This window comes from Blennius ocellaris (genome assembly GCF_963422515.1).
Source record: "Blennius ocellaris genome assembly, chromosome: 18".
NCBI classification, from domain to species: Eukaryota; Metazoa; Chordata; class Actinopteri; order Blenniiformes; family Blenniidae; genus Blennius; species Blennius ocellaris.
Window position 1 is genome coordinate 21,792,455 of NC_137667.1, and position 72,089 is coordinate 21,864,543.

The 72,089-nt window shown below is 44.1% G+C and overlaps 2 protein-coding genes and 1 long non-coding RNA gene across 3 annotated transcripts; 1 reads left to right on the top strand and 2 right to left on the bottom strand.

Moving 5' to 3' along the window:
• Window positions 1-3,594: 3,594 nt before the first annotated feature.
• stxbp6l (syntaxin binding protein 6 (amisyn), like) lies at window positions 3,595-16,123 on the top strand (the record flags this gene model as incomplete). Its single annotated transcript, XM_080514447.1, has 6 exons — window positions 3,595-3,745; window positions 5,518-5,648; window positions 5,820-6,123; window positions 6,203-6,301; window positions 12,087-12,244; window positions 15,989-16,123. The coding sequence occupies 6 exons, from the start codon at window positions 3,595-3,597 to the stop codon at window positions 16,121-16,123; spliced, it is 978 nt and encodes a 325-aa protein (XP_080370573.1).
• A 3,391-nt stretch (window positions 16,124-19,514) lies between these two features.
• Window positions 19,515-38,001, bottom strand: cfap206 (cilia and flagella associated protein 206; the record flags this gene model as incomplete). The annotated part of the gene is made up of 12 exons (XM_080514448.1): window positions 19,515-19,751; window positions 22,962-23,099; window positions 23,927-24,120; window positions 25,580-25,717; window positions 26,091-26,289; window positions 28,558-28,638; window positions 29,317-29,660; window positions 31,608-31,775; window positions 33,673-33,861; window positions 34,950-35,040; window positions 37,726-37,809; window positions 37,894-38,001. The coding sequence occupies 12 exons, from the start codon at window positions 37,999-38,001 to the stop codon at window positions 19,515-19,517; spliced, it is 1,971 nt and encodes a 656-aa protein (XP_080370574.1).
• A 13,250-nt stretch (window positions 38,002-51,251) lies between these two features.
• LOC308143027 lies at window positions 51,252-52,546 on the bottom strand. The gene is made up of 3 exons (XR_013937013.1): window positions 52,422-52,546; window positions 51,808-51,916; window positions 51,252-51,388 (listed from the first exon to the last, which is right to left on the bottom strand). It is a non-coding gene; the product is annotated as an uncharacterized lncRNA (long non-coding RNA).
• Window positions 52,547-72,089: the final 19,543 nt, after the last annotated feature.

A 72,089-nucleotide genomic window follows, 5' to 3' on the forward strand; every position in this document is an offset into this window, starting at 1 on the left:
CGCGGGAAAACCGCTCTCGTTCATTGTTCAAGAAAGCAGACTGTTCCCTGTATCCCCGCTCACACACACACACACACACACACACACACACACACACACACACACACACACACACACACACACACACACACACACACACACACACACACACACACACACACACACACACACACACACACACACACACAGACACACACACACAGACACACACACACACACACACACATTCAGGCTCGCTACAAAGCTCGATAAAGACGATGGCCAAGTGCAGCTGAGCGGCCTTATTTACACTATGGTAATGGAGACAGAAAACATCTACAAATCATTCACGTTTGCTCGGAATGAGGACCGCAACAAGTTTGTCATCGTGGTGGTGAAGGCTGATGGGTATTGTTTGCCACGGAGGAATATTGTGGCCAGGGGAAGGAACGCAGTGTTTCATCTGAGTCCTGTGCGACCGGTCAGAGCATTGGGAGTTCAGTGCTTCAACAGAGGAGAATATCCACAACTGCATCGTAGTCGGGATCCTGGACAAAGAGCTCTGCTAAAGAGGCTGCAGCTCATGGCGGACTTGACATTAGCACAGACGATACAGACTGCCCGGCAGTTGGAGGAGATTGCTGCGCAGGTAAGCCTGCAGGGAAACATGTGGGGATCGATGCAGCAGGTGCATTCGTGGAAAACAAACGCACAATGGAGGCCACGACATCGACAACAAGGCAAGTCAAGAGACAAACAAATGGGAAGGAAATGAAAAGAAATGCGGCAGAATGCTAGAAAACGGGACATTGATCCAGAGTATGCCGCAGAGCAGCCGGTCTGTGAATGAGGTCACTGAAGCAGAGAAGACTGAGCTGACTTCATATTTCTTAGGCTCAGTGTGTAACTCCAATGCACAAAGTGAACAGTGGACTGTACAGCTTCAAGTGGAGTCCACTTCCGTGAACTTTGAAACTGATACAGGAGCTGATGTCACAGTCATGAGTGAAGACACATTTTAAACACTCACTCCAGCTAAAACACTGAAACCAGCAGGCATTCCACTGGACAGCCCAGGAGGAGATCTACACCGTGTGGGTAGATTTGATGCAAACATCAGATACAATTAGAAAGAAGACCCAGTCACAGCCTATGTGGTTCGTGGACAAAAAGTCAACAACCTTCTGAGCCGGTTCTTTTCAGTGCAAATGAACCTCGTGAGACGAGTGGACAAAGTCAGACCCAAAACAAGTCACTTGACAGCATACGGTGAGCATGGCTATCTAACAACAGATCCAGTTAAAATAGAACTAAAAGATGATGCTACGCCATGTACCTTTCCCCATAGTTCAGACAGTAAAAGAAGAAATTGAAAGGATGGAAGGCAATGGTGTCATTAAGCAAGTAACACAGCCTATGGAATGGTGCGTGCCCATAGTCCTCGTTCTGAAGAACACAGGTCAGAGGTCAGTCCAAAGAGAACAATACAGTCGTCTTACCCCGGACGAGATCATGGCCAAATTAAGCGGCGCAACAGTGTTTTCCTCTTTATACTGCAAGTGGATTCTGGCAGATCTCATTGCATCCAGACAGCTGCAAGATGACAACATTCATCACAACAAACAACAACAATCTGCTCGAAACTGAAATTGTAAAAGTTGCTCTTGGAAAACATTAAGGTTGAGCACCATGTGAACAAACCAACCAGGGTTTGTCATTTTGATTAATTTTAAGTTGATTTGCATTTTATGACAATATTTCATTGTTGTTTTTTTAAATCTTTTTTAAATTTTTAAAAACATTTCCCTTTGTCATCAACTGACTTGAGAATTCATATTTTTCATCATCAGATCATGAGTCTACCACCGGACACAAGGACTCTGTTGGTCTGATCACTATTTGTAAATAGGATTGCATTGCTGCAGGGCTTCCATTGAAGAAATGCCCGACCTTGTGTTGAAGGAGTTACTCGGAGTTCTCAAGGTCAGCAGTCTTTAGTGCTGAGAATCAGTGACAGTGAGCCGAGTGTCACCCAGCAGCAAACAACCACGTGGCCATTGCTCTAAAAAGGATGCGGGAGGGTTCAACAGCAAGGCATTGTGTTTTGTGGTGTCCAGCTATAAATTCATGATGACTATCACATAACTTTGGAATGATCTCAGACAACAAAAGGAATTACAACTAATTCCGGCTGAAAAGGACAGGTAGGTTTATAACATCTATAATCATGTTCCACTATTCTGAGTCAATTTATTACCCGGTACCTTTTACTTGATCTTCATTTGCAATTAAATGTTGTGTTGTAATTCACATTATTTAAACTAAGCTGTGGTGTGACTGAGACTTGGTCTGACATACATTTAAAATACATATTGATGATTTTGTTCTATTAAAATTGGAATCAGCTGAAAACAAACTGTATTCTCTGCCAAATCCTCAAACATTTGAAATGTGATTTTTTTTGGGGGGGTTTTTTTATGTTTGAAAGAAAATGTGAAACACAAAGGATCCTGTTCATGGTCCACATCGACCTCAACAACATCACAAGTCTGCAGCCTTTACAAACAAAAGAGTCATTTTCAGGATTTTCTTTGAAATAAGATTTGTCTTATTTCAAAGCATGTACATTATGTGAAATGAAGAAAACTTTTGTTGACATTTTATATTGAATTAATTTGAAGGGATCTTTATTTTGAACATACAAACCGAAAAAAAGAAACGTATAGATAAACTAAACAAACATTTGATATGCAAACAAAAGTTTTGGTTGCATTCACAGTGTCATAGATATAATTTAGATGTATTTTTTTCATGGATTTTTATATATATTTAACTATTTATAGCTGCATGCATTTTCGATTGGTTATGGGAGATTTAGCTATACAACCAATACATTTTTTCTATTTTTCAAATTTTCTCTTATTCTCCCTTTTTGTCTTCTTTTTTCCTTTTCTTCTTTTTAAATTTGCCTATTTTCTTTCATTCTTTTTTCCTTTTTTGTGTTTTTTTCCTGTTCTTTTCTCTCTTTCTGTTTTCCCTTTTCCTGTACCAATTTCCTTTTTTTAGTTGCTGGAAGAAAAAGAAGAGAAAATTCTTGCTGTTTTTCTTTATTCAGCTGTTTTTAGCCTCGATTAGATGATTCCAGAAAATCCGTAGGCTATGGTTATTAAAAAGATAAGCAAAATGTTTATTACCTCCGCCAATTTTGGTGGTGACCCAGATCAAAAATAACAATAGAAAATGTTCAAACTATTGTCTTATCCTCTTGTGTTCTTTTAAGTTAGGCAATAAATCCACGTGCTCAGTGAACTAAATAAATGGATAAAGTCAGTTGATCTGGATGTAGAATATGTGTCATTTCTCTGTGTTCTCTTGGCGGAGCTCAGAAATCTCTGATTGCTCTTGTTTACGTGTCGTGGCATGTCGTATATTCCCTGGAATTCCTATTGTCTAGGCTTGTTTATTCTTTATCAAGTCCCTCTGTGTACCTGTTGCTGAGAAGCTTTCTCACCTGTCAGAGTCTCATATGAGAAAACTTTCTCTGCGTTTGGGTTGAGTCGGATGAACAAGAGAAATAAAAGCAGTGTAACTCGTCACCTGTCCAGGTCCTGTCCGATGAACATTCAGTCTGCCATCAACAAAGAGGTTTTCATCCCTCGGGGTGAGCGGCTGCTGGTGGCGGTGGAGGTATGGAGGAGGAAGAGGAAGAGGATGTCCTTCCTGCCTGTTGGAGCCAAAGACTACTCCACATTCATCTGTGTCTCAGGTCCAAGTCTGTCTGGGTCATGGTTTCCTCATCGCTTGCAAATCATGTGTCATTATGAGCAAACAAGAGAAAGTGATGAAACGTATTTATTGAGACGCAAATTGCTGACTTTTATTGATTGTATTGGAAATTGCTGAATCCGTGCTGATTTGATAAATGAATAACTGACTATAGGATAACAAAGTTTGACTAACATTAAAAACGGCATCAAATCTGACTCTTCAACAAAGGAAAACCCAAGAAACAAAAAGATCCTGTTTAATTGTGATATTTAGTTTCTCTTTAGCACTTCAGTTCTGTGCCAAACGGACATTGAACCAACTGACCACACGCTGTTTGTGTATTGAACTTCAGAACACACAACGCTTCAACGCTTTCACATGGTTCTTATTTTTCCCCAAAACATTGAATTCAAAGTTTTTTGCCCCAAATCCAGTTTGTCCTTGATTTTCAGCCAGTTAAATATTTGATCAATGAGCCTCATTCAGAACCTGTTGGGTTTCAGGGAGCTGGACTGGCTCCGCCCACATGTCCATCTTGGGAAGAGGAGGAAGTACTTGCTCTCCTTATGCCATGTGCTATTGTTTACGTTCTATCTATTGCTAAGTTTTGAAGAAACACAGTTCAACCAAACCAATAAGAACCACAATGTGACCCAGAAGGAGAAACCTCCTAACCCCACTGTCCTGAGCCACCATTTAATCTTAGAAATTAAAAGATCAGCTCACAATCATCAAGCCCAGACACACACCTCAGACTCTGCAAAGCCTACATTTGATCTACATTTGATCTACATTTGATCTACAGTCTCTACCAGCACAACTTTGCAGACATGAACAATACCTCACAATAAACAAACAAATAAAAACATGGGATCAGCTGTTGTAAACTAACCAGCCTGGTGCTTCGAAAAGTAATATAAATGCATATAAATCTGAATATTTTACTTACAGTAAAATGTACTTAATAATTTGCTTTATTAGAAGTTTAGCAGTGAATCCAGCATCGTTCTGGCCGGAGTTCTGAAAACACTCCTCCTGAAGTGCTGGGGGCGACATATAGCACCTTGGGAAGTCTTGTTGGAGATTCCCATTAAAAAATAAAATTAATCCACTGGGTCCTCACAGGCTCAGACCAAGGCAGTAAAAAGAGACTCCTCTGCTCCTTGATACAATGAATAACTGCATCTGGACTGTGTAGCTCATATCTTTGCTGGTATCTTTCTACGCTGAAGGTAAACACCTGGAGAAAAAAACAGCGCGGAGCTTGCTGCTTGTTGGCGGCTCAAAGGGAGGGTCTATCTGGGTTGGGGTTGGCTAAAACCTTTTGTGACGATACCAATGGTTTGCTTTCCGATTTGCTTGTTGGAGCACACGCTTTAGAAACAATTTAACAAGCCAGACAACAAGATGACAAACTTTCTTCACTTCTGGAGTGACATTCCAGGTATGGGAATGATTTAAACTGTAGGAAAACCATTAGAAAGTGAATTTTGCATGATATGGCCCCTTTATAGGGAACTTAAGAGCAGTCATTAATAAGTACAATATACTGTATATTATGTCAGGAAGCGCTTTCAAAGAATATAAAATAAGTTAAAAGATATTAGCCAATAAACAATCGAGCTCCTGCATTAAGCACATTCTGAATGAAAACACTCTTTAATTCAACTTATTGGGGGTGTATATTTCCAGCTGGTCCATTTGTTGAGGCTTTGTCATGTTTTTTAATAAACAAAGGAGTGATCAGATATCATCTGGATCTGTCCCTAGTGACCAACACAAAGCCCCATCAGCTCCTGATCACCAAGGTGAAGCAGTTTGGTGGCTCGCCGTCCTTCGTCAGGAGGTCGCAGTGGACAGTGGAGCAGCTCAGACAGGTCAATGGCATCAACCCCAAAAAGGTGATCAGCTTTCAGACACAGCTCACAGTAATCCTTTTCTTTCAAGTTTGCTCTTTCTAGATCATTTTGCAGTTTACTATCGAATAACCCTGGCTCATCTTGGATTGTTGATGTTCTTTTTCCATGTATTTTCAAAGTGTGGTTGCTTGTTCCTGGACTGTCCTCTTGCAGGACACCCCAGAGTTTGATCTGGTGTTTGACAACACGGTGGACAAGTGGGTCACCAGCTCGGCAGCGGAAAAGTGCATGTTTGTCCAAATCCTGTACAATGCCTGCGAAAACTTTTGGATGGGGAAAACGAACAGTCGCGGAAACCCTGGTAAGGTCAGCAAGGCAGGTCAGCTGAGGAGAGCGAGTCAACACGCTGCTCCAGACCTCTCAGCAGGTCCCAGCAAAGCTGCACCGAAAAACCCCAAGAGCCACGATCTTCCCAAGAAGACCGAGTTCACCAATTGCCATTCCAAACTGACAGCAGGTAGCATCACCAGGCCAAGGCCCCTGAGTCTGGAACACACTTCCAACATGTTTGTGACGTGCCTTACTTGTCTTGTCAGATGCCTGTACCATGAATCTGGTCATCTACCGCTGCAAAGCTTTCTTGAATCGCATGAAGAACGTGATGGCCACAAAACAAAGTCATTCACCAAGACGAGGTAAGACTTTCAAGTTTTCCACACACACATTTAGGGATTTTCCACTCGTACCTGTTTGGTATCTCGGTTTTTGGACGTTTCCATCGCGTGTTAGTACCTGATAGCAGGTACTTTTCTTACTTTTCTTACTTTTCTGGCTAACAAAAGAGCTGAGTCGAGAAGATGTGATGTCAGCAGACAGCAGCTGCCGATTGGCCGCAGCATGACATCACTAGATGAGTTTGGAGAGAGCTCGTTCAAAACAGTTAACCGGCCATTTTTAAAACCCAATCACATCAAGAACGGTCGTGAACAAAGATGTATGCACTAAAATAAACCCTGTGAGGGAACGACAAGGTTCAGACGTCTCTCTGTCTGGTGGGGACCAGAGGATTGAGGAGCTGGACAGAGCGAGGCCATAGCAGGGCAATGATCTCTGAATACAATGTGAAGCATGTGAAAGTGAATAAAATAACATGACCCCTTTAAAAACCGCAGGGCTGTGAGATGGTGGAGTCGGACATGTTGGGTCATTATTTATTTATTTACTTTTTTTTCCCCCCCACTTGGCTTTGCCCTCATATGTTTATTTTTGTGTGTGTTTTTTTTGTTTTGTTATTGTTATTCCATGTATGAAATAAAGTTTTTTCCATTCATTCATTTAAATGTTGTCAGACAAACAGATCAAATCAACCCAACTACAAATTGTGGGATTTACTCTATAAGAGGAAAAGTGCAAAACAGCACATTATATTTACGTGCTATTGACTTAAATGTTTTAATTCTTTATGAATTAACACTAAATGAAAGATTTCATATATATATATATATGAAATCTTTCTTCTTTCATTCATATATAAATAATGAACTCCTCTTCAATCACATCAACTGTGGGGAGACAAAATGTTCACCTGCTGTAAACACAATGTGTCCAAGCTGTCATGATGCAAAGAACACTTCACCTGTCAGTTCATGATGTTATGGCCCTAACCTTCCCAGGGTAGATTACTAAAAAAAAATCTCTTCAGTTCTCTGTGTTTGTGTTTTTTAAATAGAGTGCACTGAAAATCCCCATCCAATCATTAAACGATGCCTCGCTGGACTGGCTGGTTTAGGTTTAATGGAGGACATTTCACAATGTGTAAAGACATCCTGGTGAAACAGAGTCTTTGCCTTTCAGCCCAGCCAGTGTCACGGATTGGGTCACTGTATTCTGGCTGTGGGCTGTTAGTTCCTGTCCACTGGGTTTGTTTATTGTGTTTTTCTGTTGCACCTCTTCACTCAGACAGAAAGGCCTTTCTGTGATGTTTCAATCGGAGGACAGTAGTTGTTTCTTTCTGGGAGGTCCATACAATAGCTTGTCTTTTGGGAGCCGGGAGCCTGGCGGTGGGTGTGTGTGGTGAGTGTGTGTGGGTGTGTGTGTGTGGTGAGTGTGTGTGGTGGGTGTGAGTGTGTTAAGTGTGTGTGGTGGCCTATTGAACCCGCTCACAGGGGCTCATGGAGAGGACATGTGTTGTGCTTCGCCCCACTTTCGCAGCACAGGAATTGACCTCAGCGGCCTGGAGTCTAACTCAAAAATGATTCAGTTAAAGTCTGTTCAGTTTTATTTATGCAGTCTCTTGCTCCTGTGATGTGTAACGACTTCCCTCTGTCCACCAGACAGGCTCTGTGTTAAAAACGTTTTTAAACCTGCTCTCTTTGGCCTTCAATGTCATGTGAGCTGTTGATTTATATTCTACATGGTTTTATTCATGTTTTATTCAGGTTTTCATCCTTTTGTTTGTATTGTCTGTACCTGTTAATAATTTTACTTATCATGTGAACTTTGCACATCTGTGTTTTATTCCTTCTCTTGTCCAGCACTTTGGTCCACTATGGTTGTTTTAAAGTGCTTTATAGAAGTTGCTGTGCTATACAGAAAAAAAAGTAATGACACCATACTGATCTCAAGGCATGCTATGATCTTTGAGTGGTGAAATATTAATAAATGAAGAGTGAAGAGACAGAGAATTGTATGTTTCAGCAGTCAATCTCAGAACATAACGACTTTAACCTAAATACTGGGCTTATACTTTCAACGTTTTAAAAGTCGACAAGGTTTTCGCCTTCAAAACTGAAAGAGGAGTCTGATTCCACATGTCTCTCACTGAGTGTTGATGAGCTATACATCTGATGTCAACATGTTTTCATCCTCCTGGTTTCTGTCCTGTCCTTTTCTCTGTTACTGCCATTGGCCACCAGAGGGCGCAGAGAAAGACAGGTGCTCCTGTGCTCAGCACCCAATGAAAAGGTTGAGCACCCATAGGAGGTTAGAAAACTAACAAAGAAGTCTGCATCTTTAAATTAACTCAACATGCTATGAGAGGTCTTCTGTAGCGGCCAGGAATCGAACCCGGACCTCCTTCATGGCGGGAAAAACTTCTACAACTGAACTATCAGCTTTGAATCTGAGTTTTTCAGAAAACAAAGAAATCCGAGCAGCAGAGCGAAGTGATGGAGTCACAAGGCTGACTTCTTTTTATACAGTTAAAGAATCTGAAATAAGAATGAAAACCTCTTGGAGAAATATTTCTCCTGCCCTGATAGTTCATGTCAGTATTCTTGTCACAGCATTTTGACTTTCACAGCTTTTTCAGGATCGTGAGGAATTTGTCGAATTCTCTGTTTTAGTTGATCTTTTCCCTCATTTTCTGTTTCCATGCTGTTGTGGTTCTGGTTAAAGTTTGTAGTTATGGTTTGTGCCTGGTATCACGTTTGTGTTCCTCCTCCCCCCCCCCCCCCGATTGTTGCTGCTGTGTCTCCTTATCACCCGGTTCACTATATCAGGCCTCCTGATATGTTTTCCTGTCGTTCTCCCCCTGTGATTCTCGTCTTCATAGCTTGTGACTGTTCCCACTTGGAAAATGGTTTGTTTTTATTTTGTTGTTTTCCAAATTGATTAACACTCAGATGGTGTTTGTCATCCTGAACTTGGTTCATGTTTTCATTAACACCGTGACTCGTATGCTGGGATGAAGCCGCATGGTAAAACCTGTTCACCCTGAGGAAACTGTTTGCTTTTCTAAAAGTTAATAGGATGGCTTAAATGTTGAGAAATATTGTCCTAAATAGGATTGTTTGATTGTGTCTCATTAAAGATGACGTTCAGTGGCTGTGTTGCCGGGACAGTTGGCCCTTGACAGTCTGTCTTCAGTGAGGAAGGACAGATATTCTGAAACCCAGCTCTTGTTTACTTCACCCAATAAAAAGCTCATCTGTTGAAGAACGATTTAGAAAACCTTAGATCAAGGTTGTGATTTGATTTCTCTTCCTTGCCGCAAGATTTAGAAACAAATTCTCTTGAAGGAGTCGTATCACACAATGTTTCAACGATTTCACATGGTTCTTATTTTTTCCACAAACATTGTATTCAAAACTTTTTGCCCCAAATCCAGTTTGTCCTTGATTTTCAACCAGTTGAATATTTGATCAATGAGCTTCATTCAGAACCTGCTGAGTTTCAGGGAGCTGGACTGTGCTCCGCCCACATGCCCATCTTGGGAAGAGGAGTAAGTACTTCATCTCCTTATGCCATGTGCTATTGTTTACGTTCTATGTGGCTAAGTTACAAAGAATCACAGTTCAACCAAATCAATATAAACCAGAATGTGACCAGAAGGAGAAACTCCTGAACAAGTTGTGACTCTGCTGCTGCAGCAGGACGTGTCAGAATATTAGTAAAACATATTGTGTCTGAATATGTTCATCAGCTGCACTGAATATTTTCTTTACAAAGAAATGTGCAGTTTTAACAGCAAATAAATGAGTATTCAGACCAGCCTGAGTGACTCTGACCTTATGTGCATGTGACACTGAGATCTCATAATTTAATGATCCTCTACTTATGATCATAATTAGTAGCAGACAGGAGAACATCTTCAACCACCACTTATTCAAAAATGGCTGAGCCCCACCTGGTGTCATCAGAAAGAACAGCATGTAAAATATGCTATTAATTCTTTAAGATTATCTCCAATATTTTCTCGTCTGTGAATCAAGGTTCCTCTGACATCGTAAATAACTACTGTGTGATGACTGTACCCCTGGTCATTGGTCTCCTCTTGCTGCTTCATGCTTTGTTTCCTCCTGATCCACACCGATGGTTGAATGAGTGGCGCAAGCTCCCGCTCGCCCCTCTCTCACCATGCAGTGTGTATTGCACACAGTAAAGTGTATGTGTGCATGGCTGGTACTGATTTAGACACTGCTTCACAGAACCGGAGCAAGTCATCGCAAACACCAGCTTGTTAGCAGCTGAAGCTAACAAACAATTCAGAATAAAAATTAACTAGTTTGATTATTTCCGAGTACGAGTTTCAAACTTATTTTAGCTGAGAAACTGAAGGTTAATTGACTGAAGCAGTGATGAAGACGTTGTAGGATTCCCACTAGTCTGCAGTTTCACTGGTGGTCTAGTGGTAGAATTCCTGACCTGGTTCAAATGTCTAAACCTATATTTTCTTTTCAATTGATTTTTTTTTTTGGGTGGGGGGGGTCAGTTATCTCCAAGGCTCAACATTGTTACTGGATAAGTGCCTACATGGTTGTTATAATGTTGTGGCTAAAAAGTGGTGCACCCACTTTACTTTGGAATTCAGTGCTGTCACTAAACCTGAAATAAAATCTTTCCCCACCAAGAATTTACATCTAGAAACACCACTGGAAATAAATAAAGAGATCACCTCACTATCATCAAGCCCATACACAGACCCCAGTCTCTGCAAAGCTTACATTTGATCTACAGTCTCTACTAGCACAACTTTGCAGACATGAACACTAACTCACAATAAACAAACAAAAAATAAATAAATAAATAAAAAACATGGGATCAGCTGTTGCAAACTAACCAACCAGGTGTTTCAAAAAGTCATATAAAGAAATATAAATCAGAATATTTTACTAACAGTTTTACTTAAAGTTTTGCAGCTAATCCAGCATCGTTCTGGCCGGAGTTCTGAAAACACTCCTCCTGAAGTGCTGGGAGCAACATTTAACACTTTGGGAAGCCTTGTTGTAGATTCCCATTAAAAATAAATGTAATCCACTGAGTCCTCACAGGCTCAGACCAAGGCAGCAAAAATGTGTTGATACAATTAATAATGATGCATCTGACCTATTTTGCTCTCACCTTTGATGGTATTTTCCTACCACTGAGGGTAAACACCTGCAGCTGTCACCAGGTGATTAAAGCAGCACAGAGCTTGCTGCTTGTGGGCGGCTCAAAGGTAGGGTCTATCTGGATTGGGGTTGGCTGAAACCTTTGGTGACGACGCCAATGGCTTGCTTTCCGGTTCGCTTGTTGAAGCACAAACTTTAGAAACAATTAAACAAGCCTGAGAACGAGACAGCAGACTTTCTTCTCTTCTGGAGTGACATTTCCAGGTATGGGGACGGTTATTACTGAAAGAAACCATTAGAAAGTGAATTGTACATGATATGGCCCCTTTAAATAGCTTTCAATCTGATTCTGTGTTGTTTTCTCCTTTAAGTGTTCATTGGAAACCTTCTTGACAGGGATCAATCATTTGTACAATTTCCAGAACAAATCTCTGAAAAGAGAGACTACAACTTCCGGATTGTAATCAACAACAGCAACAACAACAACAAAGAAACACACTACAAAGATCTATTGAAACCAATCACATAATTTAGCTGTAAGAGATTTAATGTAGTAACAAATCCACTCCAACAGTCTGTAAATCTGAGGGGATTCGTCTTTATATTTCATCTTTTGCTTGTTATTCCCATTTTGTCTTTTAATTTCCAGGTCAAGCTTGGCAGCGCGGTGCCGGAGGAGCGATGGGTAATGTAGTGCAGACGATGAGCGTGAGTGTGGGGGAGCGTGGAGACCGACTGAGCCGTGCTGAAGACAAGACTGTGGAGCTGCTGCACAAAGCCCAGCACTTTGCAGACACTGCTCATACGGTGACATAAGAATCCACCTATTTTACAACACTAAAGCTGATCAATATCAACAGATTTAAAAAGCTTTGAACTCACGTTTCTCTAAATACCAAGCTGCATGTTAACTCTGTGCTTTGCTCTTCTTGTCCTTCTAATGTTTAAACATCCCAAGAACATGCTGCATATTGAAGAAAAAAAGGCATTATTTAGGCATATATATAGGTTTTATAAAGTGCTGGCTGGGGGTACATTTCTAAGGTAGGGCTCTTCAACTGGTTTACTTGAAATGACAAGCAAGGCTGACAGTTGAGGGAAAAAATACTTGCAAAAGGAACTGTGTGCTTTCTTCAGCTCTTAGGTTTTCAGTAATGAATGAATATGATCATATCTAAACAATTATAAACATTAACAAACCTGCACACATTTGATGAATTCTGAACACATTTCTGTTTGTGTGAATTTAAAAATAACTCTTATGGAGAAAGTTCAACCTGACCTGCAGCTTTTTCAGCCAAGTTCCTCCTTTCAAAGAGTTAATTAGAAGAGAAGTGACAGAATTTGACAATCAATCATTATCTCCATTGCTACATCTTGTTGAGACACATATGAACACACCAGGACTGGTTTGATCCCATCGCTGATCAAGTCTGGCAGTGGAGGGTTTATAAGACACCCTAAGTCACAGACATCAATTGACGCCGACTGATTAAATTTTATGTCATTCACTTATATTGCTAATCAGTAATTGGTTAAACCACCATTAAACCCGCCTCCTTGGGCTGCTTATACACACTCAAGAGAAATCTTCTCTTCTACTGGAGATGATCTACAGAGAATCAAGCGCACACAGTCCAGGGCTCACGGCATAAACGTATTGGATGTTATTCCAGTTCATGAACTCATTTTAGAATTTGATTCCGTTTCAAGGCGAGTGGGGAGGGGCGCCCTCTACAGGTCACTGATTTTTAACAAAAGTAAATGAATTCAGAATGGTTGTTGTTTTGTTCATGCAACAAGTCTCATTCATTCAAGGAGTTTGACTTCTTTTAGTAGCTCCTCCCTTTAATTGAAACAGAATGAAAAGCTTTAGCTGTATGAATGAACTAAAATGAAAGACCGAAGAGCAATGGTCCACAAACACTGTGTGTGTGTGTGTGTGTGTGTGTGTGTGTGTGTGTGTGTGTGTGTGTGTGTGTGTGTGTGTGTGTGTGTGTGTGTGTGTGTGTGTGTGTGTGTGTGTGTGTGTGTGCGTGCGTGCGTGCGTGTGTGTGTGTGTTTGTACAAACTGTGGACATGACTATTTAATTTTTTCTTGTGCAGTGTGAGAGGCTGTGATGGCTGGTTGTTAAAATCTTAAGGGAAGCATTAACACGCCTCTGGAGCCACCAGACATCAGATGATTTAATCTGGTTCCATCTTGGTGGAAAAACGATGTGAGTGGTGGCAACATGCAGTGATAACAAAGTGAATAACCAGCCCCTTTAAACTTTGAAAGACCAAATACTAAGGATTTGATAAACATTTGATTTATTGCACCGCAATGTTTCTTCAACAGAGGCTGTACATTTGTTGCACACAACTGCCCTCAGGTTTTGTTCACGCTCCCGAGATAGAATCTGATACAAAAACCTGATGGAGCTCACATTGAGTCAGTCTTTGAATGTGTCTATTACATAAGCCTGAAATGGGTTTTTTTCACATGCAGTTGGCCCTGAAGCATTCGAAGTAGACGCTGAAGAAGAAGCAGAGGAGGCCCGTGTGTCATCTTTAAAGTGTCTGAAGAAGAGGAGGAGGAGGAGGAGGAGGAGGAGGAGGAGGAGGAGGAGGCGAGACACTCTGTCTTTGCTGTGTGACTAAAACACTGAGTGTCGTAAACCTGTGATGTACATGTGAGCTTTGTCTGTTAATAAAATACACACACACACACACACACACACACACACACACTCGTAGTCATTGTTAGTCTCTGTCCTTTATGTTTTGTACTCGATGTGAAAACGTGTTTGTCTCAGTGTCTGTTGCCACTTTAACTTCCTGCTGTTGTTTTGAAGAGCTGATTGAAGGTTCACAATGTTGAGGAAAGTCATCTTTATTCATGAAAAATAAGAAAAGAGCCTGTTGAAAAGTCAAAATGTCGAAATGTTGAGTGTGCTTTTGCATAATGTTCATATATTTTAAAACTTGTCAGTCTCATCTGATCCCAGAATTTCTGAAAATGAAATGTGCGTCTTGGATGAAATGTTTTCCTGGTAACACACGTCAACAGTTTCAACACATGCATATTGACCAACTAACAATGAGTGAAGTACATAACACTTTGAAAAGAGGACATGCAGGCATCACTTTGTAAAATGTAATAATCAATTTCATGAAACTAAATGTCATTTACCCAGTTTGAGCAGTCAAGGATTCCTGTCATTTATTTCAATTAAAAGTAATAAAATCGTGAAAGAATCATGCAGAGTTTCAAGCTTTCTCTACACTTTATGGAGAAAAAGATTCACAAATATTTGCAAGTTGGCACTTTTACACTGACGTTTTCCTGTTGAAGTCCTTATGCTGTAAATTGTGACCGGTGCCGGGGGACGTCAGCAGGGACATGCTGATTTCTGTTTGAGAGATCGTTTCTGAGCCTTTTGATGACTGAATGGGCTTCACTAATGGCGTTCAGTCTCCAGATCAATGACACAGCGATGTTTTCTATCCAAGGCATCTCAGTCCTCAGCAGCAGCAGCTCTTGCTATGCTACTAGCAGCTTCAAGCCAGACTGAACAGTACTGAGAGTTTTGATATCAGTCTGGAATTATTGACATTTGTTTTCCTACATTTCACAAAATTCAGCACAAGAGCAGCTTTTCATATTTTGTGGATTGTATTTGTTGGCAGTGGGATGTTGGGCTCCAATAATGGCCTTCAGAGTTTTCCTGAGTTCAAGGTTGAGTGAGTAAATTCAGGCGTCGCCCACACGAGCCAAAATTATGTTTTTCTCTCCGAGGTTCTCAAAAAACCAATTCCATCCACACGTCACTATGAACATGGCTCAATGCGAAGCTTCAGGGCATGTAGTACATATGCCAGGCCAATAGGGGTGCTGTGACTCACCTAATACAGCAAACACACAGAACAAGACAAGGCGCACATAGAAATTTCGAATTAGACTTCTGATCATGGACTTTTCTAGAGGTCTATACTCCTGCTAGCATCAGTAGCTGCTGCAGCAGCAACTGGACCATGTAGGCCTTCATTGTTGTGGTTATTAAAGGACATTGCAGACCGCGGTGGGGGGATTGCATCATCTTTTTTCCACAGATGATTGTCTTTGCCATCCACACCTCAGAACTGCAACAAGAACCTGGAGAACATGACTAGAGAACATGACTAGAGAACATGACTTAGAGTACTTGACTAGAGAACATGACTAGAGAACATGACTAGAGAACATGACTTAGAGTACATGACTAGAGAACATGACTAGAGAACATGACTTAGAGTACATGACCAGAGAACATGACTAGAGAACATGACTTAGAGTACATGACTAGAGAACATGACTTAGAGTACATGACTAGAGAACATGACTTAGAGTACATGACTAGAGAACATGACTTAGAGTATGACTAGAGAACATGACTACACAAGGAGAGCTTCCTGTCTAGATGTAGTTCTGCTCTCTGAAACCTGCAGGTCGTTCTTCAGCAGCAGACAGCTGGACAGTGAGTCTCACTCGCTTATCACTTCCTGCCAGGTCCCTCTGGTCGTCCTCAGTGTCACCTGGTCGTCTCCATCATCATCCCTGGACCTTCCTCCTCCTCCCTGAACCTTCCAGTCACCACAGGGCCAGGGCCGTTCTTCAATGAGCACCGCCAAAGAACCGGTTCCACCGTTAACGGAGCCAAGTGAGCGCCACGTCATTGTGTCACTCCGAAACATGATACGTCACTGATCTCACCTATCAGTGCTGATGTTGCCCCTCTGGTATTGTGGCCAGGGGGACAATGATGATCCACTTGTCTCAACGTGTGGCACTGTGGCATGAAGAGAGCAGACACATGTTGAGCTGATGTTGTTGGTCATACAGGAAGGTTTATTCTTCATATCACTCAATACAATACACAATACACGTTTTTAGTCAAACATCCTTAACACCATTTTAAATCACAAACCCATGAACCATTTTACTTGTTGTCTAATACATAGACACTATTTACAGAACAGAACAAACTCATATAATAACAAAAACTAATCAGTTGCCGAAAATATGATAAATCTGGTCTGGTATCTACCATGAAGAGTCTTTTAACTAAAAAGTACCCTTCAGAATCATCACAGTGCATGAACAGTATTCATAAAGTGCAACTTAGATTCAGTTGAAGCTCATCACAATTACTTTGGGTTCATTCCCACACACACAAATCTCTATCATTCAACTCAGCTAGCGTTAGCAATAGCCTGCAGGCTTTCAGTGCTGTTTCATCCCAATCGCTCATTCAAACACTTACTTTACAAACACGCATATTCTGGTCGATCCAACACACTTCTATACCAGTAAAGTCTGCACTTTTGTCTCATTTTATGTTACAATTTACTAACCTGTGGCATGAAGAGAGCAGACACACGTTGAGCTAGCGTTGTTGGTCATACAGGAAGGTTTATTCTTCCTGTGTGCGGCCTAAATCTGCTCAATACCACTCGCGCGATGCGCCCCCTAGCGACTAAATGTAGGAGCATGATATGTATCTGGATGAGACATCAAATTAAATAAAACTTAATGAAAAATGAAAGGGGTGTCAGGTTTTTAATGTGTCATCTTTTGACCCTCTACATTTTCCCCCACTTAAATAAAATGTCTCCTGACATTTGCTAGTGCTCTGTATGGCGATCTCGTGTACAAGGGGATACCAGTTGTAATATGGCTGGGTAGGGATTGGACAAGGGAGTGGTGAAAAACTATAGGTTTCTCCCAGGGGTTGGCTGAGTAGGAAGGGATTCACACTTGCATTCCAGTTGTGACATGAGGGTTGACCAAGGACATCATATGTGAACTTTGGTGTTGGTCTTGTTCTCCTCTGTGACCTCCTCACGTCATCATCTTCTCCTATATTTCCACTATTCAGATCATCTCCTCGATCTAGTCTGTCCACTGGTCCTGGTCCATTCTCAGTATCCTCAATGTTGGGTTCCATCACAGCTTCTCATCTATCTGGAGGATAGAACTCACTGGCTGTAACACACAGCTTCGGCTGATCTTGAGGAACTGTGTTTGGATCCACTGGTTCAAGTTGCTGAGGAGATTGCGCTGGAATAGCAGGTTGCTGATGTTGAGGGTTTGCGAGTCTGTAGCATGGGATTCTGCTCCAGAGATCCCACGGGTAAGTATCTTCCTGCTCCTCATCAGAACTGTCTGTCCCTGTTTGGTCAATCGACTTGCTGTGCTGTGAAGGCCTATTCTGCTTTGTCTATTCAGCACCAGGTAAGTCATCTTCCAGAGGTAGATCATTCACTGGCAGTAAGAGATTTCTGTGCAATACTCGCATTGTTTTGCTGCCTCTCTCTGGTTGCACTTTATAGATGGGTCCATCTCCCAATCTCTCCACTACACGATGTACGACTTTCTCCCAATACGCCCATAGTTTTCCTGGGCCTCCCCTCGCTGAGAGATTTCTAACAAGAGCCCTGTCACCTGGCTATAGAATGATCCAGGTGTCATAATCCTCTGACACATTTATCATATTGTTTCTTTCCTTTGGCTGAGGACTTTTGGCTGTTGTCAGCAGCAATTTGGTAAGCAGCTTGCATGTTTTACAGCCCACTTTTGTACAAATGTCTGGTGATTCTGTGTTTCAGTCTCTCTCCGAGAGCCAAAGAGCAAGTCAACTGATAACCGTGGCGCTCTGCCATACAACAGGAAGAAAGGGGAGCATCTAGTGAGTTCATGCCTTGTACAATTGGACGCATGCACAATCTGAGGCAGATGATCTTTCCATTCACTCTTTTTTCCTCTTGTAATGTGAACAACATTTGGAGAAGTGTGCGGTTTAGCCGCTCCACTGGGTTGCTCTGCGGGTGGTAAGGAGTTGCACGAGAATGAGAAATTCCCGAAAGTTGTTGGAATCTCTGGAACATACTATTCTTGAACTCCCGTCCTTGATCGTGATGCAGCTTTTCAGGATGTCCAAAATGGGGAATAAAGTCCTGAAAAATCTTTTCAGCTGCTGTCTTGCCTGATTTATTTTTTGTTGGATAAGTCTGCGCAAAGCGGGTAAAGTGGTCAATGACCACAAGAATACACTCATACCCTCCTTTGCTTGGCTCCAGAACTCAAAAGGTCTGTATGAGGTGTATGTGGGATGACTGTAATGTGGTTTAGAAGGCGGTGCAGTGAGGCATGCAGCCGAGGGGCGCAAAGAGTTGAGAGCCCAAAAAGGCCCCGGGGAAGACCGACTACCCCAAAACCCCACCCTGACAAAGACCACGACGCCGAGCCCGGGCCACCAACCTGAGCGGCCACCCCAGCACCGCCACAAGCCGACCACATAGAGGGCCACCCCCGAGGGGAGCCGGGGGCAAGCCCGGATACCCCAGAAACCGGCTCCCGCACCCCACGGCAACCCAAACACACCAGAGACAAACCCAGAAAAGAATAATTTGTGGAAGGATTTGATCCTCGCCGGTTCCCCAGATCAAGCACAATCGGTTCTGTTTCTTTTTAGTGAGGGGTGTAGTGAGGTTCTGTTTTTTTTTGTGAGGTTCTATTTTTTAATAAGGTTCTGTTTTTAGTGCGGTTCTGTAGTGAGGTTTGTCAGAAGGCTGTTTACAGTCACACACTCCTCGTAAAGCTTCTCCATAGAAATGTTTATTCTGCTAATAGACATGAGAAGTTGACATGAGTCATAATTGGCTCATTAACAGTGGTGTATAAACACAATATATATTATTATAATTTTGTATGGTATTTTAACTACCTGTATAGTATTTTCTTATTATTTTTATGGCATTTTTTTTGCTGCCTAACTCATCATTGGGAGGCCGGACATAAAAAGCACCTCAAAACGTGCAGAATGTTCAGGAATAGGTTGCTCTGACTTTTGTGAACAATTCGACTGTTTCTGACAAAAAAAATGCAAAAGAACTGTAAGAAAATGTCCTACACAAAACAGGTGGGAGAGGCACCTCATGGAGCGCTAAGGCAATCAGGGCCTGCTGCCATGGAGACACTGAGACAAAGGAGAGGCATTTTCTATCAGATTTTCTGGTTTTTATTAAGTTTTGGGCCGTGACAAAGGTTCGTTGACTAATAATTTTGTTCAGTGGAGGTAACACTGCTGGTCAGGTGGGTTTTGATGACCTGGGCGTCTCTCCGCCCCCTCAGACCTGCCAGGTAGACCTGAGGCGTGGGCATGCTGCTTTGCCCCTCCCTCTTGGTGATGCAGGCGGCGTCCTTCATGTTCCAGGTCTGACTGTTGTTGTCCCGCCTCATGTGGCTCCGATCAGTCTGTGTGGAGATAGTCGCTTTGGTCCGCAGGTCAGCCTGAGGACGAAAATCACATTGAAAACCGGCAAATGCAATCCTGAAGGTTCAGCTGTAGTCAAGGATTAAATCAAATGTGTTATCCCAGATTATTTGACACACTCAGGCCAGTCACAAGATAAAGACCGACACATCATTACACGCTAGATGATGCTCTGTGTAAGCAAATCTTTATTGCATTTACCTGTCATTAAGAAAGAGTCTTTTATATATACATATATATATATATATATATATATATATATATATATATATATATATATATATATATATATATATATATATATATATTAGTCTGAGTTTAGGAAAAACAAAAGGTATATCAGGTATATTTCCAAACAACCCTGCTTTTTCCATTTCCCATATCCCAGTTTAACTAATTTTATGTAGATTTTAACCAACTATTTGGCATTTTTTTAACTTTTTTAATTTGAGTCGCGTCTATGAAATAGTGATATATGAATGGAAGTGTGGTTGATGTTTTGATGTTGTCTTTTGATGAGCTGCAGGACAGTCAAACTTCCCTTCAGGGATTGATCAAGAGCTATATACGTATATATATATATATATATATATATATATATATATATATATATATATATATATATATATATATATATATATATATATATATATATATATATATATATATATATATATATACACGTATATAGCTCTTGATATATATATATATATATATATATATATATATATATATATATATATATATATATATATCCATCATCCATCCATCCATGACAGTTCTTTTGATTTATCGACCCCCAAACCAAATCCTTCCAGAGATTTACAAACTTCTCGAACCCTCTGCTCAAACTCAGCCACCGTTCCAATACAGGGAGATCTGACATTCATGTTCACACCCCTTCCTGACTTTTAGTTGCAGATTTCATGCAATTAATGGACTGTTTTGGTCTGAAACAGCACGTTGACATTCCCACTCACTCCAGGGGTCACACTCTGGACCTGGTCTTCACTGCCCCCTTTTGCAATCTCCATATTTACAATCTGGTCGTGTCCGACCACATGATCATTTCCTTCAATTGATCATCACCATCAACCCTGAGTCTCTTCAGCATCTCCTCACCTCATCCCCATCAGTGAGTTATTAAACATCCTGGTTCTCCACAAACCCACAACAGTCACAACTGTCAGTCCCCTGGTTGATTAGTGAGCTGGGCCTGGTTTGGGACAATGGTACACAGCCTTAGGGTTCACTGTTCACAAACAGGTCTATAGGGGGCAGCAGAGGGTCTATTGTCAGTCCCTCAAAAAGCAACATGGTCAGTTCTATTCCAGCATCATCTGAAGCAGCCCTGGAAGCTCAAAGCAGCTCTTTGTTTCAATAAACCACCTCAGACCGCTCAGTCCCACAGCCAGTGGAACTGCAGACAATGGCAACAACTTCGTATTCTTTTTTAGAAACTAAATCATCGGCGGACATGCGCAGTGAGTAATTCAAGTGTGACGTAACCGACTGCAACCCAACATGGCGACACCCAGGCTGTAAAACAAACTTTTCTAACCACTGAGGGGAAAAAAAAGAACTAAACTAAACCAAACAAAGAAACAAAGGGTAAATAAAGCTAAATTATAACGCTGGAAGAGGAAACAATAGAAGACCTTCAAGCCTAGTTGGACGAGGACTACGACCGTCTCATCATGTCAAAGACTCCGCAGACCTCGTCTTCGAAGAGGAGCCGCGCTGAAAACTCCCCAACAGCGGCTCCTTCACCATCCAAACAGTTTGAGGACATCCGGGACAACATCAACACCAAGCTGTCCAGCTTCGATGCCCGACTAGCCCTGGTGGAGGAGCTCCACTGTGAGTTTCAAGCTCTTTGGGACTCGCTGGAATTCAGCCAATAGCAGATGGCGGAACTGACAGCAGAGAACCTGGGGCTGAGAGACGAGGTGAAGCTGCTTAACCAGGAACTGAACGGACTGACTCAGGAGAACAAGAAGATGAATGAATCCATCCTGGATCTTCAAAGCAGGAGCATGAGAGACAACCTCGTCTTTGCGGGACTTCCAGAACGGGAGGAGGAAAATGCGGAAACATTGCTGCGAGTGTGCAAGTTTCCCTACACACCGTAAATAACATCACTTTTGCCCACATCCAGGACAACCAGCAGCTGCAGCCCATCATCCCTAAGTTTGAACACTTCAAGCTGAAAGAACTGGTGAAGAGCCGCGGTAGGGAACTGCGAGGGACGAGCTTCAGCGTGAACAACCAATTCCCGAAGGAGATTTTAGACCGCCGTCGCTTGCTGTTTCCTGTGAGGAAGAAGCTCATCGCTAAAGGATCCCGAGCCGTCATCACAGTGGACAGGCTCTACGTCAACGGCCAGCTGTACCAGGACCCCGCCATCACACCCTGGCTCTACTGATGGTCCTCACAAATGAGTATTAACTCCTCAAACACACACACACACACACACACACACACACACACACACACACACACACACACACACACACACACACACACACACACACAGGTTTACTGAGGTCCAGGTAAATATTTCACAGCAACATTCATAAACATTATGATTGATTAAATAAGGTGAAAGTAATTAGTATTACATTGTTAAAATACATGATGCTTGCAATGTTATGATAATGGTAGTCATTTTGAACTTGCACTGTAAACGCTGGGATATATATATATATATATATATATATATATATATATATATATATATATATATATATGCATGAAAAAACTAAACAAAGCAGGTACTCCTTACGTCACCACTAAAGTCACCTATGAATTTGGGATTGTTTTTTTTTGGTTTTGGCTCCGTACTCTCTATTTCTATACCCCCCCCCACCACCACCCTTTGATAGGGTAAATTGGACATTTCTACTCACTACACTACAGAAATTTGGATTTAGACAAAATGACCTCTCCTAGACAAAAACATTGTACACCTCACCCAGTGCCTGTGTTAAAACAAATGATCAAACTTCCTCAAGGTTGAATCTCGAGAGAGGCACCAGGCAGGGGTGTCCACTCTCACCATCTCTCTTTGCAAATTTTATCAAACCATTCGCAGCAGCCATTAGACGGAACAATAACATAAAAGGAATACGAACATCAAATGTAACCCATAAAATATGCCTTTATGCAGATAAAGTTTTGTTGGTTCCAGTCTGAAGTTGTGCACATCTAACTGCTTCATGACTCACCAGTTTGAGAGCGTTCCGCCGAAGCTCCCACTCGTTCCACTCGTAGGTCTTGTCAATGTTGGTCTGAATGGGGTGGATGACTGTCTGTGCACAGCCGTCTCTCTTGGTGATGGACTTCACCTGCAATCTCTCGCCTGGCTGCATTTAGAAAACCACAAGTCGTAGAACAAATGGTTTAGTGAAACCAGGGTGAGATTCAGTCTGGGTTTCTTGTGGCTTGTGGATGGAATAATAACTATTTCTTCACAGAAATAAATATAGTTATTATCTGTGATTACACTTCCCAGTTACTCCTTTTAACAGTAGTGGAACGAATCGATAGAGAATAAGAGAGACTTGATGAAGTAACATGTTGGCCTTCACAGTCTTTCCAATGTGCAGATAGCTGTAATATTGCGGTGTTGGCGTTACCTGAGCTGTTAGCACTGAGTGAGTCACTCTGATTCACTGCAGCTGGAGTCACATTGGATCTCCGTGCTTCTTAAAAGAAGCATCGTAACTGGACTTAGGCTGTATCTGTGTGTGGATACTTGAATAAAGATATTTCTTTTCAAATATTTTCAAAACATGTCAATTTAATCAACTACATATGTAAATATATTTGTAGGTATGTGGGTAGGTGGAATATATAGGATTAACCACATGTTAAAAAGATCACGTCTGGAATCCATCGATCGATCGACCGACCTATCGATCGAACAATAAATAAATGAGAGTCATGACATAGAGGAGGCTGTTGAAAAGGGAAGGTAGTCCCTTTGGGTGCAGGCCGCTGCTACTGTCAGTCAGTCACAGACTAAGCGTGTTCAGGGTTAGTGATTAATTCCAGTAACTAGTTCAATTTAATCTCAATATTATTTGTAAATAAGAATGGACTGCTCACCTCAACATTATTTGATAAAAAGAATGGCCTGCTGGTGCATTAAGACATCCTTTCTAACACAGTTATGTATCAGGCTGCTGACCTCAGATGACACACCGGCGGCAGGAAGCTGCTGCTGCAGTTGGAGGAGCTGGATGAGTTCCGGGGAGCGTTTGGCTTTTTCTGCCACCTCTGAAACGAAGTTGTCCACATTGGCAGCAAATGTTGAGGCAGCTTCTCTGGAACTGAAAACGTAGAGCTTCTCTTTGTGTTTCAGGACTCCAATGTTTGGATTTCCTGCAAAAGACAGACACAAACTGGAGTGAGGATTCTTGCTGTTTCCTGTGGTGAACCAGAACAGCTTCATCTCACTGTCATCTCACTGACCGTACCCCTACCTCTAACCCGAAGCGTAAGCCTAACCTCAACTAATGCTAAACCTAACTAACCCTGACCCTAATAACCCTAACAATAAAACCAGAAGGTTTCCAGAGTCATCAGGGACTGAGGTGTTTGTAGGGGAAGTAGTGGAGTGGAGCCTGTATGGGTGGATGGACATACATTCATTGTATTTGGTGCTATATGAATGTCGCAGGATGGATTTTGCTCCTCCTCCCTGCTCTGTCTCTCCGTCACGACTGGTACACTTATTAGTGGGCAGTGCCCCTGACAGTGCAGCACATTTAGGCGTCCGCAAACACCTGCCCTGCACTCTGACTTGGTGGATGCAGCGGCGTGGCGCATTTCTGTGAGACTGCAAGGAACTGTGCCATGCGAGTTTCTCCCACAGCTGCTGGGAGTCCAGTGCTGCTCCAAAAGCAGGGATCTCGTTCTCTGCGCCATTCTGGCTCCACACGAGCTTGTGATTGTCTCCAAGCTCTCTGTGCAGCTGCACAGCAAAAAGCCCAGAGTTGAATTAACTCCCACAGAGTTTATTTGAGACCGGTCGGTCTCAAATAAACTCTGTGGGAGTTAATTCAACTCTGGGCTTTTTGCTGTGTGTGAGCCACTATCACCATGGCTCCTGGCTCCTCCCACTCCAGCTCACGTCTGCTCAAAGCCATGGTGTGCAGGCAATTACAGCCGGCTGCCACTCCCCACAGACTTGCTGTTTTGCCATGCGGTTTTGCTTTGCCATGTTCTGTGCTGCTGGGGTTCTATTGTGACATCTCGAGAATTCTTTTATCCAGCTCTATGGAGATTGGCTGGTTTTAATCCAATCCTGTTATTTTATGGTTGTTTTAATTCACTTTAGCTCAGTTTTATTCATTTTATGTTTTGTTTTTTTGACCTACATTGTCTCTGGGCCTTCACTATATATATTGTTTAAAAATTAGTGTTGTATTGATGTAGTGTTCTTCTATTCTATTTGACTCTTTCTTTGGTTCCATTGTTTTCCATTGTCCTTTTTGTCCATTTCGTGCCTGACAGGAGCTGCTGGGCCTCAGTGTTTGGCAGCCAGACCCCCTGGTGGCGGTGTTTCCCTTTTCTTTGCAGTACCACTCACGTTTGGTGTCCTTGTTTTGGTGTGTCACATGGTGTATTTGGTTCAGCCCCCCTGTCTGATGGCTGTCTGATAACACCAACCTCCTGCTTCCTGTACAGTGTTCCCGTTCCCATTCTAACTAACTCTTGGGGCGAAACTCCCCAGGTGGCGTTGTCTGCATTCTGTTTAATAAAATCAAACCCACCGCACTGCCACATAAATAAAGTTGAATTGAATAGAATTCAGAGGTCTGTATGAAGAGAAGGGTACCTGGAAGGAGAAGGCCATCCACAGCCAGTCTGTATCCACAATATCCCTTATACTCCAGCGGGAGCTCGAGGAAATCCATTGTACCAGATGGCCAAAGCCATTCATGCATCTTCAGCTCAGCTGGGTCAACTCGTTGATCTGGAAGGATGTGGGATGATGACAACCACAAACAACATCAACTTCCTGTCAGGAGTTCTGTTTTATAAGAGTGAGTCCAGGGGTCTCCAACCCCGGTCCTCGAGGGCCCCTGCCCTGCAGTGTTTAGCTGTCTCTCAGTTGCAACACATCTGACTGCAATAAAGAGCTTGTGACTGGGCTTTTTCACAACCTTGGTGATGACATCATCATTAGATTCAGGTATGCTGAAGCAGAGAGAGAGCTAAAACATGCAGGACAGGGGCCCTCCAGGATCGGGGTTGGAGAGCGCTGGACTAGACACTGTCCCAACCAGAATATGATCTTGATCATAGTGATTTAGTGTTATGAGGTTAATTCCTTCCCTCAGTCCTACCTGGCATCTGATTCATCCTCTGCTCGTCCGTCTTCACTTCTGCTGCCCCCAGCAGGTGGTCCAGGTAATCTGCAGAGAAGATCTTGGCTTGAGAGGCCAGGAAGGGCTGAAGATTGATGCTGAGGTTGTTGAGGATGCTCAGCAGCTCTGCCTCGTCCCGAAGGCGTCCCCACAACTTGGATATGTTCTTGAAGAGTGGCTGAATGACAACGACACCAGAGATGTTACTAAAAAGTAGAAAATTCGAGAGCAAATTCTGTGAGCCCTAACCGACAAAGAAGAAGAGGGAAAAACAAACTGCGAGGGAAAACAGAAATAAGAAAAACTAAAGATAATGATCCTGGATTACAACATGTTTTCCCTCGCAGTTTGTTTCTCCCTCTTCTTCTTCTTTTTCGTCTTCGTTGGTTATGAGGCACTTCCAGAATCCGAAGTAACCAATCAGAATTCAACGCACGCCCCAAATTTCAGCAAAGCTCAGAATTTTGGCACAAATATAACCCCATAGACATCCAGCAAGAACTCCGACTGCAAACATGACCTCAGAGGGCGTCTTGCTGTTGCCTCGGTAACCCGGCTATGCGTCGAGTGAAAATGAGCCGCCATCTTGAATAAGGACCCAACTCATTCATCACCATGTGGACGTCAGAGGTCACTCCACCCACTCACAATGACCCACCAAGTTCTGCCGCCACCTGGTGGACACTTGTGGTCATTACATCCCCACTCAGACTCCCATCAAACACACACACTTTCTTTGTACTTGAGCCCCGTCTCCACCGCACAGAAAGTACCAGCCTAGACGGGTTTAAACCGCTCCGGCTCGCGTCTCACGACATGTAATGCAGTCTAAACCGCTCCAGACCGCTCCAAAGGCGACCGCTTTTCAGCTACCCATCCTTTGGGGTGCCGGGGACCACGGAACGGGTCTGAGGTTGAGCTGCTGTCTGCTGATTGGTCAGTGATTTACTACACGCCCTCCATATTTTAATGTGCTGGCTGGATGAAGCCTCTGCTGTCAGTGTGGTCAGCTGTGCTCTGGTTGTTTTTATTTTCCTTTTCTTTTCTTTGCTGCTCAACTTTAGTGTTTGTTGTGAAAGAGCGGACTTGAGGCACGGGGGGGACCGGGGCTCGGGACTTTGCATCGCGTTGGAGTTTTCTGTTTGCAGCATAGCGCTCGCCGTGTCGTGGATGCGCGTCCGTGACACCGGAGTCTGGAGCTTTCGTCTCCGGCGCTGACCGCGCTCCGGCAGCTCCGCTTTCCAGAGGCGGTCAGCGTTCTGTTCAGCCGCGGTCAGTGGCGCTTTATCGCGGGGACGGACCGCGGAAGCGATGAAAAGGAGCTCGGCGCTTGGCGCCTCCTTGTTCCGGCGCTGTGCTGCCGGAACACGGAGGCTCCGGAGCAGAAAGCGTTTGAGCAGAAAGCTCAGACTCCCTTGTCTGTGCCTCAGCCAACCGGGGGGAACGCTCCGGCCACTTGCCCCGCACCCGAGCGCTCGAGTGCGGGGCACGTCGCCCCAAGTCACCAGCAAGTGGGCGGAGCGTTCGCTCTCTCACAACAAACACGGAAGTTGCGCTGCAGCTCTCTGCTGCAAAAAATGACTGCTGCAAAAAGTAACTTTTTTTTTTTCCACTGCAAAAAATAACAGTGCAAAGTGGAGAATTTAAACAACAACAGAGGATTCATAAGATCTACATCTGACGACGTTCTTTTCTGTTATAATGTCACATTTCTGCGGAGCTCATAAGCCCCGCCCACTTTTCATGCTCCTCTCTGCAGTGGAGACACGATCCAAAATTTCGGTCGGGGTTGTGCTTCCGAACTGCTCCGTACCGCTCCGCTCCGCCCCGGCACTTGTGTGCGGTGGAGACGGGGCTATAGTGTTTGCTTGTTTAGTAGATTAGATCTCCGTGTTAGATGATGTTTGCTACTTGTGTTGATTCATGATATGATTTCTGAATTATTTATGAATCAATACACTTATGTAATAAACGCTGTTAGCTGAAATGACCGATTCCTGGTAATTATTGTGCATTTATTGTTGACAATTCACTGGTTTGTAACAGTCTGTGCTCAAATCTCACACCTTTCCTGTTATTTAACACTTTTGTATTTAAACAGAAATATTAACTAACTTAAACAGCCCTTTTTACAAACGAGACTGATATTTTGGTATTAGCTATTTCCAGTTTAACTGATGGTGCCCCATTTAATTATGAATTGATAAAAAAACAATTTATTCAAATTAATATTTTTTCATTCATAAATTATTTTATAACTAATTTATTGACTTTTAAGTAATTACTCAATTACTTAAGGAGTTGTTAATGAGCAAGTAAGTGTTTACTTCCATGAATAATACAATTTTTCATAAATTACTTCCAGTGATTTATTACTTTCAGTAATCTATTACTTACAGTAATTGTAACAGAAATAACCAACCCAACCAATAATCCCAACACTTACCAGAGTGCTTGGCACAGCCGTCTTGGACTCCACAGATTGTTTCAACTGTGACAACAGCTCGGCCTTCAGGACGTCAATGTGCTGCACACACACGTGTGCATCAGCCTGGTGGAAGTGGAAAAACACCATGTGGTTAGAAAGGTGTGTGAAAGATTGAGTGTGGCATTCCACAGGGTAAAAAAAAAAAAAGTATGGTGTTCGACGGGGCAAAGCCCTTTCATCACACAACGACTTTTATGTAACAGTGTCCTACACAACTCAGTCAGTTTTTCTATTTAATTCATTATTCATTTTATGGGACATATTTGTTTATAATATATATATATATATATATATATATATATATATATATATATACACACACATATAGACACATATATATGTATATAAATGGACATTTTTGTGAGAAACTTGCTCTCAATCTGTTCTTTTATTCATAATATTGAGTACGGTGCTAATTTATATTGGTTACTGCTGTTGCACCACTGTGCAACAATCAAATAAAACATAATGTCTTACTGAAAGGTTGAAACTGTTTGGATTATGTGATGTTTCTCTTGGAGATCATTAAAGTATTTATCTATCTATCTATCTATCTATCTATCTATGTTGACTAAATTGACAAATTGTATAAATACAAATGATTGGGTACAACTGTAGGAAAAGAAAAAAATGATAAATTTAATCAAAATGAAAGGCTGCATTAAAACTTTTGAAGGTTTCAGTGGAGATTTCTGAAGAATGTAATTGAAAGGAAACCGTCTCCCCGTCCAGCAGTGGCTGCTGGCAGAGCTTCACCTGCAGCAGGGTGAGGAAGTGTTGCTGCTGCCTCACGTTGTACAGGGCCTGCTTCAGCAGGCCCACCGGCACCTCACCCGGGCCAGGCACCGAGTCCAGTCCAGGCATTGAATCCAGTCCAGGGCTTGAATCCAGTCCAGGCACCTCACCCAATCCAGCCACTGAGTCCGGCCCATGCGCCGAGTCTACGTTGCTCAGCTTCTCCAGCACCGCCGTGTACCTCCACGACAAACTCTGAGTCCCACCCAGGATGTTTTCTACACTATCCGCTGTGACGGTCAGAATGTCTTCCATCACTGCTGGCACTGGGAGGACACAATAGGACACATCAGGTCACATGAGGACACATCAGGACACATGAAGACTGTTAGATCTGTGGTCATATATCCAGTTTGAGTGTCTCTTCCTGTGCTCTGTATGATTCTCACATATGTGCCTATAGTACTCTAACAGTGCTAATATAGCGTAACGAAAACTGTATTGGCTAAACTACTGAAGAACATACGAGGTTACTTGAGCCCTGTTTCCACTGGAGAAAATGTGTTGGTGTAATTCGGTTTGGTTCGGTATGGCATGGTACGGTTCAGGTGCGTTCCCACTGCGAAAGTGGATGGTGCTGAAATAACCGTACCAAAGGGTTATATGTTTTTTGTAACCCTTTCTTTCTTCTGTTGTACCCAGCACAACAGAGTGGGTCAGATAAGGAGGAGTAAAATCTAGCCATCTGCTGATTGGTCAGTGATTTCCCTCCCTCTCGACATGCCTGCAATATTTAAATATCTAGCAAATATTGTTATATTAGTTGTTTTGTTAACCCGCCAGAGCTGCAGCCACAGAGCAGCAGCCTCAACTTCTGCATTGGGTCCTGGAAGAGCAGCTGCAACAGGGGCCAGAGACTGGGGCTCGGTGGTTGTAACCGGACCGGTCGTCCCAGGACCGGAGCTCGGAGGCGGCCGCGGACATCCGCCTGTGTCTATACACACCTTCCAGCCGCCAGCCAGCCCCGGTCCTGCAGCTCGGGACACGATACGACGTGACACCAACGCACCAGCAAGCCGCTGTGTGCTCTGGTGGATACCGTTACTGTTTCGAAACACGAAAGCTGCCATTGTAGCTACATGGCTGCGGAAAAAAAAAAAGGTAAACAAAACAACTAGCGCAAAGTGGAGTATGTAAACAACAACAGAGGATTCATATGGTCCGGATCAGTGCCACCCCCGGCTGAAACTACTGTTGAAGCGACACATAACTGCAGAGCTCACTAGCCCACCCAGAGTTTTACCACACTCCGGTGGAAACACCACAGATTTGGGTCTGAGGACACTTCGCCGTACCGTTCCGTTCCGTACCATCACATTCTGTGTTGTGGAAACAGGGCTTTAAGGCAGAAGGATGACGTGGCAAGAAGTCAGAAGGGGGCACTTCTTCCCTGCATCCCAACCAGCACACTGATCAAGAACACCGCCCTCTAATGCAGCAGCAATTTTTCATTAACCCTTTCCTCATGGGTAAGTGAGAAAGGGAAGCAAGACTTTTATTTTGCTCATTTTATTTGATTCAGTGAGTCCAAATCGTAAAAGAATAGTGTGGTTCTGTTTGTTATTGTGGTGTGGAGCACTCTCTTACTTTAATTTAATTTAATATTGATTACTCTTGATCTGTTTCTGGGAACCACAACCTCTCTAATAGAGTCCCATTTATTAATAAGTAAAAGATGTATAAATTGTAACTCTCAAAGAAAACAGATTGTGTGGAAGCGTGGGGCCTTTGAAGGATGACAGTTCATGTTGGGTTCAAGTGGGGTGATGATAGATGATGATGATGATGATGATGATGATGATGATGATGAGGAACACTCAAATCAGGTAATCTCTTAAGTCTGACTAGTCCATATCCACGAGATCCATCACATAAACCACATCCACCAGTTGAGCTCCTATAGTTCTCAATGGACCAGGAGTTTTCTGGTCCGTCGTTTCAGACCATGGATAGAATTTCATGAAAACAGTATTTGTTGACAGCAGCACCTTCACCAGGTAACAATCCAAACCATCGTACTGGACAAACAAGCCCAGTGGATGGATCTGGATCTGGATCTGGATCTGGATCTGGATCTGGATCTGGATCTGGATCTGGATCTGACCTGTTGGTGCTATGGTGGTGTTGACTGTGATCTGGGCTCTATGAGGCAGGCAGTCCTGATATCAAAGCTCTTCACTAAAGCAGAAGGTTTGCCAGTAAAGCAGGTGTACTTAGGTGGTGGACGCGTAGTTGTTCCTCTCCCTCCCTGCAGGCCCTGTTGAAGAGTCGGATTCCAGTGACAGTCAAGCTGAGCTCCTCCAGCTGCTCCTCCTTTTCCTTCTTCGAAAGCACCATGAAGACTCCCAGTTTACTGAGAGGGAAGATGCTCTGCAGGGCGGCTGAGGAAGAGGAAGAGGAAGAGGGATCAGACATCGAGCTCCATAAACAGGTGGATAGGTGAGGGCAGGTACATCTGGAGGGATCTCTAGTCCACCACTGGACAAACACACGCACACTAACATCTAGGGACAATTTAGGGTCACCAATTAATCTCACAGCATGTCTTTGGACTGTGGGAGGAAACACACACACCTGGAGTCAAGTCAAAAACCTTAATTCGTCCCAGGAGACAAATTTTATGTGAAAGCATAAAAAAAACAATAAAAAAAACACATGAAACCTTAAAAAAAACATGAAAGCATCAAAAACCGCATCATAAATACAATAAATGCTGTGGCAGTGATTCAGGCCACCGTCGAGTTCTCCCACAGAGATGGCACAGAGACTGATCTTTGAAATACCATCCTTTTATTAGACTAAACCAAAACTCAGACACTGCTGTCTCTTTTCAGAGAATTCTGCATGTCAGTCTGTTCACTACCGCCTGTCACCCCATGATACATGTCTCAACCAGTCCTGAAACGTCAGGTGTGTCATCACTCGTCCATATGCTGATGTCCATTCACAGTCATAGTGCCACCTATTCGTAGGAGGAAATTTAAGAAATTGTATTTTCACACACTATGGCCCCAAACTTTGATATCATCTTTGAGATTGGTCAGGATATGAAGCACATCAGGACATAAAAAAAGATCATGACACCCAGACTCTAAACCTAAGTCCGCCTTTTGGCATCAACTTGTGTTGAACTCCTCCTACAAGGTGAATCCATGAGACCGAAGGAACAGTCCTTCCCAACGAAAAAGGTAATAAAGAGAGAGAGAGAGAGAGAGTGAGAGAGTTTGGGAAAGATAGGCACATTTTCATGAATAGAAATTGAAAGTTTTATTTGTATTGTGGTTTTGATTCTTTAAAAAAAAAAAAAAAATCAGTGTTCGACACCTGATTGGTTACTGAGTTTTGATAGTAACTTGTTCAGTGCCAATTGTGTATAAGACGTGTCAACACACTGAGCAGACGACACATTCTATTTGCTGGTGAAGTAATCCAAAAGTAACTAAAAGTGCTCTGGTACATTACTTTTTTATTTTTGTACTTAGAGTAAGTTACTGATTAAATTTGTCACTTGTAATTGTAATGGATTACAGTTTTCAAGTAAACTTCCCAACCCTGGAGTTAACGCTGTGGAGTGTGTTAACGCTGTGGAGTGTGTTAACGCTGTGGAGTGTGTTAACGCTGTGGAGTGTGTTAATACTGTGGAGTGTGTTAACGCTGTGGAGTGTGTTAATGCTGTGGAGTGTGTTAACGCTGTGGAGTGTTTTAACGCTGTGGAGTGTGTTAACACTGTGGAGTGTGTTAGTACTGTGGAGTGTGTTAATGCTGTGGAGTGTGTTAACGCTGTGGAGTGTGTTAATACTGTGGAGTGTGTTAATGCTGTGGAGTGTGTTAACGCTGTGGAGTGTGTTAATACTGTGGAGTGTGTTAATGCTGTGGAGTGTGTTAATGCTGTGGAGTGTGTTAACGCTGTGGAGTGTATTAATGCTGTGGAGGGTGTTAACGCTGTGGAGTGTATTAATGCTGTGGAGGGTGTTATTGCTGTGGAGGATGTTAATGCTGTGGAGGGTGTTATTGCTGTGGAGGATGTTAATGCTGTGGAGGGTGTTATTGCTGTGGAGGATGTTAAAACACTTTGATGTGAGTTAGACGGGAGCTGTGGTCCATAGTGTTGCTTTGAGTGGTGCGTTTAAGTACAACTTAAGAAAATGTGACCTCTGAGTTTTACAGGATTAAAATACTTGTAAGAGCTTCGAGGTTTCAGTTACAGAACAAAGAGGTTGATGTAGACGTTGGGTTTCTGTGATGAAGTTGTGTCTGCAGTGTGGTGCTGGACTGAACCTGTGGCCTCCTGGACCGTCCAGGGCTCGGCGGTGGAGCCCAGGCCGGAGTGCAGCAGGATGTAGGAGACCAGGTCCTGGTAGACGGTCTGGAGCTGGTCCCGGGTCTTCACTCTGGTCTCGGTGATCCTCTGTCTCACTACACTCAGTTTGGACTGCAGGTCTTGCTGGACCACCTCCAGGAACTCTCCTGTTCACACAGAACCAGGTCCTTTAAAGTGGTCCTGAACCTGGTCCTGAACCTGGTCCTGAACCTGGTCCTGAACCTGGTCCAGAACCTGGTCCTGAACCTGGTCCCGAACCTGGTCAGGGCACAGGGTCACGTGACTTCTAGTCAGGAGGGGAGGCTGAAGTATGAAGGGACAGGTGGAGGGATGGATGGATGGATGGATGGATGGATGGATGATGGATGGATGAAGGGATGATGGATGGAAGGTTGGGTGGAGGGATGGATGGATGGAGGGATGGGTGGATAGATATATAGAGGGCTGGATGAAGAGGTGGGCGGAGGGATGGAGAGATCGATGGAGAGACGGGCATAAGGATGGATTAACTGGTTCCTCCAGCATCCCCTATGAACTGCAGATGATACAAACCTGAACAAAATTCACAACTGGTGAACCGCATTTCCATGAAAGTTTAGAGCATCGTAGCGTTTGTTTGTCTTATTTTAACATCAGCTGCTACGAACAGCTGGTGTAACAAGTCACCAGTCAACAGGGGCACCAGTGAAACCAAAAGACTGGACAGTAAATCACGATCGTAACAATTCACATTTAGTGGAAGTAAAGATTTCAGCTGATCTCCAAGGCTGAGTTGTAGCTCTGCTCTTCCCAATGCCTGTGGGGGAAGATGACTTTCGCTCTGACGATTCCAGCCACACTGCGGTGGCGCTATATTGTAATGGGGAATCAGAACCTGAGCGGACGTGAGTGACGTGAGAACTGTGTCCTGGAAAAGCGCCATAATTGTTCCTCCCACTCTGTTTCACGTTCCATATACAATGGTATTCCTATATCATCATTACATTACATACTCTTAATGAAGATGCTTGTGTCCATAATATAAAAGGAGGAAATAATGGACAAACTAATTCTAAAATACTTCGAAATAGATTTTTATATTATATTTTTATATTTATATTTTTATCTATTTTTATATTATTAGCACTGCACTGTCTTTTCTTATCTGTTTTGTTTGTCTGTATGTTCTGTGGTGCACGGTGGCTCTTGTTCTGCTCATTCTAGTGATTACAGTAGATTTTTGATCAATACTCACGTCTGGAGATGTAGTTCCTTTCAAAGTAAAGCTGCATCTTGATGGTGTCCAGGGTCGGGCTGCATTTCTTCAGGAGTTTGTCCAAACACAACTGTGAGACAAGAAGCAGAACAGCAGGAACACAGCAGGGTGCTCGTCACATCGCTGATCACACACACTGTGTAACATAATGGACGAGACACACTGTGTACAACATCTGATGTTAACAACTGACATTAAATAAAGACTACAGCTGGTCTCATATCACTGAAAATCATCCGATCCAAAACCTGACTGTAATTTCAGAAGCTCATTACTGTCAGTGTACAACTCAAAAGCTTTCACTTCACTGAGAGACCATAAGAGACTGACTGCATGTTACACTCAGCTCAGGTCTGTACTGGTACTGGTACTGGTACTGGTACTGGTACTGGTACTGGTACTGGTACGACACTGATTACAACATATTTCCGTTTGAAACTTTTCGGGAGCAACATGCTCACTTTCAGCTTTCTGTTGTTTCTTTACATCTAAATTGTGAAGCGAAAACATTAGTCTTTGATCCAAGTCAGTTTTTTGCGTTGACACTTACACCATGTGCAGACATTCGTCAGACACCTGCATTCTCCCAGAAGAAGAAGAAGGGTGGCTTGCTCACCTGAACCAGCAGACACAAAACATTCTTCTTCAAGACGTTTCATACCCCAAGAAGGAGTTGGGTGGACTCACAGGCCACGCCCGTCACTACAGACCACACCCTTCTGAACAGGCCATGCCCCTCACTACAGACCACACCCTTCTGAACAGGCCACGCCCCTCACTACAGACCACACCCTTCTGAACAGGCCACGCCCCTCACTACAGACCACACCCTTCTGAACAGACCACGCCCCTCACTACAGACCACACCCTTCTGCACAGGCCACGCCCCTCACTACAGACCACACTCTTCTGAACAGGCCACGCCCGTCACTACAGACCACACCCTTCTGAACAGGCCACGCCCCTCACTACAGACCACACTCTTCTGAACAGGCCACGCCACTCACTACAGACCACACCCTTCTGCACAGGCCACGCCCGTCACTACAGACCACATCCTTCTGAACAGACCATGCCCCTCACTACAGACCACACCCTTCTGCACAGGCCACGCCCCTCACTACAGACCACACTCTTCTGAACAGGCCACGCCCGTCACTACAGACCACACCCTTCTGAACAGACCACGCCCCTCACTACAGACCACACCCTTCTGAACAGGCCACGCCCCTCACTACAGACCACACCCTTCTGAACAGGCCACGCCCCTCACTACAGACCGCACTCTTCTGAACAGGCCACGCCACTCACTACAGACCACATCCTTCTGAACAGGCCATGCCCGTCACTACAGACCACACCCTTCTGAACAGACCACGCCCCTCACTACAGACCACACCCTTCTGCACAGGCCACGCCCGTCACTACAGACCACATCCTTCTGAACAGGCCACGCCCCTCACTACAGACCACACCCTTGTGAACAGGCCACGCCCCTCACTACAGACCACACCCTTCTGAACAGGCCACGCCCCTAACTACAGACCACACCCTTCTGAACAGGCCATGCCCCTCACTACAGACCACATCCTTCTGAACAGGCCACGCCCGTCACTACAGACCACACCCTTCTGAACAGACCATGCCCCTCACTACAGACCACACCCTTCTGAACAGGCCACGCCCCTCACTACAGACCACACCCTTCTGAACAGGCAACGCCCCTCACCACAGACCACACCCTTCTGAACAGGCCACGCCCCTCACCACAGACCACACCCTTCTGAACAGGCCACGCCACCTCACAGCAGGCACACTTCTGTTACGTGACGTTTTAACTTTTCAACTGCAGCTTATTTCTGGCTTCAAATGTTTTCAGAAACACATTTCGCTCAGCTGTTTCAGTAATATGAGAAAAATTCCATTGCGAGGCTAATGCTCTTCAAATACAAATACAAACAAAAGATTTTTGAAATATACAGAGAAGAAGAAATGCATTGCCACCAGGAGGAGAAGTCGGATCAACGTATATGCGCATGTGTGTGAGTGTGTGTCGTAAGTTTGGTCCATGTTGATATAGTCGTTTGAAATGTGGGAGGTTCTTTTTTGTTAATGTTTTGTTGTTGTTGACGTTTTGTTCTTTCTATTCTAGTGTGGAGTTTTGTTGCTCTGAGTTTGGGGGTGGAGCTCATAAGCGTTTTGCTTCAGCCCACTCCTTTTGAGCAGAATGTGTACTGCTCAAATAAATAAATAAATGAATGAATGAATAAATAAATAAATGAATAAATTAATGAATGAATGCTACATGCTAACCACCTTCAGGGCTCACACAGTGGCCTGGTGACATGCTACATGCTATCCACCTTCAATGTTCACACAGTAGCGAGGCTACATGCTAACGTGCTTCGGGGCTTAGACAGTGGGGAGGCTACATGCTAATAAAATTCAGAGCTCACAAAGCAGCAAGACGATGTGCTACATGCTACATTTTCTTAAGCGACAACTTGTGAAATGCCATATCACTTTGGTCAGTTTTGCATTTTCTATTGCATATTATTTAACATTTCAAGTTTTTCAAGACTGAAAAATGTTTCAAGATGTTTGTGACATCTTGAACATGAAAGATTCGAATGTATATTTTCACTAAAAGAGGAAAGACTATAATTATTTTATAAACCTCCACAATGAGCATTATTACAGTGTGACTGAGGGACTTTGACATCAGGATATCAAACAGAACAGTGGAAGTCTTTACCTCCTCCAGTTTGTCCACGTCCTGCTTGGTCAGCCTTCGGTCCACATTGAAACCATTTCTGGGGTCCAGGATGACAGCTTTCACCTGTAGACATTTCAGGAAGGTAAAGCACCATAACCAGCCCGTGACAGATGAACACCACCTCGCTGAACGGCTGGTTCCACTGACCATGAACTCCACCAGGGCGGTGGACACAACGTTTCCTCGGACTGCACACTCCTGCACCACGTCTCCGATGATGAACTGGATCCGGTTTTCTGCCTCAGCCGCAGACATGTCTTCACTTTCCTGTTTTCCTCAGCAGCCTGTTGGTGTTAGGTAGCCATGGCAACAGTAGGGGTCTGTTGATATCTGGTTGCAACGGTGACGGCCTGTAATGAGGCTGTAGATCCACCAGAGGGCGCTGCAGGAAAACACATTCTGAACTGATGATCCAGTGGCTGTAAATGCTGGTAAGTAATATTAAACATATACTTTATTAACATCTCATTGCCACAGAAAAACAACCTAATGATACAAAATCACTTTAATTCAGTTTTATAAAAACTATTCCTTCAATATAATTTTGAAAACTAGAAAATAACCTGATGTAGGACAGATGATACCGATTCAGTTTCAGCTGCACTTGTTTCATTTGTAGTTTTATTTCCTCTCTTTGCACTGTGAGCAAACTAAACACTTTCAGCTTCCAGGGAATCAAATGACAAAAAGAGCAATTTGAAAACATTTGACAAGATGGAGTCGTTCCGCTTCCCAGAAGCTGAAACGATCTCTTTACTTTACAACTGAGCGTGCTCAGTAAGGTCCAAACAAGTCTCAGTCTGTAAAAGAGAAACTGAAACATGAAAACCTGATTAAAATATTTATAATGTTCATGTAACCCCGTGCTTCTCTCAGTTTGGTTGATTAAAGACCAAGTGGAGCTCAGCTGTGTGGAGGAGCTGATGGAGGCCAGAGAAAGACTGAGCGCTGTTGCTGCCTGCCTGCGTTCCGGCTCCACTCCCACCAAAGCCTTTGGCTTTTCTTAAGCACTATGTATATTGTAAATATAACCACCTTCACTGCAAGCACCCTGCTTACCTGGCATTCCTGAATGGAAGCTTGCTCGCCTTGGTGTAAGTAACCTGTTGAATTAGTGAAAGTCTGGTTGTTTGGGTTACTGAGTGAGACTAGCAGTGTTCGGCGTGCCTCAGCTGGGGGTTCCTTGTCAGGCAGAGTGCACTTGTGTGGGATTTGTTTGTAGTATGGCATGGGCTGCAGCTCATGTTGGCTTCAGCGTCAGCTTTTCCTGGTTCTGAAAATAATATAATGGCAAATAATATAATCCTGAATCCTGCCATGGCGTTTGGAGTGAGCGCAAGTAAATCGTGACCTCCACATGCTACTGCGGTGCGTTCAATGACCTCTTGGAAAAGTCTTACTTGAAAATTGCTTTGACAATAAATCTGCAACCAAATGTCTTTGTCATCTGTGCTCATCAGCTCTTCAATACGTTTTAACTAAAAGTGCTTAAGTTGTATTTTCTTCATTTATTTTCAGACAGTGTAGTTTTACAGTCCTTTAAAGTGGCAATAAATAGTCATACTATCAATATAACTGCGACATCGAGTGGACAAACGTTTTATTTGTGTGCAGGAGGGCAGTAGAGTCGTTATCGTTCATTTCTCATTATCGAGGTGAACTGATCAATATATCGTGATATTGATTTGAGGCCATATCGCCCAGCCCTACGATCCAATCAGAGGGCTTGAATACCCTGAGGTCACACGAGGCCTGCTAGAAGGCTCTGAGTCAGCAATATCAAAATGTGATTGGTTGAAGCAGCAGCGTGATCGATTCTTGTTTTACACTGCAGACGCCTGCAGAATTGAATGTGAAGGTCTCAGGCAGATTTCTTTACCCGGCAACAGGTGATGGCTGTAATGTGATTGGTTAAAAGCTTTAGTATGGAAGTACGTGTCTGTAAACCGCACAGGCGGGGGAGAAACCATGAGAAGAAGCGGACAGACCATTTGGAATTATTTAATAAGTGTTTATGAACAAATTATAATAAACATCCGTCTGTGATTCAGATTGTGGTGCAGAGAAGGTCTTGCAGGTCCTGACGGCTTGCCACTGTCTGGTGTCTCCCAGAGGCTGGTGGAGGCTGTCACAGCACAGTGGGTGGAGGTTGGGGAGCTTCATTACTGGGCAGGGTGACAGCTCTTTTCTGTGCTTTAGTTTCCTCCTAAAAACAGAAAATATATTAGTAACCAAGTTGTTAAAAAAGCTCTTTGGATATTTTAGTGATGACGTGAACATTTGTTCTACATGATCTGAGTTCATACCTGGTCATCGCTGCAGGACTGGTCTGGACGATGCTCTGCATGGAGCCGTGCTGCTATTATGGCCTGATCATAGTATTTCTCCTGCTCCTCCTTTGTCAATGACCTCCACTGTGAAGAGATGACAAGATATTGTTAGCACACACAGGAACAAAGACAAGCCAGTATGAAATCACATCCCCAGCATCTAAACGCAGACACACTTACTCTTCTTCCCAACTCTGCATTCAAATCCGCACTGTTTTTGACTCCGAGCTCAGCCTTCACAATCGGCCTCTGCTCCTTGAGGAAGCACATGAAGGCGTTTTGTGGCTTCTTCACATGTGGCTGGTCCTTCTGGGCGCCACGCTTTCGTTTTCTGCAGGCACAAAAAACAAATGGTAAGAACAAGCATTCACATGGATTTCCAAAATAAATCAACATGTAATAGGATGTGTGGTGTTCCAGCCAAACATGAAACGGACTCAGGCCTCACTAAGACCAAATACATGATTTCTAACTGGTGTAGAAACTCAGAGGTTGAATTAAAGCTCTGGTAAACAAGCGACATGTCATGATGCCGATGCAGGTTAAGACAAAGAAACAGTCCCAGTTTAATTAGAGCCCAAACTGGACAGGTTGAAGGCTCCTGCATACTCCAACAAGAGCCCATAAGAACAAAAAGAAAGGTTTGGCTGTGACATCAAGTTTTAACTGCAGGAGCTCACTGCTTTGGGTGATGTGTTGAGGGACATCAGGTAACTCCGCACTCCGACATGTTAATGAGCTGCAGGGCTCATACAGTAGTGAGGTTACTTGCTAAATATGATTAGAGTATGACTGCTGCAGTAACTAGTGAGCTGGAATGTGCAGCACACAGCAGTACTGAGGTTTTGGCAGTGCAGCATCGACATACTTCGGCCTGGATGGTTGGCAAAGCAAAAACACATTTCTTGGGCCAGAGGGAGCTGGCTGAGGAAAATGACATCATTTTGTGTGGCTGGACCCCGGAGTGCCCAATTTGATTCTTGTTCTCGTGGAGGATGAATCCACCTTAACTCACCTGGGATTGCAGGTTTGGATGGGAGGAGCAACAGGTTTCAGAATATACATCAGTTGTCCATTCAGAACAACCAGCTGCAGGTTGAGGGCCTGGTTCTGAGGCCCCGTCTCTCCGTGGAGCACAGCCTGAGGCAACGTGCTGGGAGCAGCCATTGGTGGAGGTTGGGAGACAAACATTTGAGGAGCTGCGCTCATGTTCACCACCTGACTGAAGCCTCCACTTGGACCGTGGTCCAGCTGAGGGGGGGTGACAGGTGCAGCGGGTTCTGGTTCTGGTTTGGGTTCTGGAACAGAAACAGGATGTTCTCCAGCTGCTGCAGCCACTGCCTGCTGCACCTGGAGAACATCTGGCCGTGTCTCCCAGAGCTTGGTGGAGGCTGTCAGCACGGTGGTTGGAGGTTGGGCAGCTTCTGTATTGGACATAGTGCGAGCTCTTTTCTGTGCTTTAGTTTCCTCCTAGAGACAGAAAATGTGTTAATAACCAAGTTGTTAAAAAAGCTCTTTGGATATTTTAGTGATGACGTGAACATTTGTTCTACATGATCTGAGTTCATACCTGGTCATCGCTGCAGGACTGGTCTGGACGATGCTCTGCATGGAGCCGTGCTGCTATTATGGCCTGATCATAGTATTTCTCCTGCTCCTCCTTTGTCAATGACCTCCACTGTGAAGAGTTGACAAGATATTGTTAGCACACACAGGAACAAAGACAAGCCAGTATGAAATCACATCCCCAGCATCTAAACGCAGACACACTTACTCTTCTTCCCAACTCTGCATTCAAATCCGCACTGTTTTTGACTCCGAGCTCAGCCTTCACAATCGGCCTCTGCTCCTTGAGGAAGCACATGAAGGCGTTTTGTGGCTTCTTCACGTGTGGCTGGTTGTCGTCCTTCTGGGCGCCACGCTTTCGTTTTCTGCAGGCACAAAAAACAAATGGTAAGAACAAGCATTCACATGGATTTCCAAAATAAATCAACATGTAATAGGATGTGTTGTGTTCCAGCCAAACATGAAACGGACTCAGGCCTCACTAAGACCAAATACATGATTTCTAACTGGTGTAGAAACTCAGAGGTTGAATTAAAGCTCTGGTAAACAAGTGACATGTCATGATGCCGATGCAGGTTAAGACAAAGAAACAGTCCCAGTTTAATTAGAGCCCAAACTGGACAGGTTGAAGGCTCCTGCAGACTCCAATAAGAGCCCATAAGAACAAAAAGAAAGGTTTGGCTGTGACATCAAGTTTTAACTGCAGGAGCTCGCTGCTTTGGGTGATGTGTTGAGGGACATCAGGTAACTCCGCACTCCGACATGTTAGTGAGCTGCAGGGCTCATACAGTAGTGAGGTTACTTGCTAAATATGATTAGAGTATGACTGCTGCAGTAACTAGTGAGCTGGAATGTGCAGCACACAGCAGTACTGAGGTTTTGGCAGTGCAGCATCGACATACTTCGGCCTGGACGGTTGGCAAAGCAAAAACACATTTCTTGGGCCAGAGGGAGCTGGCTGAGGAAAATGACATAATTTTGTGTGGCTGGACCCCGGAGTGCCCAACTTGATTCTTGTTCTCATGGAGGATGAATCCACCTTAACTCACCTGGGCTTGCAGGTTTGGATGGGAGGAGCAACAGGTTTCAGAATATACATCAGTTGTCCATTCAGAACAACCAGCTGAAGGTTGAGGGCCTGGTTCTGAGGCCCCGTCTCTCCGTGGAGCACAGCCTGAGGCAACGTGCTGGGAGCAGCCATTGGTGGAGGTTGGGAGACAAACATTTGAGGAGCTGCGCTCATGTTCACCACCTGACTGAAGCCTCTACTTGGACCGTGGTCCAGCTGAGGGGGGGTGACAGGTGCAGCGGGTTCTGGTTCTGGTTTGGGTTCTGGAACAGAAACAGGATGTTCTCCAGCTGCTGCAGCCACAGCCTGCTGCACCTGGAGAACATCTGGCCGTGTCTCCCAGAGCTTGGTGGAGGCTGTCAGCACGGTTGGTGGAGGTTGGGCAGCTTCTGTATTGGACATAGTGCGAGCTCTTTTCTGTGGTCCTGTTTCCTCCTAGAAACAGAAAATGTGTTAATAACCAAGTTGTTAAAAAAGCTCTTTGGATATTTTAGTGACGACGTGAACATTTGTTCTACATGATCTGAGTTCATACCTGGTCATCGCTGCAGGACTGGTCTGGACGATGCTCTGCATGGAGCCGTGCTGCTATTATGGCCTGATCATAGTATTTCTCCTGCTCCTCCTTTGTTATTTTCAACCACTGTGAAGAGTTGACAAGATATTGTTAGCACACACAGGAACAAAGACAAGCCAGTATGAAATCACATCCCCAACATCTAAAAGCAGACACACTTACTCTTTTTGCCGCCTCCACAATCCAAACCATACTGTTTTTGACTCCGAGCTCAGCCGTCACAATCGGCCTCTGCTCCTTAAGAAAGCACATGAAGGCATATTTTTGCTTCTTGATCTGTGGCTGGTTGTCATTCTGCTGGTCGCCATGCTTTCGTTTTCTGCAGGCACAAAAAACAAATGGTAAGAACAAGCATTCACATGGATTTCCAAAATAAATCAACCTGTAATAGGATGTGTGGTGTTCCAGCCAAACATGAAGCACACTCAGGCCTCACTAAGACTAAATAAACAGAGGTTTTCTAAAACCTGGCACACACTACAGGACTTCACCCATCAAGGGACACACTTGATGATCACAAAAGACAGATCGCACGAGATCTTCCTCTTCTGATCTGATAGTGTGACTGCAGAGCTCACCACACACTCACCGGTTCTTCAGCAGAGTGTCATTGACAGGTACAGTAGGTTCTGGTTCTGGTTGAGGTTCTGGAACAGGAGCAGGTTCAGGAGGGTAGAAGGCCACCGGTTCCATTCCTTCCTCCGTCTTCAGTGACTGGACTGGTTCTGTAAGCAAATCGTTGCTCAGTACGCTGTGGACACCTTCGTCAATGACCATTCTGGGGACAGAAAGAGGAATTTACATTAGAATGAGGTTCACAGTCACCTTAAAGCAAAAAGTCTTACAAGAATAATGATGTAAACACTGGCACTCATAGTTCTTAAAATCAGAAGAGACAGAATTCATGATTTCACAGCAGTGTACATACATAAAACATAACATGAAGAAACTCTTACGTTGGTTGTCTGTCGAAGTGAGGGATCATATCAAGCTCCATGTGTTGCTCCTCAGTGTCCAGGAATCTTTTCATCAATCGGTTTTTCCAGTGGAATTTTGGGGCCTCAGATCTTTCACCTTGTTTTGGCATGTTGATCAATTTGGTGGTGGTATGACAAATGTACGAGAAAATTTCAGACGGAATGGCAATAGATGCTGCTCTCGTTGGACCTCAGTGTCTCAGTGAAATATACGCTGCTCTCTTTGGCTCTCAGTGTCACAGTGAAATAAACGCTGCTCTCGTTGGCTCTCAGTGTCTCTGTGGCTCTGATCTCCTTTGGTCTGTGTATGTGACATAGGCTCTGATCTCCTTTGATCTGTGCTCGGTGAAATAGGCTCTGATCTCCTTTGATTTGTGCTCAGTGATATAGGCTCTGATCTCCTTTGATCTGTCTCAGTGACATAGGTTCTGATCTCCTTTGATCTGTGTCTCAGTGACATAGGCTCTGATCTCCTGCGCCTGTCTCTCCTTTGTCTTAGCGTCTCCTTGGCAACAGACACCGATCTCAGATGTTTGCCCTTTTTTTGTGATTTTCAGCAATAAGCCTGACTGTTAATCAAAGTTGTAGGAACCAATGCCATGACGTTCTACACGATTTGCCGTGCTTTTTGTGTTTGTGCTCCCATTGGTTCCGTACTAGTTCCACACATATGATGGGAAGGAGGCGTCATTTGTGTGTTGATGACGTTTAATTAAAGAGTTACTGATGCTGGAACTTTACCAAACTGCTCTCAGCAGGTGTGTTTGTGTCTGGGTCAAACCCACCAATTAACTGTGACTTCTTCACGTAGCAGCCATGCTGGCATATCTGGCAAAAGTCAGGCAAAAGTCTTTATTTACCTTTGTTTACTGGCCATTGTACGCTCTCACTAGCCCGACCTGGCAAAAAAGTGTAATATAGTGTAGCCCCGGCTGTGGAGTGTTTTAACCTGTCCACACGCACACACACACACACACACACACACACACACACACACACACACACACACACACACACACACACACCCCAATATATACATGCAGACACAAATACTGGCCCACGGTGGTGATACAGTGAAGAGCAGTCAGGTTTCTTGATTGTTGCAGTAGTTATAGAGAACAAAGTTGTTTCTGCTGCTCCAAAGACAAAACCAGCTGGTAGCATCTTTCCTCCCTCACACTGATGGGAAAGAGGCGGGGCTTGTGTGTTGATGACGTTTCATTCCAGAGGAGCTTTTCAGAGCTGCTCTCATCAGATGTGTGTGTCTGGGTCTCATCCACCAATGAAGTCTTAACTTCTTCAGGACCTGCTCCGTGGGGCGGAGCTGAGTAGATCTGGTTCTACCTGCTATCATGCTCCTCCCTCGCCCAATCACATGACGCACACATCCAGCCAATTGAAAAAAGAAAGTGGCAGGCGAAATCATGTTTTATTCACGGACTGAGAATTTCAGACGATGAACAATATGAAGCAGAAAATGTTTTTAGAAGCGATGGAAGCAATCTGCGCCTCCATCGCGGGCAGAGCACCGTGTAGCGACTCGCTGACGTCTGGTCCTGATGTGAAGTCATTTTACACACTAAATACGTAACTTTTTTTTTTTTTTAAAGAGAATTAGGTTAGATGGTCTTTTTTCATATACTTGAGGAGACATTCTGTGTCTGCTCATATTTTGTTAATTAAATTAATCCCTAAAACATGAGATCCTCTAAACGTATTGAGAATGTCTTCCCACCATCAGCACCAGTACTGGTATTGGCGGGTTACTGACAGGTTATGAGTTAATAAAACTAGTTAACAGCGCCCGCAGCGCCAGTATTTGGCCCATTTTAAGTCACTGTTGTGACCATGCTTTTGACCGAGTCCTACAGTGAGTAGTGAGTGATTTTCATTCTCGCAGTCATCCAGTAAACAACCTTTGAGTGAAACCTTCTCAGCCAATCAGCAGCTTCAACCCCACATGTGGATTCCCCCGCGCAGTGACGTCAAAATCATCCTCCTCCCCTTTACGTAGCCTCCGCTCTGCGGCCCCACTGTGTTCTGCAGCTACAGATCCTACGTCTCCAGTCTGAACAACCACAAATTAAAAGCAAATAAAGAAAGACACACGGCTCAGAACTCCTGAAATGAAACCTAAAGTACTTTAGGAAAGCTGGAGAACGCCAGGCAGCAGAAACGGAGATATTTTCGTACGAACGCACAGGGAAGTGAGTCCAGAGTGGAGCATGAATACGATCATGTACCACCTGTGACCTGCACCAGGTCTGCAGACGAGCCTTGAGGAGAGCATGTGAAGCCACACAGGTCCGTTGTCATGACAACTCTACTGAGTCGCTGTCCTCAGTGCCGCAGAAAAGCCCTGAAACGGAGACGAAGGGGAACCCGTTGTATTTTCACTGGCCCATCCACCTTTCTTGAGGCCCACCCACAATCACAATCCTGACTCCACTACTGCCCCCAGTGCTAACTGACGAGCCCTCCTCCTTGCACCCTTTTAGATCAGTTAAGATAGAAACCCTTTATTGTGATAAAATAGCCTGTTGTGGCATTTTGAGCTAAACTGACAGTTGGTTTCATGATTGAGGTTTACCTGTGTGTCACACTTTGGACAGTTTGGCTTTAAAAGCCTCCAAAATGATCATTTACACCTTTGATTTGAGGCTTAATTCCTCAACTTTAGACTTCCTGCAGAAGTCCTGTTTGTTCATCAGTGACCACTGACTTCATTCAGAAAAGCTGCAGGCCGAAGCATTAACATCCAGCTCCGGGTGACATTTGTGAGGCTCCATGCTGCTTTATTAGCTGCGTTTGTGACTTTTACAGCTGCAGAATGAAAAAGAGGACTTCAGCAGTTATGTGCAGTCCATGTCACACATCATCAGATGGAAAGATGGAGGCAAATGTGACAGTCATCTGTGAAAAATGAAAGGTGGCAATGGCAAATGAGGAAGACGACATCCTCAACCTGCCTTTTAGACCCCACAGATTAACACACTGGCTTTTTTATGTATTCTATGGGTTCCTTGAGTTTGTACTTCTTAACATCATGAATTACTCTCTTTTGTTTGGTCTACGGAAGCTGAGGATGCTTTTGTTAAGTTGAAGAGATTGTTTTTGTCTTGTTTTGTCTTGTTTTGAGCTTATATTACCCATCAGGATCCAACTTAATTTTTCTAAACTTTTGCGATAAAAAGGTGTTTTTTTTCCAATGAAATGACTTTTTAAATAGAATGGATATCTTGGAGAGAAATGAGGATGAACCACATTACCAAGACAGCCCCAGTAAAGATTGTTAATGACATCAACATGGATGCTTCCTGTCCTGGTGCTGCTTATCTCCTGGTTCTACTGGATCTTATCTCCTGGTTCTACTGGATCTTATCTCCTGGTTCTACTGGATCTTATCTCCTGGTTCGACTGGATCTCAGCTCCTGGTTCTACTAGATCTCATCTCCTGGTTCTACTGGATCTCAGCTCCTGGTTCTACTAGATCTCATCTCCTGGTTCTACTGGATCTCAGCTCCTGGTTCTACTGGATCTCAGCTCTGTCTTTGATACAGTAGATCAGTGTTTTTCAACCACTGTGCCACAGCACACTGGTGTTCCACAAGATATAGTCAGGTGTACCATGGGAAATTATCCAATTTCACATTGTTTCTAAAACAAACATTCACTCTCACAGCCACTGCCAACTGTGAGAGCAGTGTGATCATGTAAAAATACTGTGGCGAGCTCTGCTGAAGAACTGCTCTGAGCAGAAATTCTTTAGTGCCAACTGAATACCAGAGGCTTTTATTTTGACATGTTCAAACACTATTGGACTTCATAACAGCATGACACGCCACACAACACATTTCTCACTCATGGTTGCACAACAACATCCAACAAACCAAACCAAATTAGACGAAATAATGAACTATCTGAACTGAGGAACAACAACACAACACAAGCACAAACCAACACACAACAACCCCAACAATAACCCTCAATAACCTCCGGCAACACATAACCTGAACTCCCATCATGCCCTGCAGCGAACAACTCCGTGATGCTACAATCCTCTTCACCACTAGATGGCAGCACAGAACGTTGCCGGTGAAATGAAAACTTAACAGACGTCAGTGTGGTTAATCTCCACCTCCTGCTACCATCTTGTATCAAAGTACTGTGTCAGTGACAGTGATGGAGAAGTTTTTGAAAAGGAAGAATGTGAACCAGGATCTCAGTTCTTCATCCATCAGGTCCAGGTTTCACACTGAGGGAGTCAAAATAAAAAAAAAGAAATTGGGAAATACATTTTTCTGTATTTATTTGATTCCTGTTGATAAAGCATCGATGAGAATGACTTTATATTGTTAATATAGGCTACAGAGGTTCACATTACAACATTTTCGGGTGGTGGTGTGCCTCGGGATTTTTCCAAAGAAAAAAGTGTGCCTTGGCTCAAAAGAGGTTGAAAAACACTGCAGTAGATCACCATATTTTGTTAAATAAACTTCAAACCCTGGTAGGACTCTCCGGCACTGATCTTAACTGGCTCACCTCCTTCCTTTTCAATTGTATTTTAGATTTCAAATCATGGATGGCAGACAACTTCCTCCAGCTCAACAAAGACAAGACAGAGGTTTTCGTCATCGGTCCTGAAGGCCAGAGAGAGAAGTTTTTACCATCACTGCAGGACTGGAACACCTGGCAGTTAAAAACCTGGCCTTCTCTTTGACTCTGAGCTGGAATTTATTCCCATATAAAGAACATAACGAAAATAGGATTTCATCACCGGAAGAACATAGCCAGAGCATGCCCACTTCTCTCTCTGGCCAGCAGGAGGGGCTGATGACCTCTGGCTCCAGAACACTTAAAAGTCCAACCTTTTGGTACACCTGGGCTAATTTGCAATTTACTGGGGTGACATTTCTTATGTAAATGCAGCCATTGACTGACTGATCGTTTATGCGCCCAAACGGAGGAAGACTGTATGCATCCTCAGTAGCATGCACAGAGTGGTGGAGACTGGGGATACCCGGAAAAAAAAGCCTAACACAGTCACTGACTACAACGGCATGAAATGCGGTGTGGATATTATGGACCAGATGGTGCGAAAGTGCACTGTGCGTTCAGGAACACGGCGTTGGCCAGTCACTGTGTTTTACAACATGATTGACATTGCTGTGCTGAATGCACATGTGCTTTATCAGGCATGCACTGGGGTGAAGGAGAGACGGGTTGACTTCATTGTGGAGCTTTCTGTTGTGATCACAAAAGTGGAAATATCATAAAACACATAACAAACCTTTTATAGTAAGCTGTAACATAGTAGAGCACACATTAGAACTGTTTCCACCTTTATTTTTGATTGCAGCTTTGAAGCAGCAGCTCAGCAATAACACAAGTTGCTCCGCGGAGATCAGATAGATAAGATGTGAATCATCTTACAATATATTACAGTACAGAACAAATCCAGTAAATGTGAACATATATCAAATGGGCTGGAGTCAAATGATTTATACCTTGTCATATTTAAACTTTTAATAAGATATACTCAAGTACAAGTACTATCTAAATGTAAACTTTAGTTTAAGTATACATATTAGGATAATAGTATAGCCTATTTTTTAATGTACTTGAAATTTACTTGGTGAAGTATACTTCTGAGAAGTACAGTAAAAGTATAGTCTAAATGTAAGTGAACTTTAGTATAAGTATATATATAAATATTGAATGATATTTAGACACAGTTGGTCAAATTCCTTAGGACTTTGAACTAATGTCTCTAATGATACAGCAACTCTGAGACTTGACATCACATGAAAAACCTGTAACATTGTTTTTTGTGTGGCTTGGGGGGGGGGGGGGACTGATTTGCATGATTGAGAAGAAGAGACTGTTGCCTGAAGAAATAACTGCCAAAAGGCAAGGTGCTGGACTTTGTAGTATGGGTTTCTAATGTCAGGACCAGGACCTGCTGGGTGGGGGTCCCTGAGGTCAAGCTCATTGCTAACCTCACACAACACTGGGCACAGTCTGCAGCCTTTCCTCCACCTATCAGGGCGGCTGCTCCTTCAGGGCCAGAGAGGTGGAGCATCACCTCAGAGGGTTCATCGCCTCTCTGCAACAAGTAGAGTTCAAATGATTTCAAGCCTTCCCCTCTGGAAGAGAAGAGGCACCAGACCCCCACCTGTCATTGCTCACCCACAATTACACTTTATTAAAACAGATAACCAGATATTAAATGATTAGAAAAAGAATAATTTAATAGCAATAATCAATAGATTTAGTTTGTCATATTTTTATTAAATTAAATAATACATTAAATACATCTAATTAATTTAATAAAAAAATTCAATAAAGATTGAGTTATCATAGTTTTATGAAATAATTGTAATACAGTGTTTCTGTACTGTTTTCTGTCTGTCAGAAGCCTTACTGCTAAATTTTAATAGAAAAAAACATATATAAGCTGCACTTGATGATAAGCAGCAGATGTTTGTTGTAATAGAGAGAGAGAGAGAGAGAGAGAGAGAGAGAGAGAGAGAGCCAGAGATTAAAAATTATCATAATTAATTTAATAGCAAATTTCAATTAAAGTTTAGTTTCCATAGTTTTATAAAATAATAATAATAGATTAAATATATAATTAATTTAATACATTTCAATAAAGATTTAGATTTCACCATCACTTTATTAAATAATAATAGATTAAATATATAATTAATTTGATACATTTCAAGAAAGATTTAGAGTTTTCCATACATTTCAAGTGAAAGCACATTGTTTTTTAATTTTAGTTTCAGAAGAAATTACCTTTTGCACGGCATCATTTTCATTTATCTCATCTTTCTCCACTTCCACAATAAGACAATATTCTTTGGGAACACAGTGTTGATTGACTGTATTTGTTGACAGAACTCATCAGATTGTTTGGAAGAAGACAACACAAAGCAGTCCAACAGTTTGCTGCAGAGTAAATATTTATTGGTTATGTTGAAGTCCAGATCCCGACAGCGGACAGGAGAGTCAACGCTGAGGTTGGACACATTGATGCTTCAGGAGCATCTTTACAGGTCCAACGAACAGACAAAAGGCTTTTTCTGAGTACAATCACTGTCATTGATGTATTCCTTTTCTGCAGAAAGAGAAACAATGCGCATCAAGCTTATTATCAACAGTTTCAATCAGCAGAGAAACAAATTGCAGCAAACATTAATCATTATGAATCCAAACTTCTCAATGTGTCAAAACCAGTGACAAATATTTGATGGTGGATTGGGAGGAAAACCATGGTCACACAAGGAAACTCCACACAAGAAGGCCTGGGGCCATGCTATCAAATCATCTCATTGTTGTTTGATGACACCTCAGACATTAATGTAAATTAATCGAGTCAATCTGGAGTTTGAACAAAGATTTACCCTTCAAGAAAAGTGGTTTTGCTGATGAGAGGCGATCCTGTATTAAATGAGTCTCAGAGTTGGTTTCCCTCATGTACATTTGTGAATTGAGGCGGATTCCTTCAGAAGAAGACAGTGAATGTAGAGTCCTTACCTGTGAAATTTATTTCCATACAGTCCTCATCTCCTTGGTTGTTTGGCTCCCCGGGTCCCCAGCCGCTGAAATCAAACTTGGAGCCGTCGGACCATAGCCACTTCCCTTCCTGAAAGAAACCACTTCAAGACTGAGTTTCCACTCATCACCAGCATGATGCTTTACAACAGAGATCTTCTAGTTGGGGTGGGGGGTGTTTTGTCCCTCTGGCCACCGTGAGTCCGGCCCTGGGGAACCTCACCTAACGATGGTCCTGAGGAACCCAGAGGCAGACCAGAGGCAGGAACCAGAGACAAGCCAGCTCATTGAGCTCATATGTGTTCACACAGACATTGTCATAGGAGCTCAAAGCTTGTACATTTAGTTGTTGATGAACAAAGCATTGAAGAAAAATGTAAATGTCTTAAAAGAAACCTTTCTTTATTTTCACATTTATACTTACTACAAATACATTATGGAGAAAATCCATGGAAGTAGATTCACTCTGGTGTATATTACCATATCACTTTTGATTAAAGGAGAGTTTACTGGTACTTTTGACTGCAGCATTACCTTGGAACCCTGTATTTTTTACTTTTTAAAAACATTTTTTTTTATTTTGCTGAAACACTAACCTGCACTCCATCGTTTCCTCCAAGCCAGCTTGAGGTGTGTTTGTTGGTCGCCTTAAAGATCAAATTCCTGACATATTTGGTTTCGTCAGAATTATGAAGGGATGCCAAGTTTCCACAAAAAGCGAGACAGAGTTTCTGAGTAGAAAAGACAAAGTGTGATGACAGAGTTAAAATGTGATGGAAAACAGTCCAAAGTAACTATTGTTTTAACTAATATCAGAAACACTGACAGGAGCTTTAAACTGAAAACATTGATAACAACTGGGACATGAAGTATAATCCTGGTAGCCTGGACCAAAGACAGTGATCAGAAAACAACCACTCAGTAGTAAAGCTTACCAGTGGTAAGTTTTAGAAGTGCATACATGCCACACATCTGATCCCACATTGTATCAGAGCAACAGCTGTTTTTAAACTCACCTCTGCCTCGATCCAGGTAAGAGGTTGTGAATAGAAGCGGAAACAGCGCTGGCCGAACTTTGACCACGACCGTGGACAAGGCTTACAGTCATCTGCAGAACAGTTTCATATCATGAGATAACCGGTAATGCATGAAGAAATCCTGACCACAGCATTATATGTGCAAGTTACAGATCAGAGAAATACAAACCATTATCTGCCTCCTGTCAAGAGAAAAATATGATTATCAGAATGGTTGATTATGATTCTGTTTTGAGGACTTCATTATATTGCAAATATTAAGAAATACTCTGGTGATTCATGAATGTTGCAGCTCAATTTTCTGACAGATTAAAAAAACATTTTACAGGAGATTTTACTCACCACTGATGTGGCCAAGAGGCCAACGATCACCAGCAGGATGAAACGAAGACCTGACTCCATCTGTGTGAAAATACACAACTTGTCACAGTTTGCAGGATGTAAATCAAAGAATAAAGTTTTATGTCAGATTTCAAACACACTCTTTGAACTGGACTGACGTTGCCGACTCTCCTGAGGTGAACAAAACAGTTTCATAAGAAGATAAATTGGTGCAATGTTGCACTAAATGAAATGTCAGGTTCTTACCTTTGTGTGATCAGATGAGTTTGTGCCTGTTGAAGTTCTGTGGTGTCTCTCAGGGGAAAGAAGGGTTTTTGTACCCTCATGAGGCACTCTGGTCTCACTGCCTGCAGTGTGTACTTTATTCATCACAAGACTGTTGACATTCTCTAATTAATTTCATATTTGTTCAGAAATCAAAGATCTTTACACAAATATACCAGTTCCTGCACAACCAAACATGTCATAGAGCATCCGAACTCGTGAACCTGAAAAATATAAGTGAGTTAAATAATCCCTTTTGTAGAATTGAAAGGAACAGAACAGAAAATAATTCATCAAACCCAGATTGAAATAGTTTTTACAGTGTTGCTCCCTGAGTTGACAAAAGTATTCACATGCATTACTCAAGCAGAAGTATGGATCCTGGGGTTTAAAAATACTTTTGTTGAAGTTAAACAATCAACTCAAGCATTTTACTCAAGTAGAAGGGTTAAACTACTTAAAGTACCAAAGTAAAAGTAATAAACATAAAAAAATAACGAAACATTAAGGACAAAACCAGCTGAGGCCACCAGTCAGAGGGGCCTGTGGTGCACTGCAACACCTTCCAACAAAACCAACATTATTCTAAATGCCGTAATGACTTTAATGTTATATTTAAATGTTAATGTTGAATCTTATCTTATCTTATCTTAATGTGGGATGCACTAGGCTACCTTCGGTCTCATATATGCCCATTGAAAATGAAAGTGTTTCAGTAAAAATGCCAATACATTAAAGATCTACATGAAATGTGTACTAATGAGCATTAATGTGTTTCATGGAACAGATAATACGATGATATTGCAGCGCATTTGAAAACAGTTGTTTTTTGATCCAGACATCTATACAAATTCTTCCAGTGCAGTCAGAGATATACGAGGGTTGTCTGCTCTTCCTGGCTGCCCGCCTCCTCGCTGGTGCTTGCTTGGGACATTTTGCTGGAGTCCTCTTGATTCTCTGCCACAGACATCTTCGTACTACACGGAGTCTATCAATCGCCTCTTGCTACTTCACTAAGGTCAGAAAATAAAATGTTTGCTATATGCTTCCTTAATGTTGGCACACAGCAGGTCCAGGATTCCCTCCTCTCGGGTGGGGCAGCTCACATACTGGGTGAAGGTGGTGAGTGTGGAGGCCTCAATTAGTGATGGCCAAATCAAGCATCAGTGAAGATTCATGAACCTCTTTCTATATTTTCTGACTCCACCAGATGGGACGCTTGAGCTCTGTTTCCACCACACAAAAATGCAGGGACGGCATTACGGAGCATTACGGAGCGGTATGGTAAAGCATAACCGGAGCCAAATCCAGTACCCGTTTCCACCGCAGCAAGGAGCTTAAAAAGTAGGCGGGGCTTAAGAGCTCCACAGATGTGTGACGTCATAACAGTCGTCTCAGCCTGGCGGCAGATCAGGATCTTATGAATCCTCTGTTGTTGTTTACATCCTCCACTTTGTACTTGTTGTTTAGTTAACTTTTATTTTTTGCAGCCGCAGAGCTGCAGCCACAACTTCCGTGTTTGTCCTGAGAGAGCGAACGCTCCGGCAACTTGCCCCGCACCCGAGCGTGCCGGTGCGCTGCTCCGGGACACGGGAGCACTGAGCTTTCTGCTCAAACACAGGAGCAGCAACTCCGGCGCTGATCTCGCTCCTGCAGCTCCGTGCCAGAACACGGAGGCTCCGAGCATCTCTGCATCACGTCCTCGGTCCGTCCCCGTGATGCAGCTGCGATGTCGCGGTGCTGACCACCGTTGAGAGAACGCGTTTGAACAGAAACCACAGACACGATGCAAAGACAGACCAGGCACCCCCCGGCGTGCTGACACTATGCTGCAAACAGAAAGCTCTGACGCGATGCAAAGTCCCGAGCCCCGGTCTCCCTCTTCCTCACATCCATTCTTTCACGACCAACACGAAAGTTGAGCAGCAAAGAAGTTATCCTGGGCCTTCCTTGGTTATGTTTGCACAAGCCCCATATTGACTGGGAGTCGGGGGTTATTTTGAGTTGGGGAGGGGATTGTTCTGAGCATTGTCGGTCAGTGTCTGGAGTTAAGGTTGCAGCTGTGGAGGTTCCTGTGTATCCGGACCTCGAGCGAGTTCCCAGCTGCTACCACGATCTAAGGGAGGTGTTCAACAAAGGGAAGGCAACATCCCTGCCACCGCATCGTCCTTATGATTGTGCCATTGAGTTATTGCCAGGTACCACTCCTCCCAAGGGTCGCATTTACTCGCTCTCACAACCTGAGAATCAGGCCATGAAAGATTACATTGAGTCTGGCTTAGAGGCTGGGATAATCAGACCCTCGTCCTCCCCTGCAGGGGCGGGATTTTTCTTTGTGGAGAAGAAGGACAAGACTACAGGGGCCTCAATGAGATAACCATTAAAAACCGCTACCCACTACCCCTTATGACTTCGGCCTTTGAACGCCTGCAGGGAGCCAAGGTCTTTACTAAGCTGGACTTGCGCAATGCTTACCACCTGGTCTGGATTAGGCAAGGGGACGAGTGGAAAACGGCATTTAACACACCTTCTGGCCATTACGAATATTTGGTGATGCCTTTCGGTTTATGCAATGCTCCCGCTGTTTTCCAGAATCTCGTCAATGATGTGCTGAGAGACGCATTGAATAAGTTTCTGTTCGTTTACCTCGACGACATTTAGATTTTTTCTTCGGATCTTGCCAGTCATGTCAAGCATGTTCGTTTTGTTTTGGAGCGTCTTCTCAGCAACAACTTATTTGTCAAAGCCGAGAAATGTGTTTTTCATGCTCCCACCGTTTCTTTTCTTGGGCACGTCATCTCAGAGGGGAGGGTGGAGATGGACAGGGAGAAGGTCAGGGCTGTAGCGGATTGGCCGACCCCGGGTAGCCGCAAGCAATTATTACGATTTTTGGGGTTTGCTAACTTCTACCGGCGGTTTATCAGGGGATTCAGCTCTGTCGCGGCGCCTCTACATGCCTTAACTTCCCCCAAGGTCCCGTTTTCTTGGGGTCCCTCGGCTGAGCAGGCGTTTTCTGAGCTCAGGGCCAGGTTCACCTCAGCTCCCGTGCTTAGGGTGGCAGATCCGGGACGGCAGTTTGTGGTGGAGGTGGACGCGTCAGATGTCTGTGTTGGGGCAGTGCTCTCTCAGCGCAGCAGTAAGGATGGGAAGCTGCACCCATGTGCCTTTTTCTCCAGGCGGCTGACCCCGGCTGAGGAGAACTATGACATCGGCAATCGAGAGCTCCTGGCCATCAAGGCTGCGTTGGAGGAGTGGAGGCATTATCTGGAGGGCGCTGAGCACCCGTTTGTGGTATGGACCGACCATAGAAACCTTGAGTACATCAAGTCGGCCAAACGGTTAAATTCTCGGCAGGCCCGGTGGGCGCTGTTCTTCACCCGGTTCGACTTTGTGGTTTCATATCGGCCGGGGTCTAAGAACGTGAAGCCTGACGCCCTTTCCCGGGTCTTTGAGCCGGATCCTGCTCCTCGTTCCCCCATGCCAATTTTACCTCCGACCTGTGTGGTGGGGGCGGTGACGTGGGAGATTGATGAGCAGGTTCGGCGGGCTCTGGAGGGGGTGACGGTGCCGCCAGGTTGTCCTCCCAACCGCCTGTTTGTGTGTCCCCCAGTACGGTCTAGTGTTATTCAATGGGCCCACACGAACCTGCTGTCATGTCACGCAGGAACTCAGCGCACCCTGTTTGTGGCGAGACAGCGTTTCTGGTGGCCAGAGATGAGCAGGGAAAACCGGGAGTATGTCCGGGCTTGCCCTGTCTGTGCGCGTAACAAGACCTTGCGGTCTCGTCCCTCGGGTCTGTTGCAGCCGCTCCCAGTACCCACCCGACCATGGGCAGACCTGTCCATTGATTTTGTAACTGGTCTCCCGGACGCAGAAGGGTTTACCACCATCCTCACCGTAGTGGACCGGTTTTCCAAGATGGCCCACTTTGTGCCCCTAGCGAAGCTCCCATCAGCCAAGGAGCTGGCAGAGGTCATGCTGAGACACGTGTTCCGTCTTCATGGGTTCCCGCGGGACATTGTCTCGGACAGGGGTCCTCAGTTTGTGTCTCGGTTTTGCAGGGAGTTTTGCAGGCTGTTGGGTACTACGGTCAGCCTTTCGTCCGGGTACCACCCAGAATCTAACGGCCAAACAGAGAGGGTGAACCAGGAGCTGTAGTCCATCCTTCGTTGCCTGGTCTCTGACAGTCCGGCTTCGTGGTACAGGCAGTTGGTCTGGGTAGAATACGCCCATAATTCCCTGCCCTGTTCGTCCACTGGTCTGTCTCCCTTTGAGTGTGTGTATGGTTACCAACCTCCCCTGTTCCCTGCCCTGGAATCGGAGGTTAGTGTCCCGTCAGCTCTGGCGATGGTGCGGCGATGCAAGCGCGCTTGGCTTATGGCCAGAGGCAAGCTCTTGCAATGCTCTGCAGAGCGCAAGCGGCTTGCAGACCGGCGCCGGGTTCCCGCACCAACTTATGATGTTGGTCAGCGTGTGTGGCTCTCCACCCGGGACCTGCCAATCCGCTCTGACGCAAAGAAGCTGGCGTCAAGGTTCATTGGACTGTATCCAATAATTAAGCTGGTTGGCCCCTCTGCAGTCCGCCTTCGTTTGCCCCGCTCGCTTCGTGTGCACCCCACCTTTCATGTGTCGAAGGTTAAACCTGCCCGGGAAAGCCCCCTGGTTCCCTCTTCAAGAGCCCCTCCTCCCCCCCGTATTGTAGAGGGTGAGGAGGTTTTTTCAGTCAGGCGGCTCCTGGCAGCTCGCCGGCGTGGGCGGGGTTTTCAGTACCTGGTTGACTGGGAGGGGTATGGGCCTGAGGAACGTGCCTGGGTACCTGCTAGAGACATCTTGGACCCAGGCATGGTCAGAGACTTCCACAGGCAGCATCCTGAGATGCCTGGGCCGTCTGGAGCCGGTCGTGGAGGGGGGGTACTGTCAGGAACTAGGCTTGAGGTCTCCTTTAAGAGTGGGCGGGTCATAGGTCTGGGCTTCCAGCACCACACCTGTGACCACTTTCTGTGATCACCCTTCTCTATATATGTCCTGTCTGTGTGTTTGTTCAGTGTTGGTTTGTTTGTTTTAGATGTCCCGTCCGTCCGTCCGGTCCAGTCTGTTAGTCGTCCAGGTCTCGTCCGTTTTGTCCCGGGCGTTGGAATCGAGTCTGCTGCACTCCTCACGTCAAGGAGCAACCTGCTATCATCAGTCTGTGCTGTCATTAAGAATAAAAGACTTGCTTGAACCCAGTCTGCCTCCAGAGTCCTGCACTTGGGTCCTGTCCATATCCGTGACAATTACTCCCACTTCTTAAACCCTGCAGGGAGGCGGGTCCGGTGCCAGAAGATTGTGTCCCTTGTCGGAGTAACATGTGTGAAGGCATTCCACGGCTTCCTCCACAAGCGTCCTCGGCCAGCCTTCTCGCCACGCAGCTCTCCCTGCTGTGCTCCTCAGCTTCCTCTACGAGCGTCCTCGGCCAGCCTCCTCGCCGTGCAGCACCTCCCTGCTGCCGTCCTTCCGCCTGCGTACTCTACATCCAGAAATGAACAAACTTTCTGTGGTCCTGTGAGATCCCAACACCAGTGTCTGGCATCCTCGAAAGTGTAAACCTGCCTTACCACCTTGACTAGTTGAACCCTCCGACATGCATGTCAAGCATTGTTGGTGACAAGTCCAGTGCGCTTGCCAGTGTCCATGAACCACGAGGGGCTGAGAAATCCATTCTGACAACGACTTCTACTGCTGTCAAGCTGTGTTCCATTTGGTTCCACTTCTGGCTCTCTTGCAATAAGGGCAGTTATTCTTTGATCCATCGTATCCAAACAAGAACAAGAACTCCATATGGGGGAACCTTTTGTTGTTTGTCAGGTGTTCTACCCCGAAGGAAAAGTTGTTTCTGATTGCTGAGGCACGTACACATCTGGATGTTTTGGACACTAAGTTTGAGATGTTAATGAACGATCAAGTTGTTCTATAGTGAACGATGACTTGGACTTTCATTCAGCCAACCCAACAGCAATCAGCACTTCAATCAAATAATCCCACTGTCACGTCTCAGTGGTTTACGCATTGCCTTAGCCTCTACACTGACATTTACAGATTTGGGGTTTATTAGATAAAAAGGGTATTGTGGACTGTGAAAGTTGATGGTAGATAACAGGAGAAAGAGGAGACTGAACTCGTGAGGAATCATCTGGTAAATATTTAGTTATATATGAAACAGTTTTGGAGCGTGACACTGAACCAGGATGTTTCACATTACAGACGATCCCTCTGATCACACATGCTCGGGGGAGTTTGTTCCTTCAAAGGAGTGAAAGCTTGTTCAGAGCTTCAGATGAAGAAACACAACGGCTGTCAGTTCTGTTTCTGTGTTTCAGCTCTGTTTCTGTACCTTTCAATGTGGAATAATGATTTTATTCTGCACATGTTCAGTTCAGACACGAGCTATTATGTTTCCTGGATGTGGTAGCTATCAGACACCAGTTAGCAGTGTGTCAGCCTGGGTGTTTCTCTGTGGCTGCAGGGATGAATATTATTTCCAAGTTTATCATTTCATAAAGACTCCTGAAATCCTTTCCCCAACACACTGATGTGAACACAAAATGACATAGAAAGACCTCGTGATCAAAATAAAGTGAAAAACAGGCAATTTCTCTTTGCTTGTGGTTTTTTTTGTTTGTTGTTGTTTTACACGGGAGATTTGTGCAGCAAGAAGTCAACCTGTTGTTAAATTGGAGTACATTTAATTGGTAAAGCTATTGGCATCGGACACTGAGATGTGACAGCGGTATTACTCGATAGAAGTGCTGGTTGTTGTTGTGTTGGCTGAATGAAAGTCATCATTTACTATTGAACACCTTGATTTTTTATTAACATCTATAACTTGTAGTGTCCAGTCATGCTCAACTGTCGAAAGCATCCAGATGTGTACACACCTCAGTAATCAGAAACATTATTTTCCTTCTGGGTAGAACATCTAACCAACAAAGAAAGGTTCCCCCATATAGAGTTCTCCTGCCTACAACTTGCTGACACCTAGTACACCGTGCACCAGAGATAAATACATGTTCATTCTGCTGCTTCAGTCATGTTTTTCAGTATTTTTTGACTGGATATTAATGTGGCATGATGGCATCTTGTTGTTAAAGTGGAGAACATTTAATTGGTTAAACTATTTAAATGGAGCTCATTCACAAATGTGTCTTATAGCCACACTGTTGGTGGGAACACTGGTGTCGGACCAGCATACCATTGTGTTGGGAATCGACTTTATAAGCAGTTTGGCTATCAGAAATTATTAATAATTAATGCTGCAAGAGTATGGTGCGATGCTGTGAGATACCGCAAGACTTGAAAGGTTTTCTCATGAACAAATGAAGAAACAATATTCCTCCAACCCTAGCAGAAATATATGTCTACATATATGAAAATAGCTATAAATTGAAGATCAAAATAAAATCTTAAATTTCAATAAAAATTAAAGCTGCAAGCAGCATTGGTCGGGACCTCGAGACTGCCCGTCGGGGGGGTGGCTATGAACGGTTAATAAAAAAGACAATTTTTTAAGTAAAAAAAAAAAAAAAAAAAATTAGTACTTTTATTTTGAAAAAACGGCGTCAGAACCAGCTAATTAGCTAGTGATTTGTGACCGCAGCACCCCCATTAGGCCACCTACCAAATTTAAGCTCAATCGAACAATGTTTACTAGCATGCTAACGGGCATGCTATGCCACAAGCTAGCGGATACACCTGAAAATCTCAGTGTGGTACTCCCCAGGTTGCCCCGATCCCAAATCTGGTCTTACTTCAATTCTAGTGATAATGACACTGCACTTATGGAACAATAAAGGTTTTTCAAAAACTTCCACCGACATGAATTATATGGCCTCAGGCCAGGCCTCCTACGGAGGTCAGTGTGTGACATGAGAGTGACCTGGTGGAGTGCCGGGCCTAGGAGGCCCGGCCTTTGTCGGCGTGAACGAAGGTGTGAATGATGCATCAATGAAGGTTTTTCACAAACTTCCACCGACATGAATTACATGTCTCAGGCCAGGTCTCATACAGGTTTTGCATGTCCTCATGACAGGAGAACATGAGACATGAGAGTGAGGTCAGGTCACATGAGAGTAACCTGACCTGAGAATGATTGGTGAGGTCACTCTCAGGTCAAACTGCAGGATATGACAGGCTGTCAATCACACAGCAGTGATGAGCCTGAAGCTACAGGAAGCTGCCCATATATGGAGTGATGCACTGACCAATCACAGTGGAGAATTTCACAGCTGCACCGAGCGCGGACACTCTGACGGCAGAGTGAGCCAGGGAGGATTATATTCAAAGATTTTGCGAACAAGTGCTCTTAATCTATACTTATCGGGGGAGTATGTGGATAAAAATACCATACTTTTGTAGGAATTTTTGTCCTCTTTAAGACGGTGTACGCTTGGAAGCAGTCGGAGGTAAACTTTGGACACCAGGGGGCGCTGTTTGGCAGGAACGGCAGATTTGGCTCCATCCGCTATAGTGTTAAGATTTCGGACGAGAAAAATGTTACTGTGTCGCTTTAACTCGTCATTCTGGGGACTTGTTTTGGAATTTTCCCCACATATGTTACATCCTCTTGTTCGGCAGGGTCTCGTGAGCGTGGCGATGCCCTCGGTTTGTGGCTGAGAGTCACGGTTTGCAAACAGTTAAGAGTAGTTCGGGGAGTTTTAAATCGTTGATTTTCGGCGAGAATTTTCGGTTTCCCCATGTTAATGGATGACAGGAGCCAAAAAGGCGTTTAGGGGGTGGGGAGCTTGGACGGCTAATAAAAATTAAACTGGACTAGGTAAGAAAAATTCCCTCTAAATATTTGTAGTAAACAATCTCCTCTATTTTTGTATATCTCAATTTAAGCGATACGACCTTCGCCCTATGATGGTTTAGATTTTCCGTTTCGGCCTTTTTTTGCCTTTTTTGGGTGAACACCTTACTTTGAAAGGCAAATAGCCGGCTTCCTGTTGGAGTTAGGTCAAAAGTTAGAGCGCGTGAGTCGTAGGGCTTGAGTAGACGAAGAAGTTTCGTATTCGCGACATTTCTGTACGACATTCCTACGGACCGTGGCGGGCGATTAAATGTGTCTAGGTGGCGCTAGAGAGCCATTTTTGGAATTTCATGGAATTTATTGACGTGATAATATAGATTGCCACACTTTTGACGAGTCTTCCAAATTTGGTGAGTTTTTGAGCGTGTCTAGGGGGTCAAAATGAGGGATTTATCCGTGAAAAAAAATATAATAATTAAAGCTGCAAGCAGCATTGGTCGGGACCTCGAGACTGCCCGTCGGGGGGGTGGCTATGAACGGTTCAAAATATTTGCTTAAATATTAAAAAAATAAAAAAATAAAAAAATTTATGACTTTTATTTTGAAAAAACTGCGTCCAAACCAGCTAATTAGCTAGTGATTTGTGATCGCAGCAACCCCATTAGGCTACCTACCAAATTTCGGCTCAATCAGACAATGTTTCCTCGCATGCTAACAGGCATGCTAAGCCGCAAGCTAGCCGAGCTGCCTAAAAATGTCTGTTGGGTGCTCCCCAGATGGCCCCGATCCTGAATCTGGTCTTACTTCAATTCTAGTGTAAAAGACACAGCACTTATGGCACAATAAAGGTTTTTCAAAAACTTCCACCTACATGAATTATATGGCCTCAGGCCAGGCCTCCTACGGAGGTCAGTGTGTGACATGAGAGTGACCTGGTGGAGTGCCGGGCCTAGGAGGCCCGGCCTTTGTCGGCAGTGTGCGAAGGTGTGAATGATGCAATAAAGGTTTTTCACAAACTTCCACCGACATGAATTACATGTCTCAGGACAGACCTCGTACAGGTTTTGCATGTCCTCATGACAGGAGAACATGAGACATGAGAGTGAGGTCAGGTCACATGAGAGTAACCTGACCTGAGAATGACTGCTGAGGTCACTCTCAGGTCAAACTGCAGGATATGACAGGCTGTCAATCACACAGCAGTGATGAGCCTGAAGCTACAGGAAGCTGCCCATATATGGAGTGATGCACTGACCAATCACAGTGGAGAATTTCACAGCTGCGCCGAGCGCGGACACTCTGACGTCAGAGTGTGAGACAGGGAGGATTATATTAGAAGATTTTGCGAACAACTGCTCTTAATCTATACTTATCGGGGGAGTATGTGGACAAAAATACCATACTTTTGTAGGAATTTTTGTCCTCTTTAATACTGTCTGGGTTTGGAAGCAGTCAGAGGTAAACTTTGGACACCAGGGGGCGCTGTTTGGCAGGAACGGCAGATTTGGCTCCATCCGCTATAGTGTTAAGATTTCGGACGAGAAAAATGTTACTGTGTCGCTTTAACTCGTCATTCTGGGGACTTGTTTTGGAATTTTCCCCACATATGTTACATCCTCTTGTTCGGCAGGGTCTCGCGGTCGTGGCGATGCCCTCGGTTTGTGGCTGAGAGTCACGGTTTGCAAACAGTTAAGAGTAGTTCGGGGAGTTTAAAATCGTTGATTTTGGGGGACAATTTTCGGTTTCCCCATGTTAATGGATGACAGGAGCCAAAAAGGCGATTAGGGGGTGGGGAGCTTGGACGGCTAATAAAAATTAAACTGGACTAGGTAAGAAAAATTCCCTCTAAATTATTGTAGAAAACAATCTCCTCTATTTTTGTATATCTCAATTTAACCGATACGACCTTCGCCCTATGATGGTTTAGATTTTCCGTTTCGGCCTTTTTTTGCCTTTTTTGGGTGAACACCTTACTTTGAAAGGCAAATAGAGGCCTTCCTGTTGGAGTTAGGTCAAAAGTTAGAGTGCGTGAGTCGTAGGGCTCGAGTAGACGAACAAATTTCGTATTTGCGACATTTCTCTACGACATTCCTACGGACCGTGGCGGGCGATTGAAATGTTCTAGGTGGCGCTAGAGAGCCACTTTTGGACTTTCCTGGAATGTTTTGACATGGTCACCGGCTCTATGCGATTTTTCACGAGCCTGCCAAATTTGGTGAGTTTTTGAGCGTGTCTAGGGGGTCAAATATGAGCGCAACGGAAAAGAAAGCGGAAAAATAATTAAAGCTGCAAGCAGCATTGGTCGGGACCTCGAGATTGCCCGTCGGGGGGGTGGCTATGAACGGTTCAAAATATTTGCTTAAATATTAAAAAAAAAAAAAAAAAATTTTGTATGACTTTTATTTTGAAAAAACTGCGTCAAAATCAGCTAATTAGCTAGTGATTTGTGATCGCGGCAACCCCATTAGGCTACCTACCAAATTTCGGCTCAATCCGACAATGTTTGCTCGCATGCTAACAGGCATGCTAAGCCGCAAGCTAGCCGAGCTGCCTGAAAATGTGTCTTGGGTACTCCCCAGATGGCCCCGATCCTGAATGTGGTCTTACTTCAATTCTAGTGTAAAAGACACAGCACTTATGGCACAATAACGGTTTTTCAAAAACTTCCACCGACATGAATTATATGGCCTCAGGCCAGGCCTCCTACGGAGGTCAGTGTGGGACATGAGAGTGACCTGGTGGAGTGCCGGGCCTAGGAGGCCCGGCCTTTGTCGGCGGTGTGAATGATGCAATAAAGGTTTTTCACAAACTTTCACCGACATGAATTACATGTCTCAGGCCAAGCCTCGTACAGGTTTTGCATGTCCTCATGACAGGAGAACATGAGACATGAGAGTGAGGTCAGGTCACATGAGAGTAACCTGACCTGAGAATGACTGGTGAGGTCACTCTCAGGTCAAACTGCAGGATATGACAGGCTGTCAATCACACAGCAGTGATGAGCCTGAAGCTACAGGAAGCTGCCCATATATGGAGTGATGCACTGACCAATCACAGTGGAGAATTTCACAGCTGCGCCGAGCGCGGACACTCTGACGTCAGAGTGAGGCAGAGAGGATTATATTAGAAGATTTTGCGAACAACTGCTCTTAATCTATACTTATCGGGGGAGTATGTGGATAAAAGTAGCATACTTTTGTAGGAATTTTTGTCGTCTTTAATACTGTGTGGGTTTGGAAGCAGTCAGAGGTAAAGTTTGGACACCAGGGGGCGCTGTTTGGCAGGAACGGCAGATTTGGCTCCATCCGCTATAGTGTTAAGATTTCGGACGAGAAAAATGTTACTGTGTTGCTTTAACTCGTCATTCTGGGGACTTGTTTTGGAATTTTCCCCACATATGTTACATCCTCTTGTTCGGCAGGGTCTCGCGGGCATGGCGATGCCCTCGGTTTGTGGCTGAGAGTCACGGTTTGCAAACAGTTAAGAGTAGTTCGGGGAGTTTAAAATCGTTGATTTTGGGGGAGAATTTTCGGTTTCCCCATGTTAATGGATGACAGGAGCCAAAAAGGCGATTAGGGGGTGGGGAGCTTGGACGGCTAATAAAAATTAAACTGGACTAGGTAAGAAAAATTCCCTCTAAATTTTTGTAGTAAACAATCTCCTCTATTTTTGTATATCTCAATTTAACCGATACGACCTTCGCCCTATGATGGTTTAGATTTTCCGTTTCGGCCTTTTTTTGCCTTTTTTGGGCGAACACCTTACTTTGAAAGGCAAATAGCCGGCTTCCTGTTGGAGTTAGGTCAAAAGTTAGAGCGCGTGAGTCGTAGGGCTCGAGTAGACGAAGAAGTTTCGTATTCGCGACATTTCTGTACGACATTCCTGCGGACCGTGGCGGGCGATTTAGTGTGTCTAGGTGGCGCTAGAGAGCCATTTTTGGATTTTCCTGGAATTTTTTGACGTGAGATTGTGGCGTGCCACACTTTTGGCGAGCGTTCCAAATTTGGTGAGTTTTTGAGCGTGTTTAGGGGGTGAAATTTGGGATCCCGGCGCGAAAGAAAAACGAACCAAAAAATAATAATAAACATTCGAAAAACAATATATAATTTCGCCACCAGGTAGTGGCCGACGCCCCCTTCGGGGGCGTCGGCCACTCTGGGAGGGTCAGGAGAGGGCCTGGATGAGTGTGGGGCCTCCTGCGGAGGCCCCACACTTTTGGCGACGACGAAATCCAAAAGAGACCTGCCGTTGGCTGGGCACAGGGCCCAGCCGTTGGCGAGGTCCCTAATAAGAAGAAGAAACATTCGAAATACAATATAGAATTTCGCCACCAGGTAGTGGCCGACGCCCCCTCCGGGGGCGTCGGCCACTCTGAGGGGGTCATGAGAGCAACCGGATGAGTGTGGGGCCTCCTCCGGAGGCCCCACACTTTTGGCGACGACGAAATCCAAAAGAGACCTGCCGTTGGCTGGGCCTAGGGCCCAGCCGTTGGCGAGGTCCCTAATAATAAGAAAAAGAAAAAACATTCGAAAAACAATTACAACTTCGCCACCAAGTAGTGGCCGCGCCCCCTTCGGGGGCGCGGCCACTGTGAGAGGGTCAGGGGAGGTCCTGGATGAGTGCGGGCCCTCCTTCGGAGGGCCCGCACTTTTGGCGACGACGAAATCCAAAAGAGACCTGCCGTTGGCTGGGCCTAGGGCCCACCCGTTGGCGAGGTCCCTAATAATATCCGTAATCAGTAATAATAATATAATAAAATAAAAGAGAAATACAATTGTAGGAATACAAAACAACAGACCTTTGCAGTGTACTATTGTAGCACAATTAAATTAAATTAAATTAAATTAAATTAAATTAAATTAAATTGCAAAGGGTTTTTTTAAAGGTTCAATCTTTTACACAGTTCATGATAAGTCTGTAGTTTGCTTTCATATAATTTTGAAATGTTTTTAACACCTTTGCTGAACCACATTTTGAATCCGCCGTCAGCTCTCCCAGCTTTGAAAAATACTGTTGGCCCAGATGGGGGAGAGTGTGACAGTACAGGTGAGTCACCAACATGCTGATGAGCTGAGTGCCAGATTGAGTTCCTAAGAAAGGGATTGTTTGTCTAGTTAGTTATTTGACAGTGACTGAATACAAATAGAGATTAAGAGAAAGTCCAAATATTGACACTTGTTCTATATTTACCCAAGTGGGAGTTGAAGTCTCTGAGAAATAACACATCCTTGATTGTAGCTGGGCAGCCCAAGGATCCCATTTGAACTTAGGAAGTTGAAGCCCACCTCTCTCATATGGTAGATAGAGAAGTCTCAGCCAAAGTCTCACCTTTTCATTATGCCAGATGAATTTGTTTAATATTTCATTCATCTTATGCAAGAATGTTTCCTCTAATGGAAGGGGGAGACATTGAAAAAGATATTAAAAAAAAGAATGCAAAATGTTTTGATTTTAATTGTATTTATACGATCAATCATGACAATGGACAGCAGTGCCCACCTTTTCAACATCTCCCTCACTCTGTCCACCAGGAGGACATAGTTTATGGAAATCAGTTGGTTTACCATCCATCCATTATCTGCCGCTTATCCAGGGCCGGATCGTGGAGGCAACAGTCTGAGCAGGGTTACCCAGACTTCATACGCTGACACTTCCTCCAGCTCTTCCAGTGGCACCCCAAGGTATTCCCAGGCCAGCCAAGAGACATAGTCCCTTCAGCGTGTCCTGGGTCTTTCCTGAGGCCTCCTACTACCCTACGGAGGAAACTCATTTCAACCGCTTGTATCCAGGATCTCGTTCTTTTGGTCATGACCGTAGGTGAGGGTAGGAATGAAAATCGACCGGTAAATCGAGAGCTTGGTCTTTTGGCTCAGATCCTTCTGCACCACAACGGACCGATACAACGTCCACATGACTGCAGACGCTGCACCGATCCGCCTGTCGATCTCACTCTGAGAAAGACATATGTCTGTAAGTATTGAAGGGGTCACCATTTTGTGTTAATTTAAGTATGTGAAATGTGGCTCAAGTTGTTCTATAGTGAACGATGACTTGGACTTTCATTCAGCCAACCCAACAGCAATCAGCACTTCAATCAAATAATCCCACTGTCACATCTCAGTGGTTTACGCATTGCCTTAGCCTCTACACTGACACTTACAGATTTGGGGTTTATTAGATAAAATGGGTATTGTGGACTGTGAAAGTTGATGGTAGATAACAGGAGAAAGAGGAGACTGAACTCAGGTGAGGAATCATCTGGTAAATATTTAGTTATATATGAAACAGTTTTGGAGCGTGACACTGAACCAGGATGTTTCACATTACAGACGATCCCTCTGATCACACATGCTCGGGGGAGTTTGTTCCTTCAAAGGAGTGAAAGCTTGTTCAGAGCTTCAGATGAAGAAACACAACGGCTGTCAGTTCTGTTTCTGTGTTTCAGCTCTGTTTCTGTACCTTTCAATGTGGAATTAGGATTTTATTCTGCACAAGTTCAGTTCAGACAAGAGCTATTATGTTTCCTGGATGTGGTAGCTATCAGACACCCCAAGGTATTCCCAGGCCAGCCAAGAGACATAGTCTCTTCAGCGTGCCCTAGGTCTGTCCTGAGGCCTCCTACTACCCTACGGAGGAAACTCATTTCAGCCACTTGTATCCAGGATCTCGTTCTTTTGGTCATGACCATAGGTGAGGGTAGGAATGAAAATCGATCAGTAAATCGAGAGCTTGGTCTTTTGGCTCAGATCCTTCTTCACCACAACGGACTGATACAACGTCCACATAACTGCCGACGCTGCACCGATCTGCCTGTCGAGCTCACTCTCCATATTCCCCCCACTCGTGAACAAGACCCCGAGATACTTGAACTCCTCCACTTTTGAAGAAGGCACTCCACCGGCCTGAAGGGGGCAAGCCACCTTTTTCTAGTCGAGAACTATGGCCTCGGATTTAGAGGTGCTGATCCTTATCCCAGTGGATTCACACTTGGCTGCAAACCGCCACGCCAATGCACGCTGAAGGTCCAGGTTCCATGAAGCCAACAGAACCACATCATCTGCGAAAAGCAGTGATGAGATCCTGTGGTCCCCGAGCCGGACCACCTCCGGCCCCTGACTGTACCTAGAGATTCTGTCCATGTAGGTAATGAACAGAACCGGTGACAAAACACATCCCTGCCGGAGGCCAACGTGCACTGGGTACAGGTACAACTTACTGCGAACCAAACTCCTGCTCCGGGCATACAGGGACCGAACTGCCCTTGACAAAGGGCCCCGGACTCCATACTCCCGGAGCACCCCCCACAGGACGTCCTGAGGGACAAAGTCGAGCGCCTTCTCCAGATCCACAAAACACATGTGGACAGGTTGGGCGAACTCCCATGAACGCTCGAGCACCTGGTGGAGGGTATAGAGCTGGTCCAATGTCCCCTGTAGTCGGAACACACCCTCCGATTCCCCTTTTTAAAAAGAAGGACCAGCACCCTGGTTTCAAATCAAATCAATCAATCAAACTTTATTTCTATAGCCCTTTACAATCACCTAGTGGTATCCAAAGTGCTTTACAACAAAGCTATATATATATTTTAAAAAAAAACCCAACACATTAAGAAATAAATACGAGAATAATACATAAAAACAATAAATAAAACACATGTACTGACTGTGGGAGGTGCGGCGGTGCTGCAGGTTGGTGAAGCCTTCCAGAGATTCATAAAAACAGAGCATACAGAATAAAATACACTGCCCTAGACAGAGTTAAAAGCCAACTTAAAAAAGTGAGTTTTCAGCTTTGATTTAAAAGCTACCTCTGGACTTTGCCAAAGTCCAGAGGTACTGTCCCTGACCGCCACGCGATGTTACAGAGACGGATCAGCCACCACCCACTGTAGCCCCTGTGGGTGGTGGGCTCACAGGAGGAAGAGGAGGAGGGGCCTGCGTCGTCCCTTCGGGTTGAGCCCGGCCGCCAGGCACTCGCAAATGAGCCCCTCCCCCAGGCCTGGCTCCAGGGTGGGGCCCCGGCTGTGCCTTACCAGGCGACGTCTCCCTCCTCTGGTTTTTTCTCTTAGAGGTATGTTGAACTGCTTTTAGTTTGACTCGTCACCAAGGACCTGTTTGCCTTGGGAGACCCTACTGGGGGGCATAAAGCCCTCCAACAACATAGTTCCGAGGATCATTGGGGTACTCAAACTCACCCACCAGTAGCAGTTCAAGGGGGAGTTTGGTTGCTTTACATTGGGACCGATTTTGACTCCCAGGTACATAAAACTATTGTAAATGGTGTATTAATGAGGCGCTGCAATCGTTCATTCTCATTTAATGTTATTAAAGCTGATTTTAAAATTTTTATTTTACATCCAGAGGTATTTCCAAAGCTCCCAATTAAGGTTTCTAATTGGGGAATACTGTCTTTCAAATTTGTGAAGAAGATTATTACATTATTCGTGTAAAATGATAGACAGTGGTCTTTGCCACCGATAGTCACACCAGAGATACCACGATGGACTCCTATGGCCGTAAGCCAAGGGTTCCATCGCCATCATAAATGGGATAGGTGAGAGTGGACACCCTTGTCTAGTTGATCATCGAAGAGCAAATGGTTTGGAAACATTGTTGTTCTGCAGTATTTGAGCGGCTGGTTCAGTGTACAAAAGTTTAATCCATTTTTGGAAGTTCACGCCAAATTCACAATGTTTGAGCACATTAAAAACAAGCCCCACTCAATTCTATCAAAAGCTTGGCTATCCAAGGATAGCATGGCTATGTCGCTGCAGTTATTTTTTTTCATATATTATATTGAAAACACGCATAATATGAAATCTTTGCCTATTTTTAATAAACCCAACATATATCTCTGGCCCCACCACGGCCTCTGGCCCAGTAATAAATTGATCAAATATAGATTTCAAAACCAAAATTTTATTTTCTTCTTTATTTTTTTATAGAAGAGACACGCAGTTACAGATTTTCTTTCATAAAAGTCATGTGATTTTGCTCTTTGATTTTTACATTATTGAACTTGGAACAAACGAGCAATAGAGAGGCTGGATACACGTTTGGTTCACATAGCATTATCAACAGTAGCAATTAGCAGTGTTTATATCAAAATTACACAAAATCAGATCTTATAGGCTTAACATATTCTGCCCATTTTGGCCAGATTCTATAAAATGAGTATATTTGCAATTTCAGCTGAGAAGAAATGTTTTCCATGAAGTAGAGGTCATGCACAATGTTGATCCACTTCTCGTCTGTTGGTTTTTCAGGCTTGAGCCATCTTCTGGTGATTTGCCTTTTTACTTGCTGCTAACAGAATGTAAAGTAGTTTCTTGTCTCTATTGTTAAGAACGACCAATTCTCTGTTACCAAGATAGATTGCTTCAAATGATAGTTTGACAGCTCCCCAAAACATGGAAATGATTTGCCCCTGTGATACCACCCCTCCAACATACAAATCCACTTCCCTGGTATTATTATTGTATATCTTTTATTCTGGTGTGATGAAAAACACCTTGTGTTTCCAACAGAATTGACGCCATGTATTTGAGCCAGATGAGACCCACTGGATTTCACAGATGTGATCCCATTTCTCCTCAGTGACAATAAAACACCCTTCTCTTTCCATTTCTCTGTCATCTAGTAGGTGTTCTCACCCTGACTCCACACGATGCTGCTGGATAGTTTGGAAACTATTTTGTTAAGGGACAATGATTTTGTTACTGACATCAATGTGTGCAAGAGCCCTTAGTCACATGAAGGCATTTTAATACTTTGATTGAAATAGTGCTCGATTTGCTGAAAAACTCTCCAGAGACCAACCCATGTTTTTGGCTTTGA